The following is a 72,089-nucleotide window of genomic DNA, read 5'->3' as shown; positions in this document are numbered from 1 at the left end:
ATCAAGGACTTTATCTATGCTGATTGCATGAGTATACAGATAAAGTAAAACAAGACCATAAAAAGTTAAATTATATTATAATAAAGATTGTTTATTACACTTGAGTCAACAAATTCTCTAGCCAACTGTTGACTTACAGAGCATCTACTATAACATAAATAATCATGATTTAGCCTTGACCCACTATAATGGAGGTAACTCACTCAGGCCTCAGCATGCATTTTACTCGAAAGTGTACATAAACAAGCACTAATTTGATCTTTTCCATTAAGTAGCACAACATTCTGCCTATGAAGCTACCTTTTATTAATCAGCAACTAATTATCACTATAATAACTTCCAAACAGATACCAAAACAATCACCTGTACCAATCCAAAAAGAAAAAATATTTGTAACTCTAACCCACAATCTTTAATCCAAAAAGAAAAAATATTTGTAACTCTCATCCACAATCTAATCATATAAGAAAACGGACAAATGCATAAATACATAGATGGAACAAAAAAACGCAAAACATATGTCATGCACGGAGACCGAGGGAAGTCAAAACCGACATTTTTCATCAATCAAGTAATCGCCACACAACAAGTCTCGTGGTACAGTATAAACCAAAATCAGTTTGTTTAATAAATACCATAACATATGATCGTCTTTAAAACGTAAACTCTGAAAACGATAAAAATCTGCTGAAGCGTTTACAACTTAAATTAAAAACTTAAATAGGAGAAAATTAAAATAAACTTCTTGATTCATTTTATTACCAGCCTCAAAACTGATCTTGTTCATATTCCTCGTTTTCCTCTTCTGACTTATCCGGGGAGGCTATGTTAGAGCAGTGCCCACCGAGCCAATTTGTGGTTTGAGCTTTATTGACTCTAATGTAAAACGATTTTTATTTTAATACTATTTTGTGGTTTTATCCAATTATGACCTTTTTCTTTATCTGTATACCTATACAAGCTGCATAGATAAATTCCTTGAATATACAATAAGTATCATGAGGTCTGCCTCGCAACGTAAAATCATGAAACTCATTAGGAAGCGTACCGTATATTCTAAACAGGTTCTTTGTCGAACATCTGCCTAAAATAAGGATAAAGACCGCTTGAGCTCGAGACTACCATATGTGATGTAAATGCTAAGTTTCATTAGTAAGGGCATGGAGATGTACATTCATACAGATAAGTGATCATATGATGATGCACTGAATAATCCTCCCTTGTACTATCCAAGTGGTTTTTACTTATCGAGTAGAATGGTCTGAGGTTATGGTTATACACCATTAGTCATTTTTGACCCGGGACAATGTAGGGGCTCTACGTATTAACATGCATTTTGGTTCGTATACAGAATCCAATGTGGTTTATCAGGCGGCGAGGTTGGGTGTAGTTTTGAGATACGTATGAGCAAATGAATTCTAGTCGTGGATTTATCGTTTGCCTACGGGTGAATAGGGATGTAAACGATCCAAACCAAGTCGAACAGTATCAGGCTTGAGCTTGGCTCGTTTAAGATTAATTCATGCTCAAGCTCGAGCTCGAGCTCGAGCTTGATTCGAGTTTTTATCATCTGGCTTGAGTTTGGTTCGTTTAAGATTGATAGAGCTCGAGCTCAAACTCGAGCTTTATTCGAGATGTTATCATCAGGCTAGAATTCGACTTGTCTTGAAATTACTAAACTTGTGAAAAGCTCGAGTTCGACTCGTTAAAAGCTCGTTTATCATGTTAATCAAGCCGGGCTCGAGATTGGTTTATTAATAGTTCGTTTGTCATATTTAACAAGCCTGACTTGAGCTCGGCTCGTTTTCGAGCTCGTAAAACATACAATTGAGCTCGAATTTGAGCTTGATTCGAGCTTGTTAGAATTAAATATATCTATGAACTAATTTTATATTAGACATACAAGTTTAACTTTTATTAGTACTCATATTTTTATTTGTCAATTCAACAAATGAGTCAAGCTCGAGCTGACGAGCCACCTAAACGAGCCGAGTTCGAGCTCACGAGCCTATTAGCGAACATGTTTGCGAGCTCACGAGCTGAATACTCTTAGGCTTGAGCTTGGTTTGATTAAGTTGTCGAGCTCAAAATCGAGCTTGAGCTTGGTTTGATATGATTAACTAACGAACTCAAACAAGCTTTTTATCGAGCCGAGCTCCGAATAGCTCGCGAACGGTTTGGCTTGTTTACATCCCTACGGGTGAATATATATTATGTGATCTGATGAGTTAATATTGCAAAGAATATCTGGGCAGAGCAAGAAATGTGTTTTCCTAGTTGTACATATCATGCCACAATTATTACTCAAATATACATCACATTATCGAATTAATATGAAACTCTCGATAAATTAATGCTTGCAGATTCGATCGAGAAATATGAACTGAAATAACCGTACTGTACGCTAACCATGAATTAAGGTTCTTGTACGCACTATCAGTGATACCTAGGGGATTACGGGAAGATGCTACTAGATCCTCTTACCATGATCCGATGGGTGCAATCAGAAATGAGTTCTGACATTCTTTATCGAGGAGTTGATCAAAAAATGAGGCTAATTAGGGTAAGTCTGAATAAGAATAAATGTTATTCTGAATCACATGGAAATGTGAACCCGCAGCTAGTTATGTCCCTGCACCATTGAGGGTCACATAAGTATCAGTTTATGCATTCCTGTTGAGGAAGTCAAAGTTCAAGGAGTTGAATTCGATGACTATAATTTGATGGAGATCAAACAAAATGCTTATAAAGAAGTTTATAAGTTGATTTCATAAAATAGAAGCAATGGAAGTTATTTTAAAGCTAATTGAGGAAGAAGAGTGGAACAGTCTGTTTTGGTGAAGGAGTTCACTAAAGTAATAGATGCTGAATATGGTAAGTGAAAATTTTAATATTCGAAAATTTCAATTTTTATCATACGAACAAGACTTGGAATTTACTAATTAAATAATGAATCTATTTTGGTGAAGGAGTTCACAATTATATATTTAGTGAATTTAGAATTTTTTTAATTAAATAATGGTACTAGTAGTGGTGACTACTAACATGTATAAAATTCTCGTAAAATATTCCTGAGAGCTATAGAATTAATTAACTAAAAAGTTAATTAGATAAATTAAATAATTTAAAATATGGTAATTTTAATTAATGAAAATTAATACAATTTGTGTATTTAATAAATTTGTTATCAAAAACTGACAACAATAATCATTATTAAAAATATCACAACATAAAATTTACAAAATCCTCCACAACCTCTCGGACATCTCAAGGAGTTTTGAGAGATTTTTTTGGCCAACACTTCCACCACCGCCGCATCCCACCGACGCTGCATTGACTCCGGATTCTGCAAATTCGAACGTAACAAGGTTACCATAAAAAACATTTGTGATTACAAGTGCAATTCAAACAAAAAATGCAATATCTGATCGTAGACCTAATTTGACGATCAAAAGGCGGAGATCCGTTCGAAGGGAGATACAAGAAAGGTAATCTCTACTAATCCTGAACTGATTTGGAGTCCAGCATTTAAAATGCATAGGTATACAATCTAAACACCCTATAAATGTTTAAATAACATACGACACCCAAGAAAAGTTTCAAACGTCCAAACTAAAATTTTAAAACTTTCGATGCACTTTGGGTGTGATAAATCGGTACATTACCATGCTAGATTAAGAGATGGGTCATATGGCTGTCACTCAGTAATGGGGGTCGTTCGAGCACATACATAACAAATATACATTATCTTCGAAATAACATATCATACATAACATATTTCGTATAACATATATCATAAGCATAAACATAAGCATATATTGATCTAAACATTGAGATTTCTCTACTTTCCATGGTTTACTGATATCAATCCCTAAATTTTACTGCTCCAAGGGGCCGAGGCCATATACGGTTACAATCCCACCATGTAAGGGCCATAAAAATATCTTATTTGAGATTCTCAACCATATCCAGTTGAGTCCTCACAGTATCAAACAAAAGATAATCGTATCACAAGAAGGGGTAGAAGAAAATTTGTACGTGAGCGGAACTTTAAAAAACGAAAAAATTCATATGAAAATTATTTTCGAACAAGCTACTTACCTTAGCTCTGGATGCTAAAAACATGAAGAACAGTTTTGTTGCTAATCTTCCTTGGGTCTGAACTGCAGCATAGCTTCAATAATCTGCAGACTTGAAGATAAAATCTCGAAATCTTGAGAACACTTGAAAGAAACTTTCGAAAATTTGTTGTAATTTTTAGGCTTGATTTCGAATGGGAGACTCCCCCTACTTATAGGGGCTGACTGCTATCCTGATCATCTATTATCTATGCGTTTAAATTTTTGAATTAATTTTTAATTTAGGATAATTTATCCTCTGATATGATCGAATACTAGGTTAAAGAGTGTTTAGAAGGGGGGTTGAATAAACACTTCACCGCTAATGTATGTTTTTCGAAAGTTGGGTTCATTTTAGTGATAATTGATACTCGGAATCTTGTCAGTCAATATCAATCAATTAACAATTAAGTACGGAATAAAACTGACTAATAGATAGAATAAAAACTGAGATAGTAACACGAGATTTTATGGATGTTCGGAGATTTCTAACACTCCTAGTCACCCTTTCTAATACAAGGATATGATACTCACTAAAATACTTTGATCGATACAAACGTTTGTACATGACAGGACTCATAATAGTTAGTATTTTTATTTTCATATTTTCTATTATTCCAACCTCCGATATGTTTAATTGATACATTTTTGTGTAATTTTATTGTAGGAGGAACTTTCGCGATCTTGGAGCAAATTTGAGTTAAAAAGGTGATGTTTATCGCATTTGAAGTTTCCAAGATAGAGTTTGAAAGTGAATGACCAAACCAGAAGAAGTCCTGGAATAAGGCGTGGCCACGTCTTGTGACGATATTTCAGCTGCCAAAAATTGCAAGGAGGGGAAATCTAGATAAAATATTATCTATTATTTTATATTTAAGATTTAGGGTTAATAAAAGATTAGTGGGCTTTTTAGCTTCATATTCCCAAAAGCCTACTACTCAAGTACAAGAGAGCCGTAGCACAAGAATTTGGGAGAACTCTCCAACCACTTTCCACCTCACGTATGAAGAGAAGGCGCATGACTTGAGATTTTTTCCCAACAAAATAGTTTGCCCTTTTTTTATGTCTTCTTATTTATTTTTTATGGATTTGTAGATCAAACTATGTTAGACTAATTTTCTTAGTCTGATTCAAGGGATAATCTACTATTTTAATTTTATCACTGTGAGGTTTTGCACTTTAATTTATTGTTTTTGTTTGCCCAAGTATTAGTTGATTTATGATTTAATTATATGAATGTTATACGTCAATTAATCTGACAATTTAATTTGATGTATGATTTTCTAATACTAACCATGAATTCAGTAATCCGTAATTGTCATGAACGATTGGTACGTGAGTAGCAATAGGTTTGATGTCATGTGCTATCATAACATGTGTGATCTAAATAAATCGGTGAAACTCGATCTATCAATTGCAGCTATCTCGGTTGTTAGATTTTAGGATTAACTGTTTTCACGAAACTAAAATGCTATAGTTAATTAATATGGAACGCTATCGTGCCCAGTTGATTATTGATAAGTTTTGACTGGATGCTGGGTTCGGTCAATTAATTTAGGAAAACACAAGAATTTTAGCGGCTATCCCTATTATTCTAAGGTTAATTGCTTGGAATAACATGAATAAATGATCGGTTAACCGATGAACAGTGAGATAATTAAATAGTAAGATCCCCTTGAATCAGTATGCAGATACTCATGATGTCATTAAACGCCTGAAGCGTGGATGGCCAATCGGTTCCAAGGATAAAAACCCTCGAAAAATAAAATTCATAGAGAAACACGATACTCACAAAATAGAAAATGATGTACCTGAAGAAACACATGATGATGAAAATGTTCTGTCAGAACCACAAACTGACGAGAATCGTGAAATCTCTGTCAATTAAATTAATACTGGAAAAATATGGAACCAAAAAGATATAGAATAAATTGATGATATATTTTCTTATAATGTGGCAATCGACATCATAAATGATAATGAAGATCATGAACCAAAATCTTTTGGTGAATGTAAAAATCGGCAGAATTGGATAAAATGGAAAGATATCATCTAGGTTGAATTAGATTTGCTAAATAAACGTAATGTTTTTGGACCTATAGTCCTTACACCTGAAGGTGTAAAACCCATTGGATACAAATTAGTTTTTATTCGAAAACGAAATGAGAAAAATGAAATAGTAAGATATAAAGCTCGACTTGTTGCACAAGATTTTTCTCAAAGGCCTGGAATTGATTATGAAGAAACGTATTCTCCCGCGATGGATGCAATTACGTTTCGATATTTTATTAGCTTGGCGGTATCTGAAAATTTAGAAATGCGTCTTATGGATGTTGTTACAGCTTACTTATATGGATCACTTGATAGTAATATATATATATATGAAAATCTCTGAACGATTTAAGATGCCTGAATCACAAAGTTCAAAACCCAGAGAATGTTATTCTTTGAAATTAAAAAAATCATTATATGGGTTAAAGTAATCCGGTCGAATGTGGTATAATCGACTAAGTGATCACTTGATGAAAAAGAGATATGTAAATAATTCAATATGCCCTTGTGTTTTCATTAAGAAAACAACATCCGGATGCGTACTTATTGCTGTATATGTTGATGATTTAAACATTATTGGAAAAAATAAGGAAATTCAAGAAGTTGTCTCATACTTGAAGGAAGAATTGAAATGAAGGATCTTGGAAAAACAAAGTATTGTCTGGGTTTACAAATTGAACAAAAAGAATATGGAATGTTTGTTCACCAGAAAAATTATATAGAAAAGATCTTTAAACGTTTTAATATGGATAAATCAAATCCTTTAAGTACTCCAATGGTTGTTAGATATTTAAACATAGAAAATGATCCATTCCATCCATGTGAAGATGATGAAGATATTCTTGGTCCAGAAGTACCATATCTAAGTGCTATCGGTGTCTTTATGTATCTTACAAATTGTACAAGGCCTGATATATCTTTTGCCGTAAATTTGTTGGAAAGATTTAGCACATATCCAACAAAGAGAATCTGGAACGGAATTAAACATATATTCCGTTATCTACGAGGAACAACAGACTTGGGACTTTTATATTCAAAAGATGCTAATCCAAGTATAATTGGTTATGCCGATGCTGGATACTTATCTGATCCACATAAGTGCGGCACGTTCCCAAACTGGATATATATTTACTCGTGGAGGCACTGCAATTTCTTGGCGTTCACATAAACAAACGCTCGTAACAACTTCATCAAATCATGCCGAGATTATTGCACATGAAGCAAGCTGTGAATGTGTGTGGTTAAAATCAATGACCCAACATATCCAAATCTCATGCGGATTATCCTTCGACGAGAAGCCTGTGATACTATATGAAGATAACGCTGCATGTGTTGCTCAAATGAAAGAAGGATACATAAAAAGCGACAGAACTAAACATATTCCTCCTAAGTTCTTCGCATTCACCAAGGAGCTTGAGAAGAATAAATATACTGATGTTTGTCACATTCAATCAAGTGAAAACTCATCAGATCTCTTCACAAAAGCACTTCCTACGACAATATTCAGAAAACACATATATAATATTGGGATGCGCAATCTACGAAATTTGTGAAGAATTGCTCATGTCAACGTCAAGGGGAGTTTACGTAACTACACTATTTTTCTCTTACTATGGTTTTTATCCCAATGGGTTTTTCCTAGTAAGGTTTTTAATGAGCAGTATAAAAACATGTAATAAAGACAATCATTTTGATCATCATCACAAGGGGGAGTGTTGAAAATTAATATTCAAAATATGTGTATTGAATATTTGAATGTTGAGTATTTGAATATTGAAAATAAGAGTTGAAAAAATTAGAAATTTGTGTGTGATGATGAAGGCAATGATGTAATTTATTTTTTGGATTATTACCAAAGAAATTTTTGTATGATAATGAAGGACAGCATATGTAATGTATTATTAGGGCAATCGTGGTTGTATTTCCACTTTATTTATATCTTGCACGGTTGTTTATGGATTATGACTATGTAAATTACAATATTCTATTATTGTATTTTTAAAAATATTGGTATTAGAAATTTAAAATTTATGGATAAAATGAAAAGTTTAGAAAACTCACCATTTATTACAGCGTACGTTTTCTATAGTATGAGAATTGCTTGAAAATTTGAATTTTTTTTTTAGAAATTTAGGCTTGCTTATACCTTGAAAAATGAATTTCAGAGAGCTATTTCTAGATCTTGAAAATTTGTGTATTATTTTATATAAAAATGAAGCGATCAAGAGATATAAGCGATTTCGTGTTCGACAACAATGAATTGAATGAAATAAAAGAGTTCAAGCTTGAACACAAGTTCGGGTTAGAGTATATGATTAGCTTCAAATGTTTGGTCAAGTATTTTAGAAGGGTGAGTTGGTAAGATTAAAAATGCAATTTTCTATTTTGCTTTCAATAAAAGTTAATATATTAACCTTCATTTAACTAGACTTTGTATATTAAATTTGGTAGTTTGAAATACTGCACAACCATAATACACAATTATGTGAGCATCGATGAGACTTTTTTGATATAATGAAACATATCAAAATTGTACTTTTAATATATGAGTGTCACCTCATTGGTATGGTGCTCATATTAGTGTGCAGGGGCGAAGCTTACTAAGGCCCAGTGTGGGCAGCAGCCCACACTGGGCCAAAAAAATTAATACTAGTTATAAATGTGGGCCAAAAAAAGTTAATAGTAAGTGGGTCAATTTTAAAAGCCCACACTGGTAAAAAAAAGTTAATATTAGTTATAAATGTAGGCCATTCACTTGTTGAGGAATGAGGAAGAAGCCGTCACAGATTACGTTTATTTTCTGGCCGCTTCTCCGTTAACTTGCAAAAAGGTCCTTTTTTTTTTTATTTCTGATTAGCTTGCATCTTGCTGCTGTGGGATCGGATCTTTATGTGGGATTGGAAGTTTTGATTTAATTTGAGCCTTGAGATTATAAAAATTATGCTCTCTTTTTTTCCTAGAACGGTTTGATTATTTTCCCTTACTAGTCACTATTCGTTTTGTTGGTAGGATATTGCAAAATTTGATATGCTCATAGAGACGTGTTGGAATTTTTCCTGCCTTTAAGTTTAGGGTTTGGATTTCTTTCTGCGATTTATTTTGATTTGTAGGGTATCTCAAGCCTACACTGAATCCTTATTCTAGCTCCGCCCCTGTTAGTGTGCACGATGAGTGCGCAACATATTTAAACTCTTAAATTTGGTGATGATTTGATATTTCTTAAGAATATATATGTAGTAGTTTTCAAATCACTCATAAAGAAGTATGAGAGAATAGGCATCGGAGATGGACTAAAACTCGATAATAATTCAAGGCTGACAGATCAAGTTCTTCAGATAGCATTGGATTAATTTGAATTTTGGAATTCAGACGATCTAGTAATAGATTTGTGGGAAGTGATATATTGAGCTGCAAATATGAGAGTACCCCAACGATTAAAAAAAGCTCTTAATTTTTAAGAGCACGTGTGTTTCTCGTTAACAAAACGACTCATTGGAGAAATTTCGAGTAGATTCCAAGACGAATGGTGCTAGGCAATAACAACATCTGCCCGATTCGATCGAAGTTGTTTCTTCATTATACCGGGGTGTCCAATAGATGAGTATTGTACAAAGTCCATGCACGAAGGGACTCTTGCGTCCAGAATCTTAATTTGTTCTTGTTTTTGTTTTACAATTATCAAAAAAATCTATTACTACACGTGCATACATAAAAAAGAGCCATATTTTTAATTTTTGGTTAAAATTTAGAGTAAGTTTATTTGAGACGATCTTACGGATATATATTTGTAGGGTTGTTCAAACTTGGGATAAAACCGAAAAAACCGAAAATCCAACAAACCGAAAAAACCGAACACTAAAAACCGAACCGAAAACCGAATTTTATAATTCGGATATAAATGTTAAAACCTGAAATTTATTTGGTTCGGTTCGGATTATAAATGTCAAAACCGAACGGACCGAAAAACCGAATTTAATTAAATTATACTGGTTATTTTTTATTTATATTAATTTATTGATCTGCTATGAGTGAATGACGACTTCTTTTTGAATCATCCTTAGTTGCTGTTGTTTATGTCATTCTATTGTACTTCGATTTCACTATTTTCTTAATCACCATCATTTACAAAAATACCTATTATATTTGTCTACATCTCATTTCGCTTCTTGCTTTACCTACTTGGGTCCCCCCGCCCTACCCGCACCGAACCATTCGGTACCCGCCCGACCGAGATGGTTCGGATATCGGATTATATTATGTGAAAACCGAAACCGAAAAACAAATGGTTGGTTCGGATATCGGATTATATATTGTAAAACGAAAACCGAAAAAACCGAAATAAAAACCGAAAACCGAACCGAACCGACGAAACACTCCTATATTTTGTGGGACGAGTTGATATGATACATCTGAGTGAAATTAATACCGTTTGCATAAAAACCAATATTTTTTAATTGATGTTTAAAAAATATATTGGGCTTTGAAAATTGAAATTTACTTTGAAATTTAGTTTTTTATTTTGTGTTGGGCTTTAAACACAATATACCCCATTTTATTATAGGTCTAATCCAACAAGAAAACAAATTTCATCATTTCACATTTGGAATTAAAGTGATTTGAGATTTTTTCGATAGAAAAACTTGTTACTGCCATTTGGAAAAAAAAATTGAAAAGGTATTTAAAAATAAATCGGTTATTTCGGTTGATGTATCAATCATACGGTTCAGTTTGTTTGGTGAAAAATGAAAATACAGAAATCGGTCGGTTTGGTTTGTTGTGAAAAATTCGGTTGGTTCGGGTTAAAAATTATGGTTTGATCAATTCGGTTATAATCAATCGCACCCCCCCGACTATGGTCGGACACTCGTTGAAAAAGAAGTTATTTTAACAAAAAGAGAATTCATTGTTGTTGGAGATCACAGGAGATGAGAAACAAATTTTGACAGTTTTTAACAAGAAACTTTTTTAGTAGTTTTGAACATTAATTCAATTATTTCAACCCTCATAATATTTTAAGGGAATTTTTTTTTGGCATGTTGCCGGTGAAATTTAATATCTTATTCTACTAATATATATTTTTTTCGATTTTATTCGCTATTCATTGGAGTACTAATGTGACATAAAAAATTGACGACTAAAAAATGTTGAGATGACGATGAACATTATTGACATGTCCTCCGATCTCATGTTGGCACTCAAATGAAAAATAAGTAAAATGGAAAGAAAAAATGAAAAATAGTGTATTATGCTTTTGAACTAATTAACCATTAAAAAATGAAAACATACAAATTAGAACAACTCTTTGTGAGGAGGTCTCACAAATCTATATTAATATGATTGTTTCAATGAAAAGTACCAATTTTGATATAAAAATTAATATTTTCATGAGTTGGGTTGGGTCAAAAATTTGTGTCACAAATTTAACCTGTGAGAATTATAGACACAACAATATAATTTCCTCTATAAATTGATTTTTTTTAAAAGAAATAAATTGAAGACTTGACAGAGCGAATGGATTAAGCATTCCAAGATGAAAGAAGTCTTTTTATTAGGGCAGGATCTTGATTATTAAACAAACTAGTTTTTCACCCGTGCGATGCACGGACAATTATTTATCTAATTTATTATTAAAATTAGTATGTATGATAATTTGTTTATTTTCTCTATAACGTGACTTTTTATCAAAGTGAAATGTTTATTGTTTTTATATACATATAGATCTTAACAATGAAACACTAAATAAAAGAGTCATTTTTATATTTCGGTTGAAAATTAATATCACGCTTGTATTAGACAATGAATGAAATAATGTGTTTATCAATTATATTGTATTCACATATAAATTTATGTACTATGTAGAAAACAATAACTATAACAAAATAAAATGATAAACATCATACAAACTTTTAATGTGGTTTTAATTTTAATAAATAATTTAAATTAAAATACAAATAAGCTAAATGGACTATAGATCATACAATTAGAAAAAAACAAATTACAAATTTTGAAAAACTTTCTTAAATACAGCATTTGTCGTTGAATTTTTCGGGTTTCTATCACTATTACATATCACAATTTTTAGACTTTAAGGAATGGTAACTCTGGATACAGCAACGTACAACTGACCATGACTAAAAACAAAGTTTAAAAAAAAGTCCTACATAAGACAATGATTGCCCCTGACTTTTGTTGATTATCATTGCATATGATACAATCAAAGAATACTGACTTGTCTTCATTGAAATTTAAAAGTAATATTTAGATCAGAAGACATCAATGATATTATTGGAATAAGCACTTTATGACATGCATTACTTCGAGTAATAATTTTTCCTTCCAAAACATGGTTTCCGAACCTTGTCACGATCAATCTAGTGTCATTGCATAATCTAAGAGAATGATCTATGTTGGAGATAAAATACTTTATTAATTAAAAGAAATCATATCATTTGTAATATATATTGATGTTGGAATCAACATCTTGACTGAACCATGAAAACTGAATTGTTGAGAGTAGGCTCTCAAATACAATTTTCTGTTTAAATATTTACTACAAAAAATAATTAAAATAAATGGAACTAATTCTAAAAGAAACATTTATAATGATAACTCACAAGATAAATGTATTCAAGTATTAAAAAAAATAGTAATTGGTATTTAATATAAATTTATTTAACATGGATTGTTAACAATAGCCTACTATACAACTCCATAATCAATTTTGGCATTGAAGTAATTTAATTAACAAAATTTGCCTGTTGACTATGTCAAATTTCATACATATATTTTAGTTTTAAATATGTCAATTAACAATTTTTCCTTGTTTATATTATTTTGCATGAATAAAAAAATACTAAAAATGGTAGTTTATATTGAATTGACATACAATTATTTTTTAATCATCATAATAATTCGAGAATTGTTGGTCTAAGATTAAAGTTAATATACTGAAGAGAAAAATGATTTTATACTATCATTGAAATAAATATATTAGATTTCAAAAATAAAATCAAATTAAAAATTAGTTCATCTAAAATATAGATGAAATTTTATAATAACCTTACATCTATATATTTGTGTCATTAATTTTAAACCAATAAAATGATTTCAACGGAGCACAATTTTTTAAACATGTTTCCAATTTCCAGAATTCATATTTAAATTTTGAATAACAATTTGAATTTGGTTTATAATTCCCATAATGGAATTTAATTTCTGGATTTGAGATTTGAAATGTAATTTAATTTAGTTTGTAATTCCTAGGAGAGATTCAAATTTCAAGCAGACATTAATATACAGTTTTAATAATGAATTAAATATTTTTAGACATTTATTATAATATATATTACTACATTTTTTGTGTATTTCTTTTTTTAGAATGTAATTTAGGCGGGAACTTACTAAATTTAGTAAGAACTCAGTTTTTATATATATATATATATAGATAATAATTGAGAATGCATAGCCTACCTAATTGTCAAAATTTTTATATCAGTAACATAATATACAAATATGCAACCGAATTTCATCAAATATAAATTTTTTTTAAAAGACTAACCAATCACATAATCTCGAATATTGTAGTTTAAATTGTGATCATGATGATATAAACTCAATATGCTAGTATACCGTACTTATCCACATTATTATCTAATCTATTTTACTCTGTAAGTTTTGAAATATTATATAGAGTATGTATTTTGTGAGATGGTTTCACGAATTTTTATATGTGAGACGTGTCAACCCTAACGATATTCACAAAACATGAGTGAGTCTCATGTGAGGCCGTCTCACGGATCCTAATCTGTGGGACGGGTCAACCATACCTATATTCACAATAAAAAGTAATACTCTTAACATAAAAAATAATATTTTTTCATGGATAACCCAAATAAGAAATCTGTCTCACAAATATGACCCGTGAGACCGTCTCACACAAGTTTTTGCCTAAAAAGTAATACTTTTAGCATAAAAAATAATATTTTTCATGTATGTCTCAAATAAGAGATTTGTCTCACAAAATACGACCCGTGAGACCGTCTCACACAAGTTTTTGCATATTACATATATCTCGTGCATACTTATTTAAGTACATATAAATATATCATGAAATATAGAAAAATTATATATCTAATAAGTGAATATCACCTCATCGGTACTGATATTAGTGTACATGAATATATAGTTAAAATATAAAACTAATATATATATATATATGTGCGCACGCACACACACATATGTATATATATCTAATGAAGGCCACAAATTAAAATCCACTTCAAATACTTCTAGTGCGCGCATATATATATATATATATATATATATATAAATGGAATAATATCTGTAAACGCCACTTTCATAGTATTTTTTTTAAATTTTCTTGTTGATCTCTATATATCAAAATCGTATGTATAGTTTCGGCTTCCCCCTGCTGCATGTGTTTTCTTTCTAGGTATGATCTATTATTTTGATTATCCTCTGTTGTTTCTGCGTCAAAACAATGGGCGAAGAAGTTCACCGGGAACCGCTGGAAGATGGTGGAGATTTGGTGAGGTTGAACGAGCAGATGGTGGTGGTGGAGACGGAAGTGGCGGCGGTGGAGATTGTGCTGGTGGAAGAAGTAAAAGGCCATAGTTGTACGCGGTGTCCCAGGGTTTTCAAGACCGGTAAAGCTTTAGGAGGTCATATGAGAGCAGTGCCCATGGGCCACTGAAGAAATTTGATTCGTCTTCCAGGAAGCTGAAATCCGTGAAACGGATTGCGAACCAGAAGAATTCTTCGGATTTTCAAATCGGTGAATTTACCTGTAAGTGCTGTGGTAAGGGTTTTCTATCGGAAAAAGGGTTGTGTTGTCATATGAGGTTGCACCCGAGAAGAGAGAGAAGAAGGACGAAACCTCCAACCGAATCGATGATTGAGAATCCAGTGAAGTATTCCTTAGAACCCGAATTACTCGCGGACGGGTTTGATTCGGAAGATCTCGTGATTGCTCCAATAATCGAGGAGGATTTCATCAAGAATTTGAGGGAAAGGACCGTGACAGGCAGGCGCGGGCGCCGAGGTACGAAGCCTCATAAGGTTGATTCTCAGAAGTTGAGGAAAAAGAAAGCACTGCTTAGTGGTGATCCTCGGGAGTTGAGGAAGATCACGGATCATCACGATGATTCTGGGTATTTTGGACGAGCATTTGGCAAGTTTTTGGATTTCCCAGGGCTCGACATTGAGGAAAAAAGGGATATTCAAGGGGTTTTCCAGATGGGAAATAATGAAAGATCAGAAAACTCGGAAACTACTTCATCCTACTACGTACTGCTCGAATTGTCCACTCGCACGTTCCGAAAAGTTTATTGTTGCTGATTCGATATCGAAAGATATTTCTAAAACACCCATGAAATCTTTAGATATGGACGAATCAAAGAATATCGAACATGAGAAACGATGGGAGGGAACGACCAGCATGGAGAACAGGCTTACAGCGAAGAAGAGGAAGTGGATGGATTCAAATTTTGCCGGAATTAAAATCATCAAGAAAATGAAAACTGATCATTCACACACAACACAAGGATCAGACGAACAAACTCCGCTGCCGGATTTGTCACTAAGATTTTCCCATCTTGAAGGTTAGCTGAGAAGGAATTGCAACAGTGCACCAGATCAAAAAACACTGTCAATATGTGAAGAAAATGTACAGTCCCTCCTCCTCGGAGAAATCAGTTTTATAGCGAGTCATGTTTTAAGTTCAAGGTTTCTCAATTGTTGGTTCAGTTTAATTGGTTGGTTTCTCCTTTTAATCAGTCTTATGATTTCATGAACAAATCAAACTTCATCTCAAGTTTCACTCAAAATCTGAACTATAAAATATAATTCTTAATATATCACTAAATGTAAAATATAAATATTTAATAAATAATAAGAAACAATTAAATAAATCAAACAAAAGAATTGTCCGAGAATATTTTTTTTGGAGTAATATTTGAAGTAGATGGTAAAGATATTGTTGACCACCACATCACTCAAACAATTTGTTCTGCAGTGGCTTCTTTCCCAATGCTCTGGTGGAATTTTTTTAAGCCATTCACTTGATGTCTCATAAGTAAGATTCACGTTTGGATCTGCATCAACAATAAATTTAATTGAATTTTCAAATGTTTATTTGTTGTATATCCAGCCTTCCAAAACAAATCTTTCAACTCCACTCTACTATATTTCTTCTTGAAGTTCTGTGGTACATGTGTATCAAGAAGTACATGTGCTCTAAATTAGGGAAAGGTCTTTTAATGCCTCAACAAGCTAGCCCCTTTTTCCTCTCCTAAACCTCCTGTATCATCAATCAAATCTCTAAGGAACCACGTCCAGTTGTCTGTGTTTTCAAGAAACAATCATCCAATCCTATAATAGGCCTACATGCTATTAAAAAACAAACCTTCATTAAATGTAGGTGGTTCCACATCTTCCTTCCTCTTAACAATCAATTTATTACCCAGATTATATCTCAACATTGTCTCGAAGTGATCTTACAACGGTTGGTATTGTACACTGTGAAGTCCTTTAATTTTTTTCATTCCAGCCTTCTTTGCCCTCAAAACCTTCCAGTATCCAACCTCGACCCCACATTATCTGATTATCAAATTGCTTGGTTGGTCATTCTTAATGTCAGAATTGTTTCTCACAAAGTTCTCAATCTTCTTCCCCCTAGTATTTGTAGTCTACAACCTTGTTTTCTCCTACTCTGGCACATGAGTGTTCCCCATTGATCGTTTTGATTTGAAATGTGAGTCCACCCATAACTAAAGAAGCATGAACCCTCCAACTACATCTATTTTGAACACAACAGTTATTCTAGTGCTTTCATTTTCTTATACAACAGCTCAAAACCCTTCTTACGATTCAGTCGCTCAAAATCTCTTTGAATTCTGATGCACTTTTGAACTTCATACCAACCACAAGCGGGAAATTCTTCATATCCTGACTACCTCTATATATAGGATGTCTCTGGCCCTCGTCCCATGATCCATCAAGACTAACTAGATCATAATCCCAACCATTATCGTTATCCCAATTAGTATCACAATCATTTACCTTTCTTTTTTCCCTACCTTACTCTTCCCTTTGTTAGTACCTTTTCAACTAGCCCCTTCCTCACCTAATTCATTATTTTTAGCTTTATTCCTTTGTACAGTATCAAATTCATCAGAAAATGCAGAATTTTCAGCTTACATGGTGCAATTTAAATCTTAAGAGTCATCAAACTCACTGAAATCAATAATCCATTCATCATTATCACTAAAGGCAGCATTTCTAGGAGATACAGTTGCAGGACCTTCTTCATCAAGTTCAGTCAGAAATTGGCTTGATTTATCAGGTGAGAGAGCGTGACTAGAGCATGTAAAGGTCTCAGCAATTTCATGAGAATTTAAATCAAGAACCTTTTCAGGTCCTGTTGAAACCTGAGGAGAAGGATGCATATGGGAGTTTGGTTCAGGTTCAGGTTTTGGTGAAACATGAGACGCATTTTCAGTATAAGCATATTTCCTATTCTCAATATAACCTACTGGTCCTAAATTCAGGTGCTCAAAAATAGGAATATTTTTCCCTTCTGGATCAAGCATCATTTCAACGACAAGCATCATCTCTTTAACCCAAATTGGAACTGCATCCAAATCCTAATAAACCCATACATTTCTGTAACTTGTTTGTGTTCTTATATCTCAGTAACCCCATGTTATATTACATACCCAAGGATTCTATAAAAAATTGCACAATAACCTTATTGTCACCAAACAGATTGTGCATGTCATCTAAGTTGTGTTATGATCAGGTTAGAGTTTAGAGGAATGATGAATAAGATCTTTCAAAATTTTCTTTAAAAGCTTGAACTACAATATCTTGGTTTTTAAAATATTATATATGGAGAAAATAGATCGAGTTTGATTTTATAACCAAATGGAAAGAACTTAATACAAAACCTCTAAAAACCAATTAAACATTTAAAAAATATGAAAGTAGAATGTGTGAAAACGGTTTGGTTGAAACATTTTATCGAACAATATGTATTCAATATTTTGTAGTTGAAAGTCATAAAATTTTCATCTATGCATACCAAAAACTCTAGAAAATGTATGTAAATTCAACAAATATATAGACACAAATTTCTTTATGAATGTTCAGTTATTAACAATTCATACGTCACACATTCTCCTCCTTGAAAAGATTCACTGTAAGAGTTTTATTTATACAACCATTTGTACAAACTCATTTCGACTTTGGATTTATCTCGTGCCTAAAACTCCTGGTACACTATCGATTGTAGGCCACAACTTAATAATTCACATAATATTAAACGTATTTTATGCCAAGATTACATACACAATTTTTAATGTTTTTGTGTGAATCCTATCACTCAACTAAACTTTGAAGATCATATGTGTTATTTATTTATATATATATATATATATATATATCTGTGTGTGTGTGAGAAAATTAATCCATTATAGTGTATATACTCTCACATGTATCCTCACACACGAGAAAAATTTCTCACTAAACAAATATATCTATTTAGAGTATCCTTCTTGGGCTTGTTCTCATTTTAGTTAATTCTTCATGTAGATTTCCCAAGTTTTGAATCTACTTCAAAAGATTGTATTTGATTTTCAAGATGTATATATAGTCTCCAAGAGTGATATAAATGTTGGAAATAATAATATGACTGCTGTAAAAAGTTATGTAATATTTCTGACATTGCAGCGCTCATATTTGATTTTCTGGCAGGCTGCTGATGTGGTCTGGCTCCGAGAGAAAAATGTTTGAAAATGAACCTGTCGGATGAGCCAAACAGTTGAATGAAAAGGTCGGACGATCAAAACGGTTGCATGCATGAGAAAAATGGTTGATGAATGTCATGTGGTCCCGTGCTTATAACTCTTGATTCATTGATTTATAGGTAACATGGCAAACATAAAATTTGTAGCAATTTCTCTTGTTCAAGAAAAGCAAGAATTACCCATTTTCAAGTTTATATTTGATAGATATGCTTGAAATACTGGAACTGCTTGATTTAGCCAACGGTTATATCCGTGTTGCTGACAAGCAATTGCATCGTGATTTATCATCTTATTAAGCTTTGATTCAGACTACAACATTTGAAGATGATTTGTAAATCGTTTTCTTATCTTTCTAGCACATGCCTAATCAATTCCATTACGATAATCGAACTGAGATATATTATCAAAATAACAGATATGGTCTATCGAGCCATCTGGCTCGAGGATCGGTTGGATCTTGCGACCATCATTTCACCTCGATAATGTCTGAATTAACTAGACCGGACTCTCCAGATTTTCAACTTGACTTCATTTGAGTTACATTTTGTCAGATATCTCAACTTGACATTTTACAATTTACACACTTGAGTAAATATGTTGGAAATAAAACACCAAGTTTTCTAACATCAAAATCAAGATCGATATCATTTCCTTAACCCAACTATCTCCCCTTTTTTATGATCACAAAACTTAAATAAAAAGAATTTTGTCTAACATATTTATCTCATTTTTTGTGAGAGAAAAAAAGGTTGATTTTTTTTTTTTAAAAAAAATTAATCACAAAGTTTTTCACCTGCTTAAGATTTAAATTCAATCTCCCCCTTAAAATTATAATTAGCTCACCCTCTAAAGTTTTGAAAGTTTGAAATCGATAAAAGTAGATGAGTGACTAATCACTGTAAATATTTTCAAATTATGCAATGCACAAACACAAAAATATCCAACACATGGATACATTAATCAATTATATAGCTTCAACAATAATAAGCAATTGAAACTCATAAATTTCAACAAACACAAAATCACGTTCTTGCCAATTCCAATATACATATATTGAAAGTGTCACTTATTAGTCATAAAGTACAATGAACAAATGCAAAAGAATTGATAGCCAAGCTAGCATAAGATGGAATATCTAATTGGCATTTTACTCAAGTATCATAGAATAAATAAAAATTAGAGCGAGGTTACTAATTTTCTTGATGTTATGTGACTGAAATTTGAATATAATTATCTTTTATTTGTTGAGTGCAACACCCTTGAGATTCTTGACAAAACACCAACTTTTATACATGATGTGTTTTATGTCGTAGCACACATAGTCTGAATTCAACGAAGAAATTGCTTTTTCTAGAGCATGAACATGTTGCAAATTTTATACGGCTTCAATTCTCTACGAGTCTATTTTACAATGAAAAAAAAGTTTGTCGTTTGAGCAATCGAAAAAGGCGTTATGTCATATTTCCCAAGGTTGCTGCAAGATACCAGAAATGTCAAATGTGCTATATATATATATATATATATATTAGAAAACATCTAAAAATTTGATTTTTGTAGATCAAAATCAGTTTCAAATTCTCTTTCAAGAATAATCCTATCTGATACCACTTGTTGAGCTTACTCTCATTTTAGCTAATTTGTTCATTTAGACTATCATGATTTGACTCTCCTTTGAAAGCTTATATTTGATCTTCAAGATGTTGTTTATATAACCTCGAAGAGTGATGTATATGTTAGACCTAAGAATATGACTGTTGAAAAAGATTTTGTATTGTTTCTTACACTATAACAATCATGTTTGACTTTTCGGCATTTGCTAGTGTGGTATGTTTCCATGAGTAAAACTGTAACGTCTACCGTTTAAAAGTACGGAAATATTGTTTTTTTAAAAGCTCACATTTAAAATAATCGTAATTGTTTGACCATCAAAATTGCGAAGTTTAAAAGAACCAAATCATCCAAACTCAACCGTAAACATAAATGTGTAAAAATCGTAAAACTCATCAGCGTAATAAAATGTTCATCTCCTCTCAAAACTTGTAAATCAAAATGCGGAAACGTGCGGTCCTCGGGTCGTGTCATCGCACCATGTCTGTCTACTCAGAGTTCGGAACCTCCAGTCTCTTCATCATCAGGCTCACCTGCATCACACACGCCTAGTGAGTCTAAAGACTCAAAACAAAGGTACCGTGATAACAAATACATATACGTAACAAGCAGCAGTGAAAAATATAATAATCAACGTACACTTCATGTCTGCGGTAAAATCATATGCATAATCGTGACCTGTCAAAACATATTAATAATCATAGCATATATCATCGTATTAACATATACGTGTTCATTTTATTAATTTGAATTTTGTTCGTCGGCTGTGACTTTCGTATTATCATGTCATTCGATGGATCCAATTACGTGTCACCGTGGTACCCGACGGCGAGGAGATCAGTGACAGCATTACCCGCCCATTGAGTCCCGGCCTCACATGTCATCGTGTTATCGTGTTAGTCACAACCAACTCTCATCATTCAAAACATGTCATCATATTCACCACTTAAATAAAAACATGCATATACATAATTTTTCCGTTAAACCAAGCATGTAACGTATTTATCGTAATTCCATAAAAATCATGAACATGATGCTTAAACATTTAAAACATGATAAATTTGTGCTCAGGGCGCTGCCAGAACCAAAATCTCACCCCGAGAGCAAAATGATCATTTTGCCCTTGAAAACCCAAAAATTACCATTTTACCACTGGACCTCTAAAATTGACCCGAAGTTTACCAAACTCCTTAAAATGTCCCAAAACATATTTAAAATTGTTCCTAGATGTAAACTCAAGCAAAATTCAGAACTTAACCAATTCGTTTTAAAACTTGGACCGGGCCCCGGTTTTAACCCGAATCGACTCGAAACTTAACCAAATTATTCCCAATTTCTTACCACATCTTGTAAACACTTAAAAGGTCCTAAAACCATCAAGACTCAGCCCTTAAAAATTTATGAATGGACCGTAAAGCTGCTGGAGATGATCGGTTATTCCCATCTCTACCCTTCCACGTGCCACTCGATTTCTAGCACTCCTAGGCTCGCACCAGCTCGAACCAGTCTAGAGCCCAGCCATCTAGGACCTAGACCAAACCCTAAGGGACCTACCAGCCCCATACACGCTAGATATCGCGATTTCTCCCTAGCCTCCATGGACCACAACTCGCGGCCGCTATACTTAACCCACGCTCGTTCGGTTTCAGCGATGGTTTCAGCCATATTCTTACCGCCCTCAGTCTTGACTAAGACACCACAAAGCCTGGTTCAAGCCTTGGATCTCCCTCAAAACACACCCTACGCAAGATCCCTCCCTCTCGGCCCTTCAACCTACAACCACAGCCTCGACTCCACTCCTCAATATAGCATATTTTCATCATGGTCAGCCCCTAAACCAACAAGAAAACAGCAGCCCCTTGCACAGATCGAAGAAACCGTGAGCAACACAACAAAAATGCAATATTAAGGTGCAAAACCGAAGGATCTCTCATGTTCTTGACTAGATCGAAAAGTTTCGTGCACACATGTATACACAACAGTAATATCAACATATGTGATGTAAAAACGAAGGTACGATGCATGCCTTTGATGATGAAGAACAAGAACGAGACGAGGGAGACACCATGAGGATTTTCTTTGCATGAACAAGTGCAAACCGAAGCTTTCTCAGCTAGTGCTTGCTGAAACCGAGAGAGTTCTGATAGGGGGAGGGTGTCGGCTGGTTTGGGAGGGATTAGGTTTAGATTAAGGTTAATTATGTATTAGTTAAATAGTTAACAAATAACATAATGGGCCCTATAATATCATTTAAAAGTTAAAAAATATTTTTAAGCCAAATAAGCTTAAAATTAGGCCCATTAAATCTAAACATATTTCTTAAAAATATTTTGTGTTGGTAAGTTTTTGAAAATATTAGTTGAACCCTCAAAAAGTCCCCCGATTCGATAAAATTTACGTGGCGTTAAAAATAAAATGTTACGGGTAAAAATATCCAATAAAATTACATTTTTGGAAAAAACCCTTAAAAACCCCTTATGTTAATTAATAAAAATTAATCATGTAATAAAAAATAATTTTTAGAAAATTCTCCGATCTCTGTTCCTTGTTCGAGCGTGAAATGCACATAGAAACCCTAACGCATGAACTTATAAGTTTCATGAATTAAATCCTACCATGCATGAATTATGCATAAAAATAATTAAACACATAATTTAAAATAAAAAAAATCATAGATTGCATGCATTCAGGTTACGTGAATTAAATTCATGTACCATACAAAAAAAGTTGAATGAATGAACTAGTCAGATGAAAAAAACAGTTAAATGAAACTGACGGGTGTGCAAAATGGTTGATTGAATATCATCTGGTCATTTGATTATTACTCTTGATTCATTGATTTCTGGCCAACCTGGTAAGCATTAAAGTTGTAGCTCTTTCTATTATTTCCATAGAATCAAGAATAACCCAATTTTAAGTTAAATATGAGAGAGATATGCTCGAAATACTAGAACTGCTCAATTTTATCCGACATTTGTATCCGTGTTGTAGAACAACAAATTCCACTCGATTTATCAGCTTCTTAAGTTTTGATTCAAACTTCAAATTTTGAAGATGATTTGTACATCTTCTTCTTATCTTTCCAAAGCATGATGAATTGTTCCATTACAATAATCGAGTCGCGAGATATTACCAAAATAACAAAGCTGATCTATCGAGCCATCTGACTCGAGCATTTTTGGCCGGTCGGATCTTTCGACCACAATTTTTCTTAGGTAACGTCCGAATTCACTCGACCGGCCTCGCCAGATTTTCATCTTGACTTCATTTAAGTTCCAATTTTTCAAATCTCTCAACTTAACATCTTGCAACTATACACTTGAGTAAATTTGTTAGAAATACAATTAGAAGTTTTGATATATCAAAATAAAGATTGTTTGCGTTTCCACAACCCAACAAGTTGCTATAATGAAACCTACCGAATTATTTTTTAAAAAAATTCCATGCTTAAGCCCTAAAATAAATAATTTTCGAGTTTTCAGCCTCTTATTTAACCTCAAACCGAGTTCCAACCCACATTTCAAAATTAACTTATACATCCATACTACGATTTCTGAAAATGAAGAGGTGGAAGATTACCTACTCAACACCACGATTAAAACTTCAATTTCTACTTAGCCGCAAAACAAGGTTTTTTTAAAAAATATTTAATTTTTAAAATTAATTTCAAAAATAATTTTAAAAAAAGGTATGCAAAAATACCCAAATCTGCACTTACAAAGCGCGGACGCTGCTCACGTGGAGCAGCGTCCGTGCTTCGTAAGCGCGGATGCTGCACATGTGGAGCAGCGTCCGCGCTTACGAAGTACGGATGGTACTCCACGTCGGCGCGACGGAATATGTAGCGCGTGGAGCAGCGTCCGCGCTTCGTAAGCGCGGATGCTGCACATGTGGAGCAGCGTCCGCGCTTACGAAGTACGGATGGTACTCCACGTCGACGCGACGGAATATGTAGCAATGGAAAGTACATCAAAACTGTCGCTAAATTGAATCAGCGACGGTTTTTAAAAACATACATTTTTCAATGATAAAATTATCATTAATACATGCTTGTTCTATTTTTTATGTAGATTAAGAAAAACATTTTAAAATCAAATTTTTATTTTATCTATATTCAATAACTTCTAATACTTCGTTAATAAGGATATAATGGTGAAAAACCAAAAAATGTAATTAAATAAAAAATGAGTGATGTTATATGTACTTCCATATTTAACAACATGTACAACAAAAAATTAATATAAAAATTCAATTTGTCAAAATTGTCACTATATATTGAATACAAACTCGCGATATAACGTAAAATATCGTGATATAATAATTATAAATACGTTCTAACAATATATGGCGGTACATTTAATTATTCAAAAAAATTAGACTCAAATTAAAGTAGCGGTTCAACTTGAAATCGTTGCAGAGAAAAAAAAGACAAAAATTCATTACGAAATAAGTTTTTTCAGGAACCTCTACTATTCAACCTGGTTTTTTCAGTGAGTCAGGGATGGCTGACTTTGTTTGTTTGGCCAACAGGATTTTCGACCAAGACGGAGTCTGAAAATCCCGCTGACTTATAAATTTTAGTCTAATTTTTTATGAATAATATTAAATGTACCGCCAATATATTGTTAGAACGATATTTATAATTATTATATCACGATATTTTACTGTTATATCGCGAGATTTTGTATTCAATATATAGTGAAATTTTGACAAATTGAATTTTTATATTAAATTTTTTTGTTGTACAAGTTGTTGTATAAATATGGAAGTACATATAACATCACTCATTTTTTATTTAATTACATTTTTTTTGGTTTTTCACCATTATATCCTTATTAACGAAGTATTAGAAGTTATTGAATATAGATAAAATAAAAAATTTTGATTTTAAAATGTTTTTCTTATTCTACATAAAAAATAGAACAAGCATGTATTAATGATAATTTTATCATTGAAAAATGTATGTTTTATATATAAATATTTTGACGAGAAATTGTCACCAAAAATTGAAAATTAGGCTTTACTTTCCGCAATGAGTGACACCAAAAATTCGACCAAGACGGAGTCTGAAAATCCTGCTGACAAACAAACCAAAGTCAGACATCCCTGAATCACTGGAAAAACCAGGTGGAATAGTAGATGTTCTTGAAAAAACTTATTTCGTGATTAATTTCTTGTCTGTTTTTTTCTATGTATTCACTACAACAAAAATGGTTTTTCTGAGCGCTCAAATTCTTTTTCCGCAGCGCACATTGCATTCTGAAAAGATGCAAGCCGTTGAAAATATGCACGTCGTTAATACAATTATCCGTAGCTAGAGTCTGTCCTAGTAAGACAGGGAAAATATTGTTTTCTGTCACCAAAGACAGAACCTTGAATTAGGGTTGGCTCCAGGCATAGTGATCAAAACCGTCGCTTAATCAATTTTAGCGACGGTTTGATATATATTTCGTCGCTAAATAATCAGTCGCTCCGACATGGAGCAGTGTTTGCGCTTACGAAGCACGGACGCTGCTCCATGTGAGCAGCTTCCGCGCTTCGTAAGTGTGGATTGAGGTAATTTTGCATACTTTTTTTTTAATTATTTTTTAAATTATTTTTTAAAAAAAACCCAGCAAAACATCAACATGCTTCGGGATTAGGAATCTTCTCGGATTAGGGTTCATCTGAGGGAGATGATATATTGATAATTGACGAAAACGAGAATAAAATGATTAGGGATGTAAACGAACCAAACCGTTTGTGAACTATTCGAAGCTCGATTCGATAAAAGCTCGTTTAATGAGGCTCGTTAAGATAAACAAACCAAACTCAAGCTTTACAGTATTCGGCTCGTTAGCTCGTGAACATATTCGTTGGTAAGTTCATGAGTAATCTTTTAGATGAAAAATAATAGTTTTGATATTCATATTATTTATGAAATATATAGAAAAATCTATTGAATTTATTTATTATAATAAATTTAAAAATTTTAATAAGAATACTATATTTTTCTTTAAATATATAATTTACTTTTTATTTAATTTAATGAAAATTTAAATGTATAATTCATATTTATTAAGCTTGTTTAGGCTCGATAAAGGCTTGAATAAGCTCATGAGCCATGTATATATTCGTTAAATAAAGCTCGAGCTCGGCTCGATTATAAACGAACCAACCTCCAACATTCAAGAGTTCGGTTCGACTCGACTCGATTATATCCCTAAAAATGACCATGCAAAAAAATAAATATCTAAAGGGTATATAAGTCAATTCATAATTAAAAATATGTTAAAACCTTTTAAAAATGAGGATGAGGCACGTGAGCTAATAATTCAAAAAAATTTATATAGTGTTTGTCACGAAATTTTGCGGGCGTGCCAAGCACGTGTTCGTGCCAAATTTGTGAAAATTATCTGACTTCGTTTACCAAACGTTGCGGATCTCGATTCGATCGTTCGTTCTAATTCCTTCGAAATGGCTCCAAAACTAAGATCACGGAATGAGAAATATAATGGAATTAACAGGGGAATCCATAAACAACATCAACATTAGTTAAGTTTTTATAAATTCGAACAAAGTTTTTACAAGAGAAATCTATGGAAGATGATTGCTGGAAATAAAATAGACAACAGAATAAATGAGAGCAAATTTGCAGAGACATTGCTGGCGATTTTTTGTTGATTTTGTCGGGGGCCTTTTCTGATTTCCTTCATTCACTTTTGTCACATTCTGCACAGCAGTTTTCCCTTCCCCCATCACTCCACGTTCTTCCACGTCGGGCAATGGCAGCAACTGATACCACGTTTCTTCATTGGGCCAACTGCATTCTCACTTGGGCCGAATTTTGGGCTTCTTTGATTTTTGGACATAACAATTGGCTTTCATCTGTTGGATTTGTTTTTGGGCCTCTGAAATATTAGGCACAACAATTGCTCCCGTAGCCAATTTGGCCCATGGGCCAATTTGGCTATGTGTGTAATAATTCCAATGTATTAGCTCATTTATAAGTTGGGCCCAAGTGCTAATACGATATATAGGATGAGGAGGCAGGTGAGGAGAAAAATAAAGATAGCAGTGTGGTTTACAGCACCATTCCTCCTAGACTTCTTCCTTGCCTTCTTCCCCCAAAATCATCCAATTCTTCATTGCTTCTCACAACCGATCCTCTTTCACTTTGAGAAAACTAATCAACCCCTCACAGTGATCCCATATCCCATATCAACCAAGTTTCTGAAAATTGCCATCATCAACATCATTCCCATCAAGCCATACTATCTCAAGGTAAATATATTTCACCATTTTTCTCAATCCTCCATCATAAAAATATTGTAGAATATGTCACATTTCATATTGCACTCAAGGTGTTTGTGCATATGTCTGAGTGAGATTTTTATGAGAAATACCTTGCAACACCACTGCATGATATCTTAGATAATATGCCTTCAATGTTTTCAGCTTTTCAGGATTTAAGCCTCACTTTTTCGAGACATTGATTCAGGTGCAGAATTTCAGGGAACAAAAGAGAAGTTGGATGGCATGCTCGCTGACCGCCATGTCCACTTTACATCAGAAAAATGTTGAGTTCGATGTGAAGGAAGGACTGGTGAAAAAATTAGAGATGGAACTCGCTCAACACAAAGTCGACATGGTAGCCCTTCTACACGAAAGTGGGGGTCTAAAAGCTTCCTCTGATAGACTCAAGACCGACATCCAATGCTTGGGCGATGATTTGATAAATCAGAAGCAGGCCTATCAACAATGGGAAGATACCTTGAAGGCTGCTGAGCAGACCCGAGCCGAGTGCTTGTCCAAATGGGAAGAGCTACGTCAACTTGATTTCTCTTGAAGACTTCGTCTCATCTTTATGGCAATCTTGGTTTATGTTTTGGTATTTTGTGGAATTTCTGGAACACTAATGTAGTGTTTTCTTGACATGTTACACTTGTTTGCCATGATTTGGCTTGTTCTTTTTGCTTCGTGAATGTTGATGAATGACTAGAAACTCGACTTTGCTGTTGGAATATAATGTTGTTTGGATATCCATTGCTTGGGGTTTGTTTGCAGGTATTCACACTTTTGGCATACTACATTTACAAGGGAAACTCTGCCAAAATTTTTCTAAAAAGTGAACATCTCATAACGACGCAAACCAACACAAATCAACACATATTCTCAATGAACGGCCAAACCACATTTTTCCAAATAAAGCTCAATGAAGTTTCAAGATCTGCACTAAATGAACTTCGCTTTGTCACCAATTTGACCAACTAACATAACAAACATTCCTCTCAAAATACATCAACTACAGTGAATTCCATGAGCAATCATTTTATTTATTCACAATGCTCCATCATTATTTACAAACAACTTCAGCAAGGAATGGCTTAAAAGCCTATTCCTCTCATATTTACAGAAACTTCTTATAAGCCAATATGACAAGATTAACCAAAGTGGTCATCCAGCCTACTTTGTACAATACTTCCCATCTTTCCCATTTTTATAAACCACATGTCTCTGGCTGACGATCTTTCATCTGAGCCGGAGCTAAGATGAAATCCTCCATTTGTAACTTTTCTTCCTCACTACCTCTATGTTCCTCCTCAAATATTACTTTAGCTCCATCGATATCCCACAACTCCTGAGATTGTACCACCAGCTGCTGCAATGTTGCTTTCCATTCGGAAGTTGCAGCGACTTCCATCTTTTTTTAGTGGACTTAGTCATCGACTTCCTCGATAATAGGTTGTACCATAGGTCTAGGAGAGACCATAGCAGTAGGTTTGAGAACTTTCTCAACTATTTCTTTAACCTTTTGAGTATCCATGTACATTGCTCCTGGTTGTCCATGCACCTTGTAGTTACAAAACTTGATTGGACCAAATGCTCCATCATAATATCTAGCTTCCACGGCATTGGAATTCGATTGATACAGCTGTGAATCAGCCTGTATCACTTCCACTTCATCCTCTTTCCACATTAACAGTAACTGGTGCATAGGTGATGTTACACAATGATTGGAGTGAATCCAATCCCTCCCTAACAAAGCATGGAAGCTAGCACTGGAATTGACCACGAAAAAAGCTGACAGCGAGGATCGAGACCTCACAGTAACATTTTCTAGCAACACTCCCAAAGTTTTTGTAGATTCCCCAGTAAAAGCTGCCACAGAGAATTCGGTAGATATCAAGTCTTCCACATTCTTCCCCAACTTCTGAAGGATTCTGTATGGCAAAATATTCACAGCAGACCCATTATCTATCAGCACCCTAGACAACGGCTTTCCATTCACGTGCGCTACAATGTAGAGTGGTTTGATATGTTTCGTCATTTCATTGGTAGGTCGCTTCATTAACACTCTTTTCTCTTCATCGATAAGAACACCAACGCTTTTATTCAAAATATCAGTTTGGATAGGTTCTGTACCAATTTGACTTCCAGGGAATACATCGGATTCAAACACCCTTTTGCATTTGAGTTCCTCTGGAAACATTAATGAGCCAGTGGCACACTCAAACGAAACTAGAATCTGCCCCACTTTAAAAGTAGCTCTCTTGACAACATTACTGTCTTCCTCCGTTAACAAATCATCATCTTCCTCTTCTTTATCTTCAGTAGCCTTCCTCCCAAATTTTTTCTTCTCTCTTAGTGATTCCTCCACCTTAGATCTGTGCTCAGCAGCTTTTTCTCTCAACAAACGTCGTTTTTGGGTCCGAGAAAGCAGTTTTAGGAACTTTGGATGCTCAACTCATTTCCATACACCATTGGGGATTGCTCTGGGAGGAATAACATAACGAGATTTTCTTTCATATCTATTATTGGTGTCTAGAGGTGGTGGCCTCTGTATTAACTTCTGGAATGACTGTCGGTCATTCCTTCCCTCGCCATTCATTGACCCATGAAACGAAACATTTCCGAGGTGCTGGTTCTCCGGTCTTTTGGCCATGGATCCCCTACTGTACCTCATATTTCTCCCACTATAATACATATCATCTCCACTGTGACAGCGGCCTTTTCCATGAAAAGTTTCTGTCTTGTTCTCCTTTACCTCAAACATCATTTTCCGAGGCAGTGTGGCATACCAAGTAAAAACAATACTAGTCAATAAATTGGGAAACAAACGTAGCTTGTAGTTGGAAAAATTATTCAAATTTGCTAGTTCCCCACACTGTATTGTAAACCTTGTCACATGTTCCACGTTAGATTGACAGTCTTCCCCCGAGTACAAAGTAAAGTCTGGAATGTGATATCCTCGTGGGTAAGGATTTTCATGATCAACAACATCGGGGTATGGCTTATGAAACTTCGGTCGGTTGATTGGCCTCACTCCCGGGCCATACAACCCTTGAATAACATCACGTACAGTCTCGAAGTCCAAGACTGGAGTTTTTTGCAATGGGTGCGGGGAATAATTTGCCCCCCGAGTGTTATTCCCCGAACCTGGAAGTGAATATCCATGCATTCCCCCATCACCATACATCCCTGGATGTAAGTTAGGAGACATCACAGAGAACATATTACCAGCCATTTGTTTACTGTTACTGCAATTTTGGAATTTTAACTTCAATTCCTCATCTTTTTTGTGCGGAGGAGTGTAACTTCCTTCCCTGGCAGATTCAGGAATCAGTGCTTCTCCCAAGCGGCGATTTTCACCTGCTTGAGGAATCCCTGGTCCTTGGCCTTGATCTTTAAATAGTTTAGTGTACGCTTCTTGAGGTTTATCATTTTCTGATGTAACAACCTCTCCTTTTGCAGACTTCCTCCATTCCTTCATCTCTGCCACAAATTCCATCATAACAGTAGCGAAAGCTTGGGTCATTTCTCTGAGATCACTGGGAATATTCTTTTCCATAGTCACCATGAAGTTTGTTGAAGGTCCATCACCACCAGAAACGACAACTCCTTCCTTCATAATCTCCTCTTCGAATTGATGAAAAATTCTTTCAACAGTTCTTCCATCTGCATCAGTTTCCTGAAAATTTTCTTGTGAGTGATGACTTTTCCCCTGTGATGGAGGAATTCCTTCACTCTTCTCAGTACGGTTTGGAGGCATTGTGTCCCACTGGGCGTGCCAACTTGTTTGTCACGAAATTTTGCGGGCGTGCCAAGCACGTGTTCGTGCCAAATTTGTGAAAATTATCTGACTTCGTTTACCAAACGTTGCGGATCTCGATTCGATCGTTCGTTCTAATTCCTTCGAAATGGCTCCAAAACTAAGATCACGGAATGAGAAATATAATGGAATTAACAGGAGAATCCATAAACAACATCAACATTAGTTATGTTTTTATAAATTCGAACAAAGTTTTTACAAGAGAAATCTATGGAAGATGATTGATGGAAATAAAATAGACAACAGAATAAATGAGAGCAAATTTGCAGAGACGTTGCTGGCGATTTTTTGTTGATTTTGTCGGGGGCTTTTTCTGATTTCCTTCATTCACTTTTGTCACATTCTGCACAGCAGTTTTCCCTTCCCCCATCACTCCACGTTCTTCCACGTCGGGCAATGGCAGCAACTGATACCACGTTTCTTCATTGGGCCAACTGCATTCTCACTTGGGCCGAATTTTGGGCTTCTTTGATTTTTGGACATAACAATTGGCTTTCATCTATTGGATTTATTTTTGGGCTTCTGAAATATTAGGCACAACATATAGAGATCAGGTCAACTCATTTCACAGATATAGTTCCATGAGATCCTCTCATGAAACACCTACTCAAAGCAAAAAATTATTTTTATTTTATTTCAATTTTGATTCAAGTTTATTTTATTTTTTGACAAATTATTACAAATTTGATTCATGGTTTCCTCAACATTATAATTGGACAAATATGGTCGAATCTATCGATAATTTATAGTTCATCTATCACAAAAATTACAAACTCGAGATTTAATGTTAATAAAATACTTTCTAAATTTTTTTTCCCAAACCTCCCAAAAACACCCGAGAATTACAATCCGACCCGAAAGAAAAGGTCCGAATCCCACCATATAAAATACTCGTTCCCGGCGATTTCCCCACAATAACAATGGCAGAACAGCTTCTCCTTCTCCTTCTCCTCATTTTAATGGAAGATATCGTTTTCTTCTATTAATTCGATTCTCTCCTATCCAAGTAACAAGAATTGGAGCTTAATTTACAGTGTTTTTTTTTTACTATTTTCTGTAATGGCGATGAATACGGAAAGATCATCCAAGGCTTTGCACAATTTCACGATGCCGGGACAGCTGCGGTGGGGGAATCAGCGGTTCCTCCGATGCATGAAGGTCAACTCCGATGGACAAATCTCGCCAGACCACCGCTTCAACACGTCGGCTGCAGATTCTCATTACAATCAGCACCACCACCATCATCGGCGTGCGATTTCTGTCCAAAACCGCCGCGCCAGAATTAGAGGCGGGAACAGAAGAGAATCCTCTTGCCACAGGTCCGACAAAGTGTGTTCCACGCCGCCGCCTCCCGCCGATCATGGGATTGCCGCAATCAGAGAGAAGGTCCTGTTCGATCTTCAAACTGCAGCCGTTAAGATGAAAGACGCGATTTTCAAGGAGGGTCTAGAGAATGGAGATGTCTCTCATCTCGTTTCTCCTCCGCCGCTTGCGGCGTCGGCGGTGGAATTCCCGCAAGGCGAAACCCATAGGCCGTGGAGTTTGCGAACACGGCGAGCTGCTTGTAAAACGACACCGTCGGGCGGTGGTGCTGTCACGGGGAGTGTAAGTGGAAGCGGTCCCATCCCGGGACTTGAACCGACGAGACCGTCGGCGGCTGTGGACAACTCTTCGAGGCTGAGGAGCGGCGGAGGCATGGCGGAAGGAGTTGAGAAGAGGGGGCGGGAGAAATTCTCGGTGGCTCTTTCGAAGAGTGAGATCGAAGAGGATTTCATGACAATGGTCAATCACCGGCCGCCGCGGCGGCCGAAGAAGAGAGTAAAGATTATTCAGAAACAATGGATGTAAGAATCGTAAAATCCAATCGATTTATCCAATTCGAAATCTGGGCTCGCTCTTGACAAATGTATAAATCATTGCTTAAATTATGTCTTATTCTTTGAAAAATTTGCAGATGCTGTTTCCGGGATTGTGGTTGACGGAAATTACAGCTGATATGTACAAGGTTACTGAACCATCTCCATAAACCAGTAAGGTATATCTTTGGCTCTTAATCCGAAACTTGCATGTACAATGAAATTGAGGAAAATAGTGTTTGGTTCTCAATTCTATTCATAATTCGATCCTAATTTGAATGTATACTGATATTGTTAATACGAGTCAGACATTGCTGATATATCCAATAATATGTCGTCTTCATGTTTTGTTTTTCCCTTGAAGAAATTATACAAAAGATTTGCGGTCTTTTGCGGATTAGTCGCATTTGAATTCATCCCTGTTTGAATATAGAGCTGATTTTGCTATAGATGATCTAGTTTTGCAGTTATATTAGATTGTCAAGATGGATCGATCGATTTAATGTCGCGCAGCATCTGCTTTGTGAGGCTGGAATCTATTCAAGATGTCGGAGTTCCTCTGGTAAAATGTGGTGTACAAGAAAGGTCTTCTTGATGCTGTTTTTTGGTTCCATTTTGATTTATATTTGTTCATATATTTTTTAGATTATTGGAATAAAGTTAACACAATATTGGAAAAGTCAGGTGGGGGTTTTCTTTCTTTCAGTGTCTTAGGTTGGATTCAACGCAATGCTCTACGATAATATTTCTCAATAATTAGTTCTTGTCCCTACACATACAATAGAAACCATACTTGGTTTATTTTGATCAAATATGACTACTCGAAGGAGAGGCCGGTGATACCTAGGTCGTCCAAGCCGGATTAGATACTTGTGGATATCGCCTTTCCCGTTTGGCGTGTGACTGGTTGGGCGAGTCCGGTCCATAAGCTCGTAGAAATAGAGGAAAAACACGCAAATAGATGGAAATAAGAATTCATGATGATTCTTGTTGTTCATACTAGTTGATCTGCACCCAGAATTACTGCAGTATATGATATTGGGCTTATTTCTTGCAATCGTTTTCATATATATATATATATATATATATATATATATATATATCTATCAGATGATAAGTAGTTTCTCCTAAAACTTGAAACTTAAAGTTCAACCAACATAAAAATTGTTGGGGAATTTACCCCGAAATGATGCCGATTACGATGATAATAGTACCCAATAATGCGGAATAAAACAATCAACAAGAACACAAAGATTTACGTGGTTCACCCAATATAGGCTACATCCACGGAGCACTGCAACTTTTATAACTGGAAGAAATATTACAACTAAGTGTATACACCAATACACTCAACATTCCTCACTCCCAAACCCGAGTATACCGAGAAAATAATTTCTCTAACTCACAAAAGAGAATTCCCGCACTCAAAAAAAAAATACACTCATTTTTTCTATGCACTCTCTTTTTATCAAAGCTGAAAAGCTTTTGATTTTGGGATACTAAAAGCAAACAAGGAAGACTCAATTTATAACAAATTCTCTCCTTCAACTTTCAGATTCTTTCGATGTGGGATAACCAAATTCTGAATATTTTATTTTAACGTGAGCCCCACACCTATTAAGTTTTTTACCTAACAATTCTCCCACTTGAAGACTTAATTCCAATCATGTCTACACACCATCAGTGCAGCAGCTCATACCTCCTTTGTTAGTTCAGGGGACCAACTGAAGTCAAACACAACTTCAGTTTTTCAATGATAACAGCTTCGTGAGCATATCAGCTGGATTTTTGCTTCCAGGAATCTTCTCAAGCTTCAAGACTCCATTCACCCGATCTCTAAGGATCCTCATTCCAAGGATTTGTTTTGCAACACCCAAATCCTTCAAAGAAAATTCTTTTGATAACTCTTTCTCGAGTTTATCAATCTCCTCCAGACAAGCTCCTGCTATCAACATATCATCTACATATATCAGTAGTATGATATAATAACCATCAAGCTTCACATAACAACAGTGATCAGCCTGATACCTCAGAAAACCATCACTATTCATGACACCATCACTTCTTGTACCACTGTCTTGGATCTTATTTGAGACCATACAAGCTCTTCTGAAGTTTGCACACCATTTTCTCTTTCCCTCGTACTTCAAATCCCAGTGATTGATTCATTTCTTCATCTAGCTCACCATGAAGAACCGTCGTCTTTACATCTAACTGTTTCAGATGTAAATCTTCTTTTACCATCAATCCAAGTACAGTCCTGATAGTAGTTAACTTTACCACCAGAGAGAAAATATCAGTGTAATCAATGACTCTCTTTTCACCTTTTATAACAAGTATTTCTTTGTACCGCTTGCTACCGTCATGTTCTAACCGGTACTCCCACTTGCTATGTAAAACCTTTTTACCTTCAGGAAGTTCTGACAACTCCCACATGTGATTGGATGACAGTGAATCCAGCACATCTTCTATGGCAAACTCCCACTGTTTAAAGGTCTCATAAACATCCGATTTATTTTTCACAAAATAAACCCAAAATATCCTGCTCAAATCGTCAACGGCAGTGCCATAATATCTTGAGTGATCTTCAAGGGATGTCACAGGAGATGGTCCACATACATCAATATGTACCAGCTCCAAATCCACCGATATCGGTTCTCTGACCTCTTTTGAAAAGCTCACCTTTTTCTGTTTTCCAAAAAATACAGCTTCACACAGCTTGTGTTCAACGATTTTTAATTTCGGTAGCTTTCCGTTTGAAACAAGCATCTTCATTCCCTTCTCACTCGTATCCCCAAGCCTACTATGTCATAGACTTGAATTAGCTCCAGCATCCACAGCCGTTAATTTATTTCTCAAACTGGAAGTCATATAAAGTGTTCCAGTTTTCTTTCCTCGAGCAACAATCATGGCTCCTTTTCTCACTTTCTAAGAACCATCACCAAAGGTCACCTTATGACCTTCGTCGTCAAGCTGTCCCACTGAAATCAGATTGTGTGTCAACTTTGGTACATGCCTTACTTTGTTGATTTTCTAGACAGATCCATTTGTCATCTTCATCCGGATATCACCCATACCAATTATTTCCAAAGGTTTTCCATCAGCCAGGAAAACTTTTCCGTAATCTCCCGCAATGTAATTATCGAATACATTACGATTACCAGTGGTATGAAACGAAGCTCCCGAGTCCATAACCCAAGAATCAACCGGGCTTTCCATGGATAGTAATAGAGCATCATATACCTCCTCAGTAACAACATTAGCGTTGTTCTTTGTTGATTGCAATTCCTTTTCAAGTGACCAGTCTCACCACAGCTCCAGCACTTCACATTCTTTTCAAATGTGTTATTGTATTTTCCATTTCTTGACTTGGATCTACCATGCCATTGGTTAAAACTCTTTTCGCCACTCCTGCCCCTTCCTCTATTCTCGAGATTTAGAGCAGATCTCGATGATGTTCCTTCACCCGAATCCATCCTGCGAACGTCTTCAGCAAGAATTTGATCTCTGACATCATTGAATTGTAACTTTATTTTTCCAACAGAGTTGCTAACCGCTGTACCCGCATAGGTTCCCAATTGTTTGGTAAAGACGCCAAAAGAATAAGTGCACGAATCTCATCATCAAAATTAATTTCAACCGATGTTAGCTGAGAAACAATCGTGTTGAACTCATTGATGTGTTTAGCCACTGAAGCACCTTCTCTCATTTTCAAGTTGAATAACTTTTTCATGAGATGCACTTTGTTGCTTGCTGATGGCTTCTCAGTACATGTCCGATAAAATGGACATCCTCTCCTCCGTTGTTTTTTCCTCCACCACGTTATGTGCCACGTTCTTCGTTAGGGTCAATCGTATTACACCTAACACTTGTCGGTCAAGAAGCTTCCAGTCATCATCCTCCATCTTTTCCGGCTTCTTTCCTAATAGAGGTTGATGCAACTTTCTTACTATACAGATAATCTCTAATCTGTAACCGTCAGAACGAAAAATCTGTTCCGTCGAACTTGTTGATTCCCGGTCCCAATCCATCATCTCCAGCCATCACTTCTCCAGCCTTAGAAAAAATCTAAAAATTCTTTTCTGATGTGGAAGATCAGACAACGCTGCAACCACATAGCATACTCAGAATTCTTAAGAATTTTCACGACAAGGCTCTGATACCAGTTGTTGGGGAATTTACCCCGAAATGATGCCGATCACGATGATAATAGTATCCAATAATGCGGAATAAAACAACCAACAAGAACACAAAGATTTACGTGGTTCACCCAATATAGGCTACATCCACGGAGCACTGCAACTTTTATAACTGGAAGGAATATTACAACAAGTGTATACATCAATACACTCAATATTCCTCACTCTCAAACCCGAGTATACCGATTCTCTAACTCACAAAAGAGAATTCTCGCACTCAAGAAAAAATACACTCTTTTTTTCTATGCACTCTCTTTTTATCATAGCTGAAAAATTTTTGATTTTGGGATACTAAAAGCAAACAAGGAAGACTCAATTTATAACAAATTCCCTCCTTCAACTTTCAGATTCTTTCGATGCGGGATAATCAAATTCTGAATATTTTATTTTGACGTGGGCCCCACACCTATTAAATTTTTTACCTAACAAAAATTTCATGGGATAATTGCATGTAGTCATGTACTACTACCCCAGTGATATCTAGAGGTTGCTGAAAACTTCTAATGGAGATAATGATCTTTTAATTCGTTTATTCGAATCTTGAACACGTGCATTCTCATGTTTTCAAATCTTGAACATATGTATGTATTTGTCAAATCTTAAACACACGCATCTACAGAATTACTGCAATATGATTATTTTTTTTCACGGTGTTATCAATGATATAGATATTTCACGGGAGTATTGTATATAATTTCCCCCAATATCATTATCTTTTCTAACGGAAACAAGTAGTGTTCCCTCTTGTGTTTGGTGAACTATTTGCTTTTATTAACTTTTCTAAAATAGTTTATAGTGAACATTTTTAGATCTTAAAAAAGAAGAAGAAATGCTATCTCTATTTCATTGTCATTTTATTTTCAAAAACTTATTTTCTGTATCTATCAATATAATCATTATTTTTTTAGATTTTTACTCATTACAAAATATGTATCATTATATATGATATATATTATATATTGTAGGACAAGAGATTAAGTTAAAATAATACAAATGTTTGAAAAATAAACTACCAGACCAATATTTATGCAATTTATTTTTGAGAAGGCATGCATAAATAACATATAACCATACAAAGCCATATCTCATACTAAGCATATGAGATAAATAAATAAATAAAAACTGATACGCTTGTTTTTTTATATATAAAAAAAACAAATTTTCCATCATAAATTCGAGGATATATCAAAATTCTCTGAAATCGTGATTACAATTTTTAAAAAATATGTATCCAATGTTGCATAATGGTATTTGTATATTGAATGCCATATATATATTCAGTTTGAATAAAATATATGTTCAAAGTGTTACTTAGAATTTTATTTGTAAAAAAATTAGCCATATTACAAGAAATTTTACATTTTGCGACGTTGACCAACGTAGCAAAATGTAAGGAAAACACGTCGTTGAATATTTGGCGACGCCAAAACTCGTCGCTGAGTTGCGTCGCAAAATGTTCGTAGGCAAATGTCATTCGGGCCTTTGGCGACGCAGAAAGTAAAACGCCACTAATAATATAGGCATTTCGCGACACTGATCCTACACGTCGCCAAAAAGTGTCATCATGTGGCGACGCCTTCCTTGCGTCGCGAAATGTATTTTTTAATTCAATTTTCCTATATCATTGTAATTATTTGGCGACGAAAAAAAACTCATCACCAAAGATATTAGACATTTGGCGGCGCCTTTAGCGTTATCGATTTTTTTTTATTCATCTTATAAAAACATTATCAAAATGTGTCATTAATATTATATTTGTCTATTAAATATGAATACCAAATAAAATAATTATATATAACAAAATTTAATAGATGTGCAATTTAGTATTGAACAATCAAATATTTTTAAAAAAGATAAACAAACTAATCTAATAATGTCCAAAAATAAACTTACTCAAATACTAATTAGATAATGTTGCAAAATTAAAAAAACTACATGGTCGTTGTTGCAAAATAAATAAAAAAAACTACATAATCGTTGTTGGAGGCGAGGGAAATGATGGAGGAGATCAAGTGGAAGAGCATGTCGATGGAGGCTGAAAAGAGAAACCAGGAATGACCTGTTGCAAGTATTGCAATAATGCATCAAATTTTTGTTGTTGCTCACCTATAGTCTGTTGTTGCTCACCTATAGTCTGTTTTTGCTCATCGATCATTTGTTGCAGAGCCATAATTTTTTCACCATCATCATTATGCTTTGAGCTGATGTTTGTGGCCTTAGGACCACCCACTATAGATAGTTTAGGTAATGGACCTAAACCCTTGACGTAGCGAGATCGTGAGCCTAAGACTTGCGTCATGATATTGACATCTTTGGGCTTATTCACATTATCAATAGTAGAGACAGACACTTCACCATCTGGCTGAGCCAATCGAACTTCATCATTTCAGCCTTAAAAGAAATTAAATTATTAGTATTTAAAAAAATCATTGTTACTAAAAATATAATGGAAAAAAAGAAAATATGCTCTAAAACTAAATAATAAAGCATTTAACGGATTTTAATCCATTATTTTCTCTAATCCAAGCAAAGAAGCTTGACCATGCCAAAAAATTCAAAAGCATAAAATAAACAAACTATTCGAAGGAATGACACTCAAAAACACCAATAACAAAACCCAGAAAACATATACACCAATGAACATAAGAAAACCAAGACATGTATACATCGAGAGGGAAAAATCGATATGTCAAAAACAAAACAATTAATATTCATGGCTCTCCTAAAAAAATAGTAAAAGATACTTACATATTTTTGTGATGCCCAATCATTCTTCCATTTTCCTCCTTTGTGAAACAATTGCTCAAAGGTGTCGATCACCTCCATCCCCTCCCGATCCATCCTCTCCAGTACCAGAACCACTAGCATTCAAACTAGACATCCTATAAAAAATATATTTAAAAAAATTAATAATACGAATAATTTAATAACATCGAAAATCATTGAACAAATGAACAATAATATAGAGAATAGATAAACCGACAGTAATATGAAAAATATAATTCTTACTTCGTCTGAAGTAGTGTCATTATTTTCATTTTCAATACCATCATCCTCGTCAATTTCAACAGTACCGTCATCTTGTTCTACATATTCTTCTAATGTGTCGTCTTCAAAATCGTCATCACTTACTACAAAATCACCTAAATTGTGCAACAAATGATCGATATTCATAACCTCGGTTGGTTCAACATCATCACGATGGAAGCTGGTATTCTCTAACTCTGGTAATTCTACCAAAAATTGCAATGATTGTGAATTCAATTCCTGCAGTACTTGAGAATCAAAACTAGTTGTGTCAACATCATTTTCAACTTCAACATTTGGATAGTCCCATAGATTACGTCGTGTTACAAATGTCCGAACACCATTTTTATATTCGAGAGAGATTCTATTCGTCACACTCATCCAACTTTTGTCAATCGTCATTCTGAAAAACTAGAGTCAACGAATATATACATTAAGTTTCATTCAATTACATGACAATCAACAAGATTCCATACATTACTGTCCAACTAACAAATACATCAGATCCAAACAAATTATTTACATTACAATTACCATTCATAAATTTCCGAAGCCTAAGGACACGGAGACTCTAATCAGACATCATAATAGCCTGCATTCGCTAAACCATAAGTTCCAACAAAAATCTCGTACGCCATCAGCCATTTAAAAGAACAAAAGGAAAAGAGTAAGAGATCACCAACTGATTGCATATCACGTTTCCATATCCGGCAAAACCATAGAACCCTATTCGTGCACCATAACTTCAATTAAATATCGTAATCGCCAAAACATAAAGAATAACAACAAATACCCTTAACAGTAATCATTTGCCAAATAATATTGTAATCATTTGCCCAATAATCTTCGGTAGAGGGGTTTGATATTTGAAATAGAAAGTGCATAATTATATACTAAATCTAAATGTTTAAAAATTGACAATCAAACATTGGAAAAATAAAATTAGCAGCTTTCTTCACCTCAACCGATTCGATGTCGATGAAATCCGGCCCTGCCTCTTCTGTTAACAACAACTCTTTGTAAATCTTTCACTGGAAGACACTTGCCGATAGAAGAAAAGAACGTGAGGATTGTATGAGGCGGGAGAGATTTGGGGATTCTATGAGGCGGGAGAGATTTGGGGAGAAGAGAGATATGAAAACACTTACAATAAATAATATAAATTATAATTTTGTATATAACTATATATATATATTAATACATATATATATATATATATATATATATATATATATAATACGTATTACAAAATTAAGTTATAAAATAATAAATTTTACCAAACAAAAACTGAATATTATTTTTAAGTTAATTTTTTAAAAACATTTAAATCTACAAGCGAAATGAATTTAAAAAATATTAATCAACTTAAAATTAACAAACTTATACTTAATTCACTAAAAATTATTTTATAATATATATAATCTATATAAAAATAAAAAAATTATTAACTTCAAATTTTGGATACTTTTTATCTGTTCGGTTTTGACACATAATCTGGAATCTAATAATTTAAATTTCATTTTTAGCATTTGTATCCCAACTCAGATCTTTTACATTACTTGACATTGGTTGAAAAAATAAAAGCTATTTGGCGACGCACAAAAGCCAATGAGTCGCGTTGCGAAAAGACACTCCATGCGTTAGCGACGTTGAGCGTATGATGCGTCGCGAAATGTACCGATGAAATAACTTTCCATCAAATACATTCGTCAACGCTTGCTACACGTCGTGAAATGATAGACCAATTTTGCGACGCTCTCAGATTATCTTTTTGCGACGCTTCAGCGGAGTCATGTTGTCAAAAGACCCAGAAAGTTGGTGGGAAAATTTCCCGCTACGTATCAGCGACGTTGCGTGTGCTTTATGTCGTCAAATGCTTACATTTCGTGACGCGTTAGCTTTGTCTCGTCGCCAAATAAACAAAAATAAAGGTTGGAAAACGTACCCACACGATTCGCTATTTCAGCGACGCTAAGGACATTATGCGTCGCCAAATGGTAGCATAAGACGACGTTCAAAATGAGGTGCGTCGCGATAGATCATATTTCTTGTAGTTCGTAAGAACACTTTAGCCTGGCTATTAATTTTTTTCAGTACAGAGGATGTTCAGTTCACACTTTGCTCTCATGCATGTGATCATGTCCTTGACCCAAACTCACACCATGAATCTAAAAGAGGTTCTCCTAAATGCAACAATTTGTCTAGCTGGTTCAAAAGATGACACATGCAGCAGGTTGTTTTGCATAACACTTATTTTTTCTGTTTGTAACTGTATTTAATATCATTATGTCATGACCGAGCCCAGGTAAAATGTGATTATGCCGTGGACTCTACTAATTATTTCATATCCATACTAACTTCACGAAAAAATATTAACTTGGGTTGCGATGTAAATCAATTGTATCAAAATATTAACCAATTCAAACATAGTTTTCTCATACTGTAATGCATGTGGAATAAGAGACATCACATTTTAAATAAACTTCATGTTTGCGGGAGAGGAATTTTTTATCAAGCCATGTTGTGACCAGTGGCGTAGCCAGAATTATTTTTTCAGGTGGGCAGAATATTTTTAAATATTAATTTGAACTTCGTATAATAGAAATAAAAAAGAAGTTAAAGATACATATTGTAGTTTTTAATCATAAAAGTTTAATTTTAAAATTTCAGCATAATTCAACTTAAATTATGTGGATTTTTAATATAAAGATAAAAACTTCACAAATTTTTCTTCTTTGAACAAATAAAAAATAGATACTAATTTCACTATTTACACATTTCCAATCCTAAATATTAGAAATCTTAAAATCCTCAATGTTCACTTTCAACCTTAGAAAGTTAAAATCCTCAATGGACTTTAAAATTCAATGCATTTTTTAAAGTTTTTTTTATGAAGTGGGCTTTAAACATGTACACCTAGACTTAAAATATAAAAAAAATCTGCTGGGCATAAGCCCAGCTTTGCCCATGTTGTACTACGCCCCTGGTTGTGACGATTTTCAAGATAATGGACTCTCTTTTATAATTTAAAGATTTACGTGATTGTGCATAAATGGCTAAGGTATTTTGGCTTTATTTTAAAAATATTGTAAATTAATTAATTTGTTATAATAATGTGGCAAAGTGGGGAGATTTACAAAAATATTGTAATCCGGGACTCACTGTCCCGGATTCTGACATTTTAAAAAAAATTAAAAAACTAAAAAAAAAAAAGGATTACAATTTGAATCCGTGGCAGACTGTCACGGATTATTAGATAATCCGTGGCTCGCAACCCTTTAAATTGAGCACCTTCGACGAGAATTTTTTCATTCAGCGGCTTCGCACCTCATATTTTTTTTCCTTCGGTCTCGCTTTCGTTCAGCTAATTCCGATTTTGCGAGAATTTCGTTCGGCGACTTCAGTGCATTTAGCGTACGTAAGTGTTTGAATTTTTTTTTGCTTATTATATTTATTTTGTCAGTTAATTATAGTAATTTTAAGTAATCACAATAGTTATATTATTAATTGTATTATTGTACTTATTGGATACCGAGAACTTTATGACCGCATCGTAATAGTTTTAAGTAATAATAATAACTATACTTAATTTTATTACAATAATTATAAATTATATTATTGGAATTACATGTTATAAATAAGTATTATTCCACATAGATCATAAATAATTAGATATAAGTTAATTAGATTATGTTATATATTTGTACACAAAATTTAAGCAGAGAAGGGATACATTGCTAAATTTCACAACATAGAAATTAGAAGCACAATATTTGGGGGAAAAAATAATACTGTCAATCTTTCTATTCTAATTATTAGCTAGAAGAAAAAAAATCTATCGATTGAAAATAAAGCTTTGACAACACATGAATAATACCATTTAGTACCAACAAAATTTTCGAAAAAATATATAAATACTGCTATTGTTTTGTTGAGGAAAAATCCGGCCCTAGTGCTTCGGTGTTGTTGTTGGACAAATTATAAGTTTATTTAACTAAGTTGAAATTTTAGTTTTAAGTTATAATAATAACTATACTTAATTTATTAACAAAAATTATAATTAGTTGTAATATAAATTATATTATTTAAATTATTATAATATTAATTGTATAATAATAACTATTTTGATACTTATATATTTATAATTATAAAATAATATTAATACGTATATATTAATACTTTTATATTGTATAATTTTAATACTTATATATTAATATTAATCGACTCACGTAATTTTGTTATTACTTATATATTAATTGCATCACGTATTAAAATATTAATATTGAATAATTAAAATATTAATTGTATAACATTAATACCTATATATTAATTCCATGAAGTAATTTTTTTATAATAAATAACTATTGCTAATGTATATATTTTATAACAAATAACTATTAACTAATGATTTATTGTTTGTGTGGGGACCCGGACGCTAATCAAGTTCTTAATCATCATTGGGACTAATTAATCAATTAGAAAACAGGGTCTAATTTTTTTTTTTAAAATACAAAGCGAAAACGTAATGTAATTTACTCAAATTACATATTAAACATGAATATACAAATTTTGTGTTATCTACAAGAATTCAACTAGGTTCAACTCCATATCAGTGCTGAATCCTATGTTGCTTCAAAGCCCGGATCTCCACGCTATCTAATCTTCTCTCATCCTCTTCTTGACCATGATCCAGCCCCACCTGTTGTCATGCACAAATACAAAACAAGACAACAGCCGGATAACTCCGGTGAGATATAAATATCCCAGTATAAAAAATGTACACATGCAATCATATAAAAGCATATACGAAAGCATATAAGAATTACTCATAACATGTCTCAAATCAGAAACATAAATCAATATCAAACATTCAATAATCATGAATGATATAAACAATGTAAATCAACATGTCGTATCAGACTCAACTCAACCGACGCGTCGTCTCAGACTCGACTCCACTGACACGTCGTCTCAGACTCGACTCAACTCTAACCTAGGGATCCCGATGTCTGGATATAGGTAATTATAACGAATCTCAGTCGATAGGAATGAATCAATCCCTAAACGACATCGATATAATTCATATATCAGTATCTGGGCGAATCAGCCGCAGAATTGACGAATCAGTCAAGAATTAGGCGAATCAGCCAATAACCAGACGAATCAGCTTGTAATTAAGCGAATCAGCTTAAGTTTAGACGAATCGGTCAATCACCAGACGAATTAGCCGCTGACTAGGCGAATCAGCCGATAATAAGACGAATCAGTCAATAACCCGACGAATCAGCCGGTGACTAGGCGAATCAGCCTATGACTCAACGACTCAGTAATCATACATGCAGTCAGTATCTAAGCAAATCAATCAATGACTAGCGAATCAGCAGTCATTACATGCAGTGGCTATAAATCAATAGATTAAAATCATAAGTCTCATCAATTGCAAATATCAATGCAATAAATGAAAGTATGTGATCTAGGGAGACTCGAGTCAAACCTCACTCGAGTTGTGCAATCCCAAATCAACATTAATTTATACCTTTCTTTCTGATACTCTGACTCTGTCGAAGTCTCGAACTCAAATCTGTCAATACTCAATCTGACAATAACAATATCGAGGAGTATACTATCAATACCCGTTCAAATCAATACTGGATATAAACAGAATTCAATCAAATTTTGTTTCAACAACATAACGGCAAAATCTCAATATATCCAGCCATATCATATCAGTCGGATATCAATTCCAACATCTCATAATCAATAACATTTCAATTCTGATATCAATTCTCAATCAACTCAACTCTAAAAATCATAATAATTTCATATGGTATCTGTTCTTCAATCTGGTTTCAATTATACGATGTCTAACATGACAAGAACATCATATATGAATCGTATCAGATTCTGACAATACCATAATTTCAGAACATATCAAAACATAGCAAAACTTACGTCCAGTTGTAGCCTACGTCGATAGGAACACAGTACCGCAGTCAGATTCAAAATCGGACGGACGGATTTCTCACAAAAGGCGTAAGGATTTTTTGTGCCAAAGCTTCGACCCCTTTCTCTAATTCTTCCCTTTTTGATTCTGAAGAATTCGTGCATATATATATATATATATATATATATATATATATATATACACGTTGCATGGCTTGGATGCGTGGCTTGCTCTTTCAAGCAACACGTCTCGTGCTCGGGCGGACATCAAGTTCCGCCCGGGCGCGATACTCACGGCCATCACATTATTTTTCCATCGCGCTCGGGCGGACATAAACTTCCGCCCGGGCACGAAGTGTTCGGCTTTCTTCCTTCAAGCAAGGGCGCTCGGGCGGACAAAGACTTCCGCCCGGGCGCTACACCTTCGATCGAACTTTTATGCTTTCATGTACTTAGTCCAAATCTTATCTCGGAATGGCCCGGCTATAATCACATTGATTCTTAATCAATAAATCATCTCCGATTATAATAATCAAATTCGCGGGCATTACATTTCTCCCCCTCTAAGATCTGAGTTCGTCCCCGAACTCGCAAGTAATCAATTCAGATATGTCAGGAGAAGTGTATACAGAGTTTAAATCAGAAACTCATCTCAATGACTCTATTCTGAAATCTCAATCTTATATCAAATTCTATTTCGAAAAATAGCTCTGATCAAGTCAATCTCGCAGCACTGGTTATACAACATCTGTATATACCCATCAACAGTTCGTAACAACTCAACATCATCAGCTGTTATCGAATTTGTTGATCTCAATCAAAGATATATTCGATCTTTGGTCTCAAATACCAACAGTCATCGTCCGACGTTGGCATATTCAATCTGTTTATCATGAGCTGTTTTCATTTTCTTCTAAATTAGCTTCACTTTTTTCAATCATATCTCTGATCATATCAGGTCTGATCTCAGGAATCTCAGAGATATCACGTCAATAAAGAGGAAATTTGTACTTCTTAACGTACCACGTCTCCAATGGTACCATTCTCATACTCATCTGATAACTGTTGTGGTATGAAAACTCACAACATGGCAAGAAATCATGCCAATTAGTGTTAAAATCAAGCATTACAGCTTTCAGCATATTCTCCGACATCTGGATAATCCACTCTGACTGTCCGTCAAGTAGTAAATACTATTCGGTATTCCGATATAATCTAGTATCTAACTCTTATGGTACATTCTGTCCAACGTGCAAAATCAACCAAAATCACGGTCTAATATACTCAACTCTCAGTACTCCGTGTAATCTAATTATTTCCCTGACGGAATACTAATAGTATATCATATTTGTACATCTTCATGTACAGTTTAGCACTCGCAGACTGGTCAGTATGTCATTCCTAACTCAATCCATACTCAATTCCGAGAGGAATGTAGTAACTTCATCACGATATCCTTGGAAATGTAATCTCATTTCCATTCAGGAACCGACAAGTTACATAACCAATCTCTTGGTTTGTTTTCTTTCTGTCTTTATCTGTCTGTAATTCAGACATTTCAGTCCCAACTCTGCCATATCTAATCTCATCTGTTTCTATCAAAACAGTTTTTTTTTTTTTTTTGCTATCAGGATGCTTACTAAATCAAGTATTGCACCTTTCTGACAATTCTGTCATTTCAAATTCGAAATATCGGGCACAAATAAATCAGTTATTAACATACAATACAGTAATACTTACCTGATATTCTGATCGACACTCTGTTCTGACTATCGATATCGAGTTCTCAACCTTCTAATCAACTTTTCGAACTGCCAACGTTTCAAAATCAGCCCTGGTTCGGACTGTGCAATATAATCTCCATTGTCTATAATCTGTCTCAAATACGTATTCAGAATAACATCAATATTCAATCAGATTCAAAACATGCTAAACTCATAAACCGCAACTGTCTGACACTGATGCCAACCTCAGTTGACTAATCACGGTTTAATTCTGTGACAATCAACGAATATATCATCTTCAGATATAACACATCCTGAATGCAATCTGTCTCAATCAAGATTCAAAATTTCAACAATTTCTAATATCAGTTCAAGACTAAAATCAATCTTTCTGATTGGAATCAGATCTGAAGTCTTATCTGGGGAAAACATTAATAACTTCCTTATCATTGGTAAATCAGCCAATGATAGACTCAACTTCAGTAAATCAACTGAATACATAAGGAGTCACTCTGCTCCTTTCTGTAATAATCGAGTCATAGCTAGTACGAATATCAAAAGAATTCACAATCTAGGATCCTTATCGTACAATAGACATCTCTTGGCCATCTCAGGTCTGATTCTCACCATCTTGTGGAACTAAAATATGGTAGCTCTGTACTTGGTCAGCATATCAATATCAGTAATGCAGTTCCAAAATCATAGAACACCAGTACCATACCATCTACCACACAATCTAACTCAATCTTATTCTTTTCCTACTGTAGTATACAAGATCTAACCGAAATCACTGATACAAGATCTTTTCCCAAAGGAAAAGAAACAAATACTACAGTAAATAGAGACTCAACAGATAATGCATGCATCAATGTAAATCTTTCAAAACTAAAAGTATGTGAAGCACCGGTATCCCTCAATACATATGCAAGATAATCAACAAATCAGTTACCTGCAACATCATCATCTGGTGCTTCCTGAGCCTGCTCCTCGGTCAAAGCAAATACTTTGGCCTGCTGTCTAGGAGGCTGGCCAACTGTCTGGCTTCCTCCTGGCCTTTGCTGTGACTGAGATGGTGTGGGCTGAAATGAATGAACAGCAGCTGATCGTCTACTCCACTGTGCTGCTGATCCAGATGATTCGGCTCCCTGGGATCTTTGGGAACCCCTCTGTGGACATACTCTGGCAAATTGTCCCTGTTGTTTGCAGAAGTGGCAACTACCAAGTATTCATTGGCATTGCTCAGTGGAATGTCTCCCTCCACAATTTCCGCAGTAAGCCCCGGTATAACTCTGCTGAGAACCACTGGAGCTAGAAGAACTGCCGCCAGACTTCTTAAACTGCTTTCCTCTAGCCTTCAGAAAATCTTTCCTTCCAGCACTGCTACTGCTACTCTCGAATCGGGTAGGTGGTTGCGGTGGTCTCGACACTGGAGGAACAAATTCAGCTCCTCTCTGCCTTATCAGGCCCGCTTCTGCTCCCTTGGCTTTGTTCAGGGCATCAGTAAAATTATCCGGTCGCCCTGTGTTCACCAATGTGAAAATGCCGGGGTTCAGGCCATTGATGAACTGATCAGCAGTAGCTTCTTCGCTGTCAGCCACATGTGGAGCAAATTTCAGCAAGGAGGAGAACTTTGACACGTACTCCTCTATATTCATCTGTCCTTGCTTTAGATTGGCGAACTCCGCCCCCTTATCCTTCCGGTACGACACTGGAAAGAATCGTTGATAAAATTCAGTTCTAAATATATTCAAGGTAATCATCGTACCTCTATGCTCTATGGCTCTCTTTCTCGTGATCCACCAGTCCTTGGCAACGTCGTGTAACTGGTGTCCAATTAATTTAATTCGGCGCTCATCACTGTACCCCAGTGAATCAAACAGCATCTCTATGTCATTCAACCAACTCTCACAGTCAACCGAAGTCTCTGTCCCTTTCAGGGTTGGCGGTTTGAATGACTGAAACCTCTTCAGCAAGGTTTTCATTGGAGTCGGTGTTACATCCATTACAGAATTTGATGTACTACCATGTTCTGGTATTCTTCTGGGAGGCATATCTGAATATCACAAGGATTAGTAACTCAATCCAACCAACCTGTTTCAATTCAGTCTCTCCTCCGATCATCTTACTGCTGATCGAGAATCGGTTCAAATTCATTCCAAATAATACATATTACAAAGTCAAATCAGATGATTCAAGTAACATGTATTATATAAAGCAGTAAGCATAATAGATTGCTAGCATGCAAAGGCAAGGAAGAAAACTCAATCTACCCCGCTCACTAGCCTCTTCTATCTCAATCTAAAGGATCTATCGCTCTGATACCACCTGTTGTTGGGACCCGGACGCTAATCAAGTTCTTAATCATCATTGGGACTAATTAATCAATTAGAAAACAGGGTCTAAATTTTTTTTTAAATACAAAGCGGAAACGTAATATAATTTACTCAAATTACATATTAAACATGAATATACAAATCTTGTGTTATCTACAAGAATTCAACTAGGTTCAACTCCATATCAGTGCTGAATCCTATGTTGCTTCAAAGCCCGGATCTCCACGCTATCTAATCTTCTCTCATCCTCTTAATTGACCCTGATCCAGCCCCACCTGTTGTCATGCACACATACAAAACAAGACAACAGCCGGATAACTCCGGTGATATATAAATATCCCAGTATAAACAATGTACACATGCAATCATATAAAAGCATATACGAAAGCATATAAGAATTACTCATAACATGTCTCAAATCAGAAACATAAATCAATATCAAACATTCAATAATCATGAATGATATAAACAATGTAAATCAACATGTCGTATCAGACTCAACTCAACCGACGCATCGTCTCAGACTCGACTCCACTGACACGTCGTCTCATACTCGACTCAACTCTAACCTAGGGATCCCGATGTCTGGATATAGGTAATTATAACGAATCTCAGTCGATAGGAATGAATCAATCCCTAAATGGCATCGATATAATTCATATATCAGTATCTGGGCGAATTGACGAATCAGTCAAGAATTAGGCGAATCAGCCAATAACCAGACGAATCAGCTTGTAATTAAGCGAATCAGCTTAAGTTTAGACGAATCGGTCAATCACCAGACGAATTAGCCGCTGACTACGCGAATCAGCCGATAATAAGACGAATCAGTCAATAACCCGACGAATCAGCCGGTGACTAGGCGAATCAGCCTATGACTCAACGACTCAATAATCAATACATGCAGTCAGTATCTAAGCAAATCAATCAATGACTAGCGAATCAGCAGTCATTACATGCAGTGGCTATAAATCAATAGATTACAATCATAAGTCTCATCAATTGCAAATATCAATGCAATAAATGAAAGTATGTGATTTAGGGAGACTCGAGTCAAACCTCACTCGAGTTGTGCAATCCCAACTCAACACTAATTTATACCTTTCTTTCTGATACTCTGACTCTGTCGAAGTCTCGAACTCAAATCTGTCAATACTCAATCTGACAATAACAATATCGAGGAGTATACTATCAATACCCGTTAAAATCAATACTGGATATAAACAGAATTCAATCAAATTCTGTTTCAACAACATAACGGTAAAATCTCAATATATCCAGCCATATCATATCAGTCAGATATCAATTCCAACATCTCATAATCAATAACAACTCAATTCTGATATCAATTCTCAATCAACTCAACTCTAAAAATCATAATAATTTCATATGGTATCTGTTCTTCAATCCGGTTTCAATTATACGATGTCTAACATGACAAGAACATGAAGGTCAATTTGTGTGGCCCAGTTCAGATATTGCAGGTATTTGTACATTTATACGGTCATTATGTTTTTTGTACTTTTTTCTTATGATTTGATTATTTCTGTTGTATGTTATTGCAGATTTGGGTGTGGTTTAGGATTATTCTTCTTTGCCCTGATAGAGCTGAACAGGTATCTATTTCAGAAGAGCAGGCTGCGGATGTGATTCAGGGTCTACCATTCCCACCATACGGCGCACGGTACTAATAAAAAATAGTTAAAATTTAATATTATTATTTCTTATTTTTTTAAATGAAAATATTGTGTACTTTTATAAATTACAGGTGGAGACGCAGATTTTCTTGGACACACACGGCCCAGCATTCGGTCCGTATAATGAGAGATATGCTTGACAGAATGGTAGAAGGGCAGGTAGATATACTAGTTGTTTAGAGTTTGAAATTATTTACAATTTTAATCTTATTTATATATTATGAAATTGCTAATCTTTTTTTCATTTTATTTGCTTCAGTTTCTATGGACAGTTTATGATATGGAGTCTCCGGAGGTTGGCAGAATTCTGGATGAAAATAGCATTCATCTATGTCTTGCGGCATGCACATTGATTAATTTTCATATCGTTGAGATGCATAGACCAGAGCAGTGTCTCCGACAGTTCGGAATGCGTCAGGGTATTCCGCTACCTGCTACTAACTTCGACAATTTCCATAAGCTGACTCGACAAGGCCGAAATAACTTTGATTGGGCGACATATCACGCGGATTTTGTACAAATGTGGAATGATAGATATAATTTTGTGATTGGTGGAGACTATGTCATACCTGGTACGCCCGCCATCACAGTAGACTATATTGGTTGGTATTATCGCATTTCACAGATAGTGCTCTCGCCGCCAGTGGTACCTTCGAACATCATGGGCTATCATCTTGTTGATGCAAACTACCGACAATTTATCGTAAGAAATGTTTTATTTATCTACATATGAACGTAAATTTATCTACATATGTACGTGAATTTAATTTGTTGTATTAAATATGTGTTACATAACATATGCATCTATGTCACAGGCACGCCCAGCTCATGTGCAATATCCACCGATGTGGATAGGAAATGAGTTTGAACCCGGACCATCATCTTCAAATATGGCGTACAATACTCCGCCAGTGGTTTCAAGCTTGCCATTATATGACGCTGGTTACTACACTCCAATTGTTGGTAGTTTTACACAATTTCTACAAAGTGACTTTCGACCGGGTATGAATGAGAGTCGCCCTACTTTTAACCCGTCGCCCATACCATTTCCACAATATTCTGATCCAGAAGGGTTTGAGATTGGTGGGAACATTGCCGATACCATTACATCTGCAGGACAAACAAATACTCATGGAGATGATAAACAGATGTTAGGTCGTGGACGTAGAGTAATCAGGAGACCACCGTGTGGCACTGGGGGGCATCGTTACCATCGACATTAACTATTTATTTAGATATACACAATTACTTACATCGTATTGTTGTATGTTTAGCAATTTTTTTATTTTAATTACAAGTTGTTGCTGCAACATATTTTTTGCGACATTCGTAAACTATTTTTGTATTATTGACTTTTTAAAATTGTGGACTGTATTGATTGTGATTTATTATTCTTTTACGAATAAATTTACGAAAAATTTATAGTAATGAAAAAACATAAGCATAATTGCTAAATCGAGTCAGGGTATGTCAACAATCTACATAGTAAAAAATCTTCATAACAATACAACACTGAATTGTCATAACAATACAATACTAAATTGTAAAATCTACGTCACAAACATAATTATTTTGCACCATAACTCGATCTTCTCACCTGCACCTACCTGCAATGAACAAGAATTATCGATAAATACAAAATTTTTATACACAATTTTGTAATTACATTAATAACTGCACATGTTATGGTTTAAAAATAAAATACAATACGTTATTGTAGATTTTTTACCTCCCACGTTGTCTCTCCCTCGTTGATGGCTGGTCCATCTCGTTTCTTATGCGTGTCGTTCGATCTCTACCAGCCTGCCTCCGTTGTCGACGAACACCATTGTGTCGCAATTGGAATGTAGGTTCATCCCAATATTGTTCATCATGAATAGGGTAAAATCTTCAATCGTATGTGTTCACGTATTCGCTCAATGCAAACCATGGCTGTACAAGCTGTGCGGGATTCAAACCAAACCATTTCGCTGCACATATAACATGTGAACAAAGTATTCCAAATATTGTGAATTTACCACAGGTGCAATCACGCGTAGAAATGTTCACAGCTTGTACGTGATGTTGACGACCTGGTCTTCCTCCTGTCGCGACGGATGCTGTTTTATCCCTTTGGTCAAATCTTACAACTCGATGTTCAATTGACTTTTTTGACCACATATCAAATTTAGAGTATGCATAGTCGGTCCATGGTTGATTTTTTTCCAGCAACTTATCACTTCGAGCTCGTCGTTGAATGAAATAATGCACGCAACGCTGAAAGCTCATCTCGACTATCGCAGTTATTGGAAGACGTCGCGCCCCTTTCAACACACCATTAATACACTCAGACATGTTCGTCGTCATTATCCCTCGGCTCCATCCACCATCATGAGCCAATGACCATTTTTCTTTTGGAATGTTTGACAAATACGTGAAAGCTGCTGCATTATTTGTTTTAATTGCCACCATTGTCGCATTAAATTTTGCAACTTGGTGTTGTATCCCTGCTTCCCAACATAAGTCTTTTAAATGAATATTTTTGAACCTGCTGTTGAAATTAGAGCAAACATGCCTCAAACAGAAACGATGAACACCAAGAGGAGGCTTGAAGTCAGGGAGATCTTGAACTGCACTTGTAATACCCGCATGTCTATCAGATATAAGGCACACACCACTACACCCTCTGGTAACATGTCGTGCAACATTACCGAGGAACCAATGCCAAGACTCATAATTTTCTTCATCAACAAGCGCAAATGCTAGCGGCAAAACCTGGTTATTGGCATCCAATGTTACTGTAGTTTGTGCTTATATTTGGTGTATATATGGGTACCGTCTACACTGATTACGTTGCGAAAATGTCGGAAACCATCTATACATGGTCTGAATGCCCAAAACACAAAGTTCAAAACTTTATGTGGATGGTCATACGGTCGAAGATGCTTCCATTCTACAACAGTTCCTGGATTGTACTTCGACAAAGCTCCTATATATTTAGGAAGCAAAGTTACAGAGCTTTCCCATGTGCCATAGACTAACTCCACCGCGTGTCTCAAACTCTGCCATGCCTTAGCATACGATATATCATAACCATATTTTTCTTTAATACTTTCTCGCACATATTTGATTTTGTATGCAGGATCACAACGTATGATTCTCAAAAGTGTATTGGCTATCATGTTTACGTCAAGGTTGTGGTGATCTATACCGACTTGGGTAGACATGCATGTGTGATCACCACCATATTTTGTGATCATGAAGTAGCCTAAACTTTTCTTGAACGATGCTCGAAGTCCCCACCCACAATTGCCACCTTCGGACCAGTTCTTGCATTTGACCTTCCAAATTGTCGGAGAACTTTCGACAACGATATATTCACGTCTCAAAACCCGAACAAAAAAATCCTTCACAGAAGCTATTAACTCACCTTTGCTATTAAAAACCATTTTTACACCAAGCTCTGGCCTTTCAGGATTGTAAAAGTTTTTTCGGGATGCAGAAGGAATACCAAATGAATCTGGAATTTGTTCATGATAGACTTCATTGAAAAATTGAGGAATTTCACGTAAATGTTGCTCCGGTGCAATAGGAATGTTCTCGGTCATTGTTGCTCAAGACATTAACACACGCGCCGATGTCCCTTCATTTGCACTGTCAACATGATGATCATCTTCTCCGTCACTTGATGTAGCATACAAATCATCATCACTATTCATGACATGATGCGAACTGTCCCCGAATAAATCATCTTGCTCAGGCATGTGTTCTGTAATTGGGGCGGGAATATTTGCATCCAATTGACCTGTTCTACTATAACCCCATGCGACATCAACTCCTGATGGACCCGTGATATGATGATCCCAACCTCTTGAAGTAAAATCTCATTCTCGTGTTGTATTCATCCCCCATGCATAGTCTTCTTCAGTGTCAGCCGTGATATGGTGATCCCAAGGACCAGTGTCGATCCCAGAGTATGTATGCCCTGACTGTTCATCGATGTGATACATAGAAGGTCCCGCTTCATTCAAAACTACAGTTCCCAAACCTTGCGTTATTACTGGCATGACTGCATCAAAATCGTAATCACTTACGTTCTGTAACACTGGCGATGAATCAACATACAAGTACATGCAATCCAGTGTCGGGAAATCAAACATAGATTGTAGACTATCATCATCTGTAATATAGACATGCTCTTCAGTGTAACGAGCCAACTAGCTATAACAATATTTCGTTGACAACTTGATGCAGAATTTTGATGGGTCGATATCCAGCTTGTGATGCACATAATTCACCAATTGAGAAAATGTAATAGACCGAGAGATTTTAATGGGCCTTGTCGCGGGGATACTATATCCAACCCTACCATCTTCAATAATGACATAGCCACCTACATACAGTATGCCTCTCACAGTATCCATGTCTGCACAAAAAAAAATGACATAATGTATACAATCATAACAAAATTTAATACAAAAAATTGTTATGACTTAGATTGTAGTAGCCCGAATTCCAAATTGGGTAATTAACGGAGTAATGGTGATTAAGAAGGTTTAAGGTGTAATTTTGGCTATGGTCATGATCGGACGGACCGAAGAGGGTTCAGAAGCACCGAAGAGTTCGGACGATCCGAAGTGTAGTTCGGTGAATCCGATCATAGGTGTCAAGTGTTGATCGACACGTCATTTTTCCATGCATGTTCGGACGGTCCGAAGTGTATGATCGGAGGATCCGATCATGAGCTGTCAAGAGCCAATGGACACGTAGCGTTCGGACGTTCCGAAGTGTTGTTCGGAGGATCCGAACATGGCCTATAAATAGTGCTCGGATTTCTCATTTGTGACTTGCCAATTCATGATTTTGCCTCATAGTTGAGAGGATTTGGAAGGTTTCTAGGGTTAGTTGTTGGTCGAGCGATAGCCAAGAGCTGCCAGGAGTAGTAGCGTAGCGGCGCCTGAGTTTCAAGGCAATCGACATCAAAGGGCTGTCGACGGACGAAGGTAAACCCTAAACCTTTGGTAGTACTAGGGAGTACTGGTTTTGCTAGTCGAGCATGGTAGTATTGATTGAGTATGCTTTTGATGCGTAGGCTTGTGCTAGACCTGATTAGCGGTGTTGCGTAAGGCTAGGCTTGCTGTGATAGAGGTACGAAAGTACTATCCGAGATATCCTGGTTGAGTATACATTCATATATGTGTTGCATGAGTATTTGCTGCATTGTTATATGTCATATGATGCATGCTATTATGTCACGAGTTATGATGTATATTGCATATCATGTTGAGCCGTATCTCCTTCGAGATAGCCTTTACTGTTGAGCTGTATCTCTTTCGAGATAAGCTATATCTTGGGGCCGCTCAGCCCTGTCTTGTGGACGCATGGACACCGAGAGTACACAGTGGCCGACGGGTCGGGAGGGCTTCGGTGGTCCGGGACATTTTAGGTCCACGTCTGTCTTGTAGTGGATGCAGTGACCCAGAGGTTGGACCGCGCGGCACTATCCACTTGGCGCCTCTAGACTGAGCATTTTGAGATCCTTTGTGATTCCTGTTTCTTGACTACCCTGGTATCATATCATAGCATGTGCATTTCATATAGGTTTGTATACTCATACTTTTGTACTGGGCGTTCTTATCGCTCACGTCCTCGGTTTTGTTTATTTCTTGGACACCCCATTCCCACGGGGCAGGCCTCAGGTTGGATGGCTCAGGAGGAGCAGGAGGAGGACGTTGAGTAGCTGGTTGGTTTAGTTTTCAGTGTTTTCCATTTGATTCGATATGGTTGTACTGGATATTTCATTTTGAGTTAGTCTAGACTTCGATTTCGATTGGGTTGTATAACTATTGTTGTTGGCCATATTTCCGCTGTTATCTCTGATTATAATTAATTAGGTTAATTGCATGCTTAGTTTTTGATTAGTAGGTGATTCTGGAACGGGTCACTACATTTATGGTATCAGAGCATGCGTATGATTTTGGGATATAGATTCTGTTTTGGGATTTCCGTTGACCATTTTACCATTTTCCCTATTCTATCTTGTAGCGATGGCTGACCATTTTGATGACGGGAGTAGTCAGGGGAGTGTAGGTCGATGGGGTGACCAGGACGATCATAGACGTCATCGTGAGCATCGTCATCGTCGGGATGGTCCTAGGCGTTTCGATATGCATCGTTTTATTCAGATGGGGCCTAAGCCTTTAGTTGGTGGTGAGACTCCCGATGATGCTGAGGACTGGTTAGAGCGCATGGAGAGTTGTTTCCGTGCATTTCAGTGCACCGAGGAGCAGAAGATAGAGACCCTTAGCTTTCTTCTCGAGGGCCGTGCGCGCAAGTGGTGGCGATCGACTTCTGCGCCGATAGTCCAGTCCCAGGGTAGGGTGACTTGGGCCGATTTCCGTGCAGCTTTCATGCAGCTGTACTTTCCTCCAGCCCTTCGCCAGGCCAAGACGATTGAGCTCCTGAACCTTAAGCAGGGGAGTATGTCTGTTGATGAGTATCAGCAGAAATTCTTTGAGTTGTTACCCTTCGCTCCTCATATCAGTGGCAGTTCTGAGGCCAAGTATGATCATTTCCTCCAGGGCCTTAATCAGGAGATCTTTGATCGAGTCACTGTCTGTGATAATCCTACTTCTTATGATGGGTTAGTGAACCGGTGTCGCCAGGCAGAGATCAGTCTCCAGCGTGGTAGGGCTATTCTTTCTTCTTCTAGACCTCCGAGTACTTTGAGGCCTCGATCTCAGTCATTCAAGAAATCTGGTTCATCTTCTTCTGGATCTGGATCTCGATCTAGTGGTGTTTTCCGCTTTGGTAAGAAGAAGGAGTCTTGTGCGCATTGTGGGAAGAACCATCCATCGGAGCAATGCCGAGTAGCCGCAGGAGCTTGTTATCAGTGCGGAGAGATGGGGCATATTAAGAAGAATTGTCCTCAGTTGCGAGGTGGAGCAGGATCCGGTTCTGGATCTCAGACGACTGTTCAGCAGAGGAGGCAGGGTCAGGCAGTGGGTAGTTCGAATCTTCGACCTCGTGCCCAAGGTCAGGTTTTTGCGCTGAACCAGGATCAGGCTGCAGATGAGACGGAGAGAGTCATAGCAGGTACTTTTCATTTATGCGGTATTCCTGCTTTTGTTCTTATTGATACAGGAGCCTCTCATTCCTTCATTTCTGCACGATTTGTTAAGCGTCATAGGTTACCCTATGTTTCTCTAGACGTCATTCTTTCTGTTTCTACCCCGATGGGTCATTCGGTGTTAGCTAAGCGTCTAGTGATGGGTTGTCCCTTAGATTTTGAGGGTAACGAGTTGACTGCGAATCTTATGATCCTAGAGATGGAAGATTTTGATTGTATCTTGGGTATAGACTTATTGACTACCTACCGAGCTACTGTGGATTGTTACCAGAATCTTGTTCAGTTTCGTACGACTGAAAGCTCTAGTTGGTTTTTCTATGGTGAGGGAGCGCGACCTCCGATGCCAGTGGTATCTGCTCTGAAAGCCTGTCGTGCTTTAGAGTCGGGCGGGGAAGGCTACCTCATCTATGCGATTGATTCATCCACAGGTAGTGTTGGTCTAGAGGATATTCCAGTGGTTTGTGAATTTCCTGATGTTTTCCCAGATGAGATTCCTGGTTTTCCTCCGGTTAGAGAGGTGGAATTTGGCATAGATTTAATGCCAGGGACTGCACCGATTTCTCGTGCCCCCTATCGTCTCGCTCCGTCAGAGATGAGAGAGCTGAAGCAGCAATTGCAGGATCTTCTTGATAAGGGTTATATTCGCCCGAGTGTTTCGCCTTGGGGAGCTCCAGTCTTGTTTGTCAAGAAGAAGGATGGATCGATGCGGTTGTGCATTGATTATCGCCAGCTGAATCGGGTGACGATCAAAAACAAGTACCCTTTACCCCGTATTGATGACTTGTTCGATCAGCTTCAGGGTACTTCTGTTTACTCCAAGATCGACTTGCGATCGGGTTATCATCAGATGAGAGTCAGAGATGATGATATTTCCAAGACTGCATTTCGTACTCGTTATGGGCATTACGAGTTTCTAGTTATGCCATTCGGATTGACGAATGCGCCAGCGGTGTTCATGGATCTGATGAACCGAGTCTTCCGAGATTTTCTGGATCAGTTTGTGGTGGTTTTCATTGACGATATCTTGATCTATTCCCACAGTGTGGAAGAGCATGCCCAACACTTGAGGATTGTGTTGCAGATTCTTCGCGAGAAGCAATTGTATGCTAAGCTGAGTAAGTGCGAGTTCTGGATTGATCGTGTGGTATTCCTTGGTCATGTGATTTCCAAGGAAGGAGTTTCTGTGGATCCCAGCAAGATTGAAGCAGTGCTGAATTGGTCACGTCCGACGACGGTGGCTGAGATCCGTAGTTTTCTAGGTCTGGCAGGGTATTATCGTCGCTTCATCGTGAATTTCTCTCAGATAGCCAGACCATTGACGCAACTTACTCGGAGGGATGTTCCATTTGAGTGGTCATCCGAGTGCGAAGATAGTTTCAGAGAGCTTCGTCGACTTCTGACTTCCGCACCTGTTTTGGCGTTACCGTCAGGATCTGATGGTTTCAGTGTTTACACCGATGCCTCCACTCAAGGCTTAGGGTGTGTGTTGACGCAAAACGGTCATGTGATTGCTTATGCTTCCAGACAGCTGAAATCTCACGAGGAGAAGTATCCCACTCATGATCTGGAATTGGCAGCTATAGTGTTCGCACTGAAGATTTGGCGTCATTATTTGTACGGTGTTCAGTTTGAAATCTTTACTGATCATAAGAGTCTGAAATATCTGTTCACTCAGGCTGAGTTGAACATGAGGCAACGTCGTTGGATGGATTTGCTGAAGGATTATGATTGCGAGATCAAGTACCATCCAGGTTCTGCGAATCTCACAGCTGATGCGCTTAGTCGCAAGGTGAGAGCCTCTGCACTTCAGACTTGTGCTATGACTAGTGCCATCCAGGATAGTTGCTCGTTGGGGTTTAACTTCAAGCATCGGAAAGGTATGGAGAGCATTCGTGTTGCTACCATTTTATCTGAGCCCAATTTGTTCACTCGGATTCGAGAAGCTCAGATGTCTGATCTCAAGACTCAGAGATTAGCTCGGTTAGTTGGTGGTGATAGCAATTTCCATTATCAGTCCAATGGTCTTCTGTGCTTATCTAATCGGGTTGTAGTACCAGAGGATGACACTTTGAGGGACGAGATATTGTCTCAGGCGCATCGAAGCAAGTTAAGTGTTCATCCAGGAAGCAACAAGATGTATAGAGACTTGAGGATGCGGTTTTGGTGGAAAGGGATGAAGCGCAGCGTGTATCAGTTTGTCTCCAAGTGTCTAGTTTGCCAGCAGGTTAAGGCAGAGCACCGTCGACCGGGAGGATTGTTGTTGAACTTACCTATTCCAGAATGGAAGTGGGAGCATATTACGATGGATTTCATTACTCACTTGCCATTATCTTCGAGGAACAGCGATGCTATCTGGGTAGTGGTGGATCGACTCACCAAGTCTGCTCATTTTCTGCCGTATAATCGTGATTTCACTTTCGATCGTATGGCTCGATTGTACATTCAGGAGATTGTACGTTTGCATGGAGTGCCTGTCAGTATTGTTAGTGACAGAGATCCTCGTTTTACCTCACGGTTTTGGGGTAGTTTCCAGTCAGCTTTGGGTACTACACTGAGTCTGAGTACTGCTTATCATCCGGAGACTGACGGTCAATCAGAGAGGACTATCCGTACGCTTGAGGATATGTTGCGAGCCTGTGTTATGGATTTCGGACCCGCTTGGCAGGATCATTTGCCTTTGATTGAGTTCGCGTACAACAACAGCTATCATCGTAGTATTGGTATGGCACCATTTGAGGCGTTGTACGGGCGACGTTGTCGTACTCCATTATTCTGGGATGAAGTCGGGGAACGACACGTAGAGGGACCGGAGTTAGTCCAGCAGGCTATAGATAAGGTTGCAGTAATCAAGAAGCGGATTAAGACTGCTCAGGATCGACAGGCTAGTTATGCGAACACAAAGCGTCGACCTCTTCATTTTCAGCCAGGTGAGAAGGTGTTTCTCCGAGTTTCGCCTTTTCGCAGGATTTTGAGATTTGGTCTCAAGGGTAAGCTGTCTCCGAGATTTATTGGTCCATTCGAGATACTGGAATGTGTGGGAGATTTAGCTTACAGACTTGCGTTGCCGCCGTACCTATCAAGTATTCATGATGTGTTCCACGTATCCTTGTTGAGACGTTATGTAGCAGATGAGTCGCACATCTTACATCCATCTGAAGTTCAACTTGATACGGATTTGTCTTACGTGGAGCGACCAGTTCAGATTCTAGATCGCAAAGATAAGGTGTTGCGGAATAAGATCATTCCTCTTGTCTTAGTGCAGTGGCAGCGTCGAGGCACTGAAGAAGCCACTTGGGAGTTAGAGAGTCGTATGCGTTCGGAGCATCCAGAGCTCTTTTGAGTTGTGCTTTGTATAAGTTTGTGTTTTCAGTTGTAATCATAGTATCAGTTGTATTCAACAACAATTGAGATGTATTAATGATGTTGTTATTTCGTTTTGTTCATTCTCTAAGCCTGATTTCGAGGACGAAATCTTTTAAGGGGGGGAGAATGTAGTAGCCCGAATTCCAAATTGGGTAATTAACGGAGTAATGGTGATTAAGAAGGTTTAAGGTGTAATTTTGGCTATGGTCATGATCGGACGGACCGAAGAGGGTTCGGAAGCACCGAAGAGTTCGGACGATCCGAAGTGTAGTTCGGTGAATCCGATCATAGGTGTCAAGTGTTGATCGACACGTCATTTTTCCATGCATGTTCGGACGGTCCGAAGTGTATGATCGGAGGATCCGATCATGAGCTGTCAAGAGCCAATGGACACGTAGCGTTCGGACGTTCCGAAGTGTTGTTCGGAGGATCCGAACATGGCCTATAAATAGTGCTCGGATTTCTCATTTGTGACTTGCCAATTCATGATTTTGCCTCATAGTTGAGAGGATTTGGAAGGTTTCTAGGGTTAGTTGTTGGTCGAGCGATAGCCAAGAGCTGCCAGGAGTAGTAGCGTAGCGGCGCCTGAGTTTCAAGGCAATCGACATCAAAGGGCTGTCGACGGACGAAGGTAAACCCTAAACCTTTGGTAGTACTAGGGAGTACTGGTTTTGCTAGTCGAGCATGGTAGTATTGATTGAGTATGCTTTTGATGCGTAGGCTTGTGCTAGACCTGATTAGCGGTGTTGCGTAAGGCTAGGCTTGCTGTGATAGAGGTACGAAAGTACTATCTGAGATATCCTGGTTGAGTATACATTCATATATGTGTTGCATGAGTATTTGCTGCATTGTTATATGTCATATGATGCATGCTATTATGTCACGAGTTATGATGCATATTGCATATCATGTTGAGCCGTATCTCCTTCGAGATAGCCTTTACTGTTGAGCTGTATCTCTTTCGAGATAAGCTATATCTTGGGGCCGCTCAGCCCTGTCTTGTGGACGCATGGACACCGAGAGTACACAGTGGCCGACGGGTCGGGAGGGCTTCGGTGGTCCGGGACATTTTAGGTCCACGTCTGTCTTGTAGTGGATGCAGTGACCCAGAGGTTGGACCGCGCGGCACTATCCACTTGGCGCCTCTAGACTGAGCATTTTGAGATCCTTTGTGATTCCTGTTTCTTGACTACCCTGGTATCATATCATAGCATGTGCATTTCATATAGGTTTGTATACTCATACTTTTGTACTGGGCGTTCTTATCGCTCACGTCCTCGGTTTTGTTTATTTCTTGGACACCCCATTCCCACGGGGCAGGCCTCAGGTTGGATGGCTCAGGAGGAGCAGGAGGAGGACGTTGAGTAGCTGGTTGGTTTAGTTTTCAGTGTTTTCCATTTGATTCGATATGGTTGTACTGGATATTTCATTTTGAGTTAGTCTAGACTTCGATTTCGATTGGGTTGTATAACTATTGTTGTTGGCCATATTTCCGCTGTTATCTCTGATTATAATTAATTAGGTTAATTGCATGCTTAGTTTTTGATTAGTAGGTGATTCTGGAACGGGTCACTACATAGATTTAAAATTTAGATTTTTAAACTTGTGTAATTAGAATTTTCAAATATATTAATTTCTTATATTAACAATTTTAACAATTAATTAAGTGTATAAAAAAATTTAAAACTAATAAAAGAAATATAAAAAACAGAAACAAATGAACAATTTACAAGATAAATTCATATTTTTCAAAAAAATTTACTACATATAAAATTTTTGTTACCTTAAAACTTAATTTGATTACTAAAATAAGGCTTTTAAGTAAATTAAAAATATTATTATTATTATTGAATAAAAATATATTATTATTATTATTATTATTATTATTATTATTATTATTATTATTATTATTATTATTATTATTATTATTATTATTATTAATTTAATATATATATGCACTGTCGAGGCGTGCAACTTTGAAATAATTATAAAGAGTCGTTAGTAACAAAATTTTATAAAATATTATAATACAACCGAAAAAAATAATATTTATATTAAGACAACATAAATAATACAATTAAAATATAAGAAATTATTTAAATTACCTTTTCAAATGTTGTTGTATGGAATTTGTAATTAAATTAGCTACCGGAGTTTAATATCTGCAATAAATTACAAACATGAAAAGATACAATATACATAAAACAATTCAATATAGAAATAAAAAACAGAGATTCGAATTAGACTCAGCGCAATTCTCCCAAATTCTAATACTCAGCACAATGAAATTCTAATACTCGCAGCATGCCCTACATAACAGTTCAATACTAATGGAATTTCTTTTTTTTTTTTATTTTTGCTTTGTTAAAAGAAAAAAAAACTTGTCGTTTTCATAAGTCACACGATTAATAAATGTCTCCTTTAACAAAAAATTTTTCCCACAAATATTGTGCTTCTAAGTTCTATGTTGTGAAATTTAGCAATGTATCACTTCCTTGCCTAAATTTTTGTGTTAAATATATAACATAATCTAATTAACTTAGCTCTAATTATTTATGATCTATGTGGAATAATACTTATTTATAACATGTAATTCCAATAATATAATTTATAATTATTGTAATAAAATTAAGTAAAGTTATTTTTATTACTTAAAACTATTACGATGCGGTCATAAAGTTCTCGGTATCCAATAAGTACAATAATACAATTAATAATATAACTATTGTGATTACTTAAAATTATTATAATTAACTGAGAATAATAAATATAATAAACAAAAAAAATTCAAAGACTTACGTACGCTAAATGCACTGAAGTCGCCGAATGAAATTCTCGCAAAATCGGAATAACTAGCTGAATGAAAGCGAGACCGAAGGAAAAAAAAATTTTGATGCGAAGCCGCTGAATGAAAAATTCTCGTGGAAGGTGTTCAATTTAAAGGGTTGAGAGCCACGGATTATTAGAAAGTCATGGATTCTAATAATCCGTGGCAGACTGCCACGGATTCCATGAATCCGTGACCACTGCTTTTCCTTTTTTTTTTTAGTTTTTTCATTTTTTTTTAAAAATGTCAGAATCCGGAACAGTGAGTCCCGGATCACAACATTTTTGTTAATCTCCCCACTTTACCACATTATTATAACGAATTAATTGATTTACAATATTTTTAAAAAAAAGCCTGAATTTTAGCCAAGCCAATTTCATGCTTTAGTCTAAAATTCATAATTCACTATAGAATAAAAGTAAAAATTAGCCTAAAATCTCAGTCATACTATTTGCTTTTATTAACTTTTCTAAAATAGTTTATAGTGAACATTTTTAGATCTTAAAAAAGAACAAGAAATGCTCTATCTATTTCATTGTCATTTTATTTTCTAAAAACTTATTTTCTTTATCTTTCAAAAAGCGCAGGTAACGCCAGTTGGCGAAGTGGCCGCGAAGAAATTAAAACCTCAAGCTCGAGGACCTTCATTATTTTTTTAGATTTTTACTCATTACAAAATATATATCATTATATATGATATTATATATTGTAGGACAAGAGATTAAGTTAAAATAATAAAAATGTTTGAAACATAAACTACCAGACCAATATTTATGCAATTTATTTTTGAGAAGGCATGCATAAATAACATAAAACCATACAAAGCCATGGGTTTGACAAGTAACTAGCAAAGAGACTTAGAGTTACTGACTTTGACAAATTTCTGACTAATTGGAAGCACAGCATGTACTATATTTTGGTCGATATTCAAATTTTGAGTTCCTAAGCATATTAGATAAATAAATAAATAAATATGTGCTTGTTTTTTTTTTAAAAAAAAAAAACATTTCCATCATAAATTCGAGGATATCTCAAAATTCTGAAATCGTGATTACAATTTTTCAAAAAATATGTATCCAATGTTGCATAATGGTATTTGTACATTCAATGCTATATATATATATATATATATATATATATATATATTAAGTTTGAATAAAATATATGTTTAAAAGTGTTACTTAGAATTTTTTTCACAATAATTTTGATAAAAAAAAATAAAAATTATTTGTAAAAATTAGCCTTATTCTTAAGAACACTAAAGCCTCGCTATTAAGTTTTTTCAGTACAGAGGATGATCAGCTCACACTTTGCTCTCATGTCCTTGACCCAAACTCACACCATGAATCTAAATGTGGTTCTTGTAAATGCAATAATTTGTCTCGCTGGTTCACAGGGGCGGATCTAGGATTTCGACACTGGGGGGCCGCTTACAAAAGACAAACGAAAATTTAAAAGGGAAAAGACAAAAATTCTACGGGTTACATTGAACAAAACATCAACCTTACGTTTCTTAACAACGTACGGTTTTGATAATAACCGTCGCAATATAGCGACGGTTTTGACAATAACCGTCGCCGATCTAGATCGGCGACGGTTTGGTTAAACCCGTCGCTATATACTAAAAAATTTTTTAAAATTTTTTGGGAGGGCCGTGGCCCCCGTTCGCCCTACACTAAATCCGCACCTGCTGGTTCACGATATGACATGTAGAAGGTTGTCTTGCATAACACTTATTTTCTATGTTTGTAACCGTATTTATTTTCATTATGGCATGATCGAGCCCAGGTAAAATGTGACTATACCGTTGACTACAGTAGTAATTATTGTTGGGAAAACCCATAAACCGCAGAATTCATCACGTTAAATCATTAAGAATTTGACTGAAAACTTAAGCGGAAGCGTACATGAAGCCATAATCCTGAATTGTATAGAACGTGTCTTGATCTTCCAGATCTACGCGCTCTTTCCTTTAGAGAATCCTTTAGTTTCTCTTCAGAACTATTTTCTTAATGGGGGAGAGAAATAGTGAAAGTGATAACGCGAGATCCGGGGACCATTACCCATATTTATAGATAATGTTTATCAATATCTTATGATATTTCAGTTTTAGCCCATCATAAAAGCAGAAATTACGCTTATGTCTCTACACATTAAAGGCCCATAGTCCATTAGATACATTAAAGCCCAATAACCCGAAACATTAATTGATCAATTTATTTTGGGCTTAACTTAATAGACAACCCACAACACATAATTATTCACATATAAGCCCATATAAATAAATTGATCCAACAATCTCCGACTTGGGCTATATGTGCAACTTTATAATTATGTTTGTGAAAATAACCTTATGAGCTCAAAATTGTTGTCATTCCGAAATGTATCTATAACCAATCCGATCCATCAATCACATCAACATAGGATCAAAGCAGTCTTCGCTACACTCAAGGTAACTAGACCCATCAATGGTCACATATGCCAACACAACTGAATGACATAGATCATGAAGTGGATGTGTAGCATGGAAATTTCATGCAATGTGACCGTAACATGCCTATTTCCAACTGTTCTTCCCTTTAACCTTATTGAGATCAAACTTTAAATCTTAATCAGAGTGTGACTTAACTTGAAATTTATTTCTGCAGAAAATAAATTTACATGACTGTAACTGAAAATGTCTACAACTGAAAATCATTTAAAATAACAAACTCCCACTAAAACTGAATTTTCTCAATCGACATAACACTCATACTAGCAGTGTGCTCATGAAACTGTTTAGGTGGTAGTCCCTTAGTAAGCGGATCCGCAACCATGGATTTTGTACCGATATGCTCAATTGACAACTTTCCACTCTGAATTCTTTCTTTAACAACCAGAAACTTGATGTCAATATGTTTTGACTTCGTCGAGCTCCTGTTGTTATTGGAATACATAACTGCTGATTTATTGTCACAATGTAATCTTAGTGGCTTTTCAATGCCATCAACAATGCGCAGTCCCGTGACAAAAATTTTGCAGCCATATTCCGTTATTGGATGCCTCATAACACGCTACAAACTCAGCTACCACGGTGGAAGAAGCTATAAGTGACTGTTTAGCACTATTCCAGGAAATGGCACCTCCAGCAAGGAGATAGATGTAGCCAGACGTAGATTTCATACTATCTTGGCATCCAGTAAAATCGGAGTCAGTATACCCAATGATCTCAAGCTGATCCAACCTCCGATATATGAGCATGTAATCTTTTGTTCTCTGTAGGTATCGTAAAACCCTTTTGACTGCTTTCCAATGTTCCACTCCTGGATTACTTAAATATCGTCCCAACATTCCTGTACGCAATATCTGGACGTGTACAAACCTGAGCATACATCAGACTCCCCACTGCAGATGCATAGGGAACCTTCTGCATTTCTTTTTCCTCAAAATCATTCTTTGGGCATTGTTTGAGACTAAATTTGTCTCCCTTAGCCACAGGGGTATCTGTTGGTTTACAATCTTGCATCCCGTATCGCTTGAGAACTTTCTGGATATAGCCTTTATGAGATAATCCAAGAATACCCCGATAACGATCCCTATGTAACTGAATACCCAGTACAAAAGATGCATCACCAAGATCTTTCATCTCAAAATTCTTAGCTAGAAATCTCTTGGTTTCATGCAACAACTTTATATCGTTGCTAGCGAGTAGAATGTCATCAACATATAAAACCAGAAAAATATGTTTACTCCCACTGAACTTATGGTACACACAATCATCGATCAAATTCATTTCAAAACCAAACGAGATGATCACTTGATGAAATTTGAAATACCATTGTCGAGATGCTTGCTTGAGCCCATAAATGGATTTCTTTAATTTGCAAACCATATTATTTGTGTCTTTGGACACAAAATTTTCTTGTTGCACCATATAAATCATTTCATCAATGTCACCATATAGAAATGCAGTCTTTACATCCATCTGATGAAGCTCAAGATCGAAATGCGCTACCAAAGCCATTATAATCCTTAAAGAGTCTTTCGAAGAAACCGGAGAGAAAGTCTCTTTATAATCAATGGCTTCTTTCTGTGTAAAGCCTTTAGCGACAAGATGAGCCTTATATCTTTCCACATTGCCTTTCGAATCCCTCTTGGTTTTAAATATCCATTTGAAACCAATGGGCTTCGTACCTTTAGGCAATGGGACAAGATCGCATATGTCATTGTCCTTCATGGACTTTATCTCCTCATTCATGGCATCATTCCACTTTTGAGAGTTAGAACTTTCCATGGCTTGACGGAAGTTAATAGGATCATCCTCCATCAATCAAATGTCTGCCTCATGTTCTTGAATAAATACAATGTAATCATCTGGCACTGCATTTCTCCGCTTTCTAGTGGATCTCCTTAATGGCATAGGTTCTGGAGGTGCTTGAGTTTGTTCATCTGGAATGGGAGGATCTCTAATATTGTCTTCCTGTATTGTGTCTTGGTCAAAGTGAGGAATATGATCCTGATCAATATCCAAGACACCTGTGGGAGTATTTACATATTCCTCTTCAAAGACAATATCCCTTACTTTATCTCCCCCCGCAAACTCAACGTCCTCAAAGGACCGGGCATTTCCTGACTCAAAAATCGACTTACTTGTGGGATCATAAAACTTGTACCCCCTGGATCTTTCAGAGTATCCAATAAAATAACAACTAACTGTCCTTGAGTCCAGTTTCTTTTCATTAGGCTTTTAAGGCCTTGCCTCAGCTGGACAACCCCAAACGTGCAGATGCTTAAGACTGGGCTTTTTACCCATCCAAAGTTCATAAGGGGTTTTGGTCGCTGCCTTAGTTGGAACCCTGTTAAGGATATATGCTGCGGTCTTTAGTGCTTCTCCCCAGAGTGATTCTGGTAAGGTAGAATGACTGATCATACTTCTCACCATATCCTTAAGCGTTCTATTTCGTCTTTCAGCAACACCATTCATAGTGGGCGAACCCGGCATAGTGTACTGTGCGACGATACCGCATTCCTCTAGAAATCTATCAAAAGGTCCTGGACGTTGTTCACCTGAACCGTCATATCTGCCATAGTATTCACCACCACGGTCAGATCTAACGCTTTTAATCTTTAAGCCAAGTTGATTTTCGACTTCATCTTTATAGTTTTTTAACACATCCAATGACTGTGCCTTTTCATGAATGAGATAAATGAAGCCACATCTTGAAAAATTGTCTGTGAACGTTATAAAATACTGTTGACAATTCCAAGAAGCCGAAGGGAATGGTCCAAAAATATCAGTATGTATAAGTTCTAAGATGCCTGAACACCTATTGGCTTCAAATCTCTTTTTGTTTGTTTGTTTTCCCTTTATACAATTAACACAATTATTAAAATCTGTGTAATCTAAAGGTTCGAGAATTTCGTCTGACACGAGCCTCCTTATTTTCTTTTCAGAGATATGACCCAATCTTTTGTGCCATAACGCTGCTGAATTCTCACAGGTTAATTTTCTTTTAGTGCCTCTACTTGTTTGCAGGGATTCCTTAAATGAAGTAATAACATTCAAAGAATAAAGATTATCATATCCTGATAAATAACCATAACCAACCAATTTTGAATCGAGAAACAAACTGAATATTCCATTTCCAAAAGAACAAGAATAACCAAATTTGTCCAATGCACAAATAGAAATCAAATTCCGTCTAAAAGACGGCACAACAAATGCTTCATAAAGATCCAAATATATTCCAGTCTTTAACAATAATCTAAATTTTCCTATTACTTCAACTTCAACTTCAACTTTGTTGCCGTCACCAACATAGATGAATCTTTCAGCATCACTTGGTTTTCGGCAATCCAGGCAACCCTGCATAGACACACTGATGTGAGTTGTTGCACCAGAATCTATCCGTCACGTGTGTCTAGGCATTGAAGTTAAATTAACCTCAGAACAAACCATATTCAGAAGCATACTTTTCTTATCACGCCAAGCGTGATAATTACTGCACTGCTTCTTCATATGCCCATCACTGCCACAGAAAAAACAACCAGAACTTTGAAAATCACTAGGATTCTTCTGTTGTTTCTTCGGAGGCTGTGTATCCGCAGCTTCCTTATCCTTTCTTTTATTTTCTTTAACCTTCGAGGTAGAGGCATAATGAGCACTTTCTATCTTGTCTTGCTTCAACCTTTCCTCTTCCTGGACACAGTGCGAGATGAGCTCATTCAGAGACCAAGTCTCTTTCTGACAGTTATAGCTCACCTTGAACTAGTTAAACTGAGGAGGAAGAGATATCAAAACCAGATTCAGTAGCAAGTCCTCAGAGATGTCAAGCTTCA

The 72,089-nt window shown here is 36.0% G+C and overlaps 2 protein-coding genes and 1 long non-coding RNA gene across 5 annotated transcripts; 2 read left to right on the top strand and 1 right to left on the bottom strand.

Moving 5' to 3' along the window:
• The first annotated feature begins 32,598 nt into the window (after positions 1 to 32,598).
• Positions 32,599 to 34,599, top strand: LOC140836138 (uncharacterized). 3 transcript variants are annotated; one of them, XM_073201550.1, is made up of 2 exons: positions 32,599 to 33,729; positions 34,018 to 34,599. In XM_073201550.1, exon 1 carries the CDS (start codon positions 32,754 to 32,756, stop codon positions 33,540 to 33,542), a length of 789 nt encoding a protein of 262 aa, XP_073057651.1. In that variant the 5' UTR covers positions 32,599 to 32,753; the 3' UTR covers positions 33,543 to 33,729; positions 34,018 to 34,599. The 3 variants fall into 3 exon arrangements, with proteins under 3 accessions (XP_073057651.1, XP_073057650.1, XP_073057649.1); XM_073201549.1 differs by having other exon boundaries at positions 34,001 to 34,599; XM_073201548.1 differs by having other exon boundaries at positions 34,010 to 34,598.
• A 5,969-nt stretch (positions 34,600 to 40,568) lies between these two features.
• On the bottom strand, positions 40,569 to 41,871 carry LOC140836137 (uncharacterized). Its single transcript, XR_012118983.1, has 3 exons — positions 41,736 to 41,871; positions 40,759 to 41,187; positions 40,569 to 40,631 (listed from the first exon to the last, which is right to left on the bottom strand). It is a non-coding gene; the product is annotated as an uncharacterized lncRNA (long non-coding RNA).
• A 10,350-nt stretch (positions 41,872 to 52,221) lies between these two features.
• Positions 52,222 to 53,850, top strand: LOC140835687 (serine/threonine-protein phosphatase 7 long form homolog). Its single transcript, XM_073201089.1, has 5 exons — positions 52,222 to 52,260; positions 52,342 to 52,460; positions 52,545 to 52,632; positions 52,733 to 53,176; positions 53,289 to 53,850. Exons 1-5 carry the CDS (start codon positions 52,222 to 52,224, stop codon positions 53,694 to 53,696), a joined length of 1,098 nt encoding a protein of 365 aa, XP_073057190.1. The 3' UTR covers positions 53,697 to 53,850.
• The last annotated feature ends 18,239 nt before the right edge of the window (positions 53,851 to 72,089 follow it).

The sequence above is a fragment of the Primulina eburnea genome, chromosome 7 (assembly GCF_022965805.1).
Source record: "Primulina eburnea isolate SZY01 chromosome 7, ASM2296580v1, whole genome shotgun sequence".
NCBI classification, from domain to species: Eukaryota; Viridiplantae; Streptophyta; class Magnoliopsida; order Lamiales; family Gesneriaceae; genus Primulina; species Primulina eburnea.
The sequence above is the reverse complement of the archived record's forward strand: the minus strand, read 5'-3'. Positions and strand labels throughout refer to the sequence as shown.

Coding starts and splice junctions, on each gene's coding strand:
- LOC140836138 (XM_073201550.1), top strand. CDS start 32,754: ATGGCGATGAATACGGAAAGATCATCCAAGGCTTTGCACAATTTCACG.
- LOC140835687 (XM_073201089.1), top strand. CDS start 52,222: ATGAAGGTCAATTTGTGTGGCCCAGTTCAGATATTGCAG. Junction 52,633..52,732: donor ACAGAATGGTAGAAGGGCAG/GTAGATATACTA, acceptor TATTTGCTTCAG/TTTCTATGGACAGTTTATGA. Junction 53,177..53,288: donor CAAACTACCGACAATTTATC/GTAAGAAATGTT, acceptor TCTATGTCACAG/GCACGCCCAGCTCATGTGCA.